At 52.4% G+C, this 66,778-nt stretch overlaps 7 protein-coding genes across 14 annotated transcripts in view; 3 read left to right on the top strand and 4 right to left on the bottom strand.

Annotated features, from left to right (window-relative positions):
- B9D2 (B9 domain containing 2) overlaps window positions 1–2,025 on the bottom strand; it is a 7,582-nt gene extending 5,557 nt beyond the window's left edge. The window contains exons 1-2 of one of the 3 annotated variants that reach the window (XM_027515734.1): window positions 1,797–2,025; window positions 1,271–1,362 (exon numbers count right to left, since the gene is read on the bottom strand). In XM_027515734.1, the coding sequence (XP_027371535.1) occupies window positions 1,271–1,358 (88 nt within the window). In that variant the 5' untranslated portion in view covers window positions 1,359–1,362; window positions 1,797–2,025. The remainder of the gene's footprint in view (window positions 1–1,270; window positions 1,363–1,796) is intronic. The other 2 variants (XM_027515736.1, XM_027515735.1) reach the window with 2 other exon arrangements.
- An 8,288-nt stretch (window positions 2,026–10,313) lies between these two features.
- On the top strand, window positions 10,314–15,235 carry TMEM91 (transmembrane protein 91). Of its 3 annotated transcripts, none has more exons than XM_027515732.1 (4): window positions 10,314–10,665; window positions 11,899–12,080; window positions 14,205–14,354; window positions 14,886–15,235. In XM_027515732.1, the coding sequence occupies exons 1-4, from the start codon at window positions 10,653–10,655 to the stop codon at window positions 15,042–15,044; spliced, it is 504 nt and encodes a 167-aa protein (XP_027371533.1). In that variant the 5' UTR covers window positions 10,314–10,652; the 3' UTR covers window positions 15,045–15,235. The 3 variants fall into 3 exon arrangements, with proteins under 3 accessions (XP_027371533.1, XP_027371532.1, XP_027371534.1); XM_027515731.1 differs by having other exon boundaries at window positions 10,329–10,665; window positions 11,899–12,122; XM_027515733.1 differs by having other exon boundaries at window positions 10,335–10,665; window positions 11,899–12,122; window positions 15,045–15,235.
- Window positions 15,236–17,212: 1,977 nt separating this feature from the next.
- Window positions 17,213–26,336, bottom strand: EXOSC5 (exosome component 5). The gene is made up of 6 exons (XM_027515730.1): window positions 26,072–26,336; window positions 21,554–21,667; window positions 20,905–21,026; window positions 19,453–19,593; window positions 18,384–18,473; window positions 17,213–17,667 (listed from the first exon to the last, which is right to left on the bottom strand). Exons 1-6 carry the CDS (start codon window positions 26,217–26,219, stop codon window positions 17,575–17,577), a joined length of 708 nt encoding a protein of 235 aa, XP_027371531.1. The 5' UTR covers window positions 26,220–26,336; the 3' UTR covers window positions 17,213–17,574.
- Window positions 26,337–26,685: 349 nt separating this feature from the next.
- BCKDHA (branched chain keto acid dehydrogenase E1, alpha polypeptide) lies at window positions 26,686–45,861 on the top strand. Its single transcript, XM_027515725.1, has 9 exons — window positions 26,686–26,829; window positions 36,178–36,363; window positions 36,470–36,556; window positions 39,985–40,093; window positions 42,044–42,205; window positions 43,605–43,811; window positions 43,909–44,050; window positions 44,263–44,434; window positions 45,341–45,861. Exons 1-9 carry the CDS (start codon window positions 26,716–26,718, stop codon window positions 45,509–45,511), a joined length of 1,350 nt encoding a protein of 449 aa, XP_027371526.1. The 5' UTR covers window positions 26,686–26,715; the 3' UTR covers window positions 45,512–45,861.
- A 360-nt stretch (window positions 45,862–46,221) lies between these two features.
- Window positions 46,222–48,537, bottom strand: B3GNT8 (UDP-GlcNAc:betaGal beta-1,3-N-acetylglucosaminyltransferase 8). Of its 3 annotated transcripts, none has more exons than XM_027515728.1 (2): window positions 47,938–48,537; window positions 46,222–47,592 (listed from the first exon to the last, which is right to left on the bottom strand). In XM_027515728.1, the coding sequence occupies exon 2, from the start codon at window positions 47,558–47,560 to the stop codon at window positions 46,319–46,321; it is 1,242 nt and encodes a 413-aa protein (XP_027371529.1). In that variant the 5' UTR covers window positions 47,561–47,592; window positions 47,938–48,537; the 3' UTR covers window positions 46,222–46,318. The 3 variants fall into 3 exon arrangements, with proteins under 3 accessions (XP_027371529.1, XP_027371530.1, XP_027371527.1); XM_027515729.1 differs by having other exon boundaries at window positions 46,222–47,563; window positions 47,938–48,050; XM_027515726.1 differs by having other exon boundaries at window positions 46,222–47,595; window positions 47,938–48,049.
- A 3,614-nt stretch (window positions 48,538–52,151) lies between these two features.
- DMAC2 (distal membrane arm assembly complex 2) lies at window positions 52,152–58,001 on the bottom strand. 2 transcript variants are annotated; one of them, XM_027515723.1, is made up of 6 exons: window positions 57,928–58,001; window positions 56,139–56,335; window positions 54,876–54,956; window positions 53,962–54,098; window positions 53,695–53,857; window positions 52,152–53,318 (listed from the first exon to the last, which is right to left on the bottom strand). In XM_027515723.1, the coding sequence occupies exons 1-6, from the start codon at window positions 57,976–57,978 to the stop codon at window positions 53,009–53,011; spliced, it is 939 nt and encodes a 312-aa protein (XP_027371524.1). In that variant the 5' UTR covers window positions 57,979–58,001; the 3' UTR covers window positions 52,152–53,008. The 2 variants fall into 2 exon arrangements, with proteins under 2 accessions (XP_027371524.1, XP_027371525.1); XM_027515724.1 differs by lacking the exon at window positions 54,876–54,956.
- Window positions 58,002–63,969: 5,968 nt separating this feature from the next.
- ERICH4 (glutamate rich 4) lies at window positions 63,970–66,310 on the top strand. Its single transcript, XM_027514444.1, has 2 exons — window positions 63,970–64,158; window positions 65,630–66,310. Exons 1-2 carry the CDS (start codon window positions 63,985–63,987, stop codon window positions 65,849–65,851), a joined length of 396 nt encoding a protein of 131 aa, XP_027370245.1. The 5' UTR covers window positions 63,970–63,984; the 3' UTR covers window positions 65,852–66,310.
- The last annotated feature ends 468 nt before the right edge of the window (window positions 66,311–66,778 follow it).

Raw genomic sequence — 66,778 nt, 5'->3', positions numbered from 1 at the left:
GACCTAAAACGATGACAATGGCCACACTCATTTCATGGACATGTATCTCTGCTAGACAACATATCCCAGGCTTAGAAACAAGAGCCCATCCAGCTGTTACACAATCCAGGCAAGTACTTACAAGGACTTACAAATCCAGGTCCTCTTCTAAGGGCTGTTGATATTCATGTAGTCCTCATAACAACCCCATGAGGTAAATAGTGTTATTATTCCCATTGTACAGACAGGGAAATCGAGGCAAAGACAAGTGCCCAAGGTCACATAATTAATAAACAGGAGCTGGTTTTGAATCTAGGCAGTCTCTGCTCTTAACCTATCAGTACTCTGCTGCCTCTTAGATGCTATTAGCTTCATTTTCAGACAAGGGAACAGGCTCAAAAAGGTCAAGTCCGAAGACTCCCAATTAATAGGTAAGGGAGTTTGTATTTGAGCCCAGACTTGGTGACCCGTGGCTCTATCACACTAACCACCACCCTCTACCGCCTCTGATGGAAAGGCATGAAAACTGGGACCTCCAAGGTCCCTCTTGGGCTTATGTGGATGGACTTGGATGACGATCAGAACCAGGTTTCTACGTTTTCACAGAGAAATATGAATACAGGAGGGTGGTCTCTCCTCTTAATTCCAAGATGGAAACTTCCGTTCACCTTAAGAACTCAATAAACGGAGATGGTGAAGCAAAGAATTAAGATGGGGGAGTCACCCAAGGTACCTCTAAGACAGTGAATGAAAGCCAAATAGTGTTGTTAGGGCTGTTAAATGTTTTGAGGATTGGGAGTGTGTGTTGGGAGTAGGTGGGTGTGTCAAGCCTATATCCTTGCTGTGTGTGCTAAGTCACTTCAGTCGTGTCCGACTCTTTGTGACCCTATGGACTGTAGCCTACCAGGCTCCTCTGTCCATGGGATTCTCCAGGCAAGAATACTGGAGTGGGTTGCCATGCCCTCCTTAAGGGGATCTTCCAGACCCAGGGATCAAACCCATGTCTCTGATGTCTCTTGCATTGGCAGGCGGGTTCTTTACCACTAGCACCACCATGGGAAGCCCTCAGGGAACGTGTATTGAGAGACTAGAACTCAAGAGTTCCCAGAGGTGGGATGGGAAGGGATAAGAAGGGAGCCTGAGACTCGCATGAACAGAATGTGGTTGGGGTAGGAGTCCTGAGAACTGACAGAAGCTGAGGACCAGGGACTGAGCCAAGGGGTCAAGGAAAGAAGGTGGAGCAGCTAGACTGAGAGGTTTCGGTGGGGAAATGAACCATGTCGGGGAATACCTGTGTGGACGCCCCACTTGCAGAACAGGCTACTTTCCGAGAAACCGGTGGCCCCCATGATCTGTCCGATCACGTGCACCTCAGCCATTGCCCTGAAAGGGGAAAATATAATCACAGCCTTATGAGAAAAGTGTACAATTATCTCCACCTAATAGATAGGAAGACTGAGGCCCACCAAGTAAGGAGCAATACGTGGGATTCCAAGCTAGTTTCGTCAAACCACTGAGGTTGCGGTTTCAACCACGATACTAACTGCCTCTCCAGGAGAGTCTCAGAAAAATGAGGGGCGAGTAACGGACTCTCCAAGGAGCTGGCGCGTAACTCTGGCTGCCTCTAAAATAACTTCTTCCTAGGCTCAACGCCGCGGAAAGTCCCGCCCCAGGGGGCCCAATGGCTCCGCCCACAATACAAAACTCCGCCTCCCACGTCAGATTTCCGCCCCCCCCCCCCCCGCCAAGTCCATGAGGCGCATGCGTCGCTGGGCGCCTTAGCTCCGCCTGTGAGTTCGCGCATGCGTTATTCCTACCTCAAAGTACCTAACGGTTAGGAGAGGCGAGAACGCTGGCGGGGATTGGAGTTCATGGGCCTAACCTGTCCCTCTCTCCGCAGGTGCTGACTTCGCAGGTCTGGCTCACGCCTCTCCTAGGACCTTCCTGGCAGCGAGAGAGCTGAGGCGCAGATCTCTCCGAGACCGCGCCCGCCTCCTGCCTCCCAGGTTGTTGCTGGGGCAACGGCAGCCTCCTCCCCTGGCCTTGCACCCGCCCTCCGGGTTGCTAATTGGCCCTAGCGGCATTTTGGGGGCGGGACTATGCTGTGATTGACATTTTCTTCCCCCCACCCGTCTCCATTTTTGGGTAAGAAGTCTCTCCAGCCACGACCCACGGTTCAGCCATTTGCCGCGTCGCCCGGTTGTGGCCATGTTGAGCGCGGCGAAGAAGTTTGAACACTGTCTCAGATATTCTCATAACAGAATAAGCAAATCCATCCATGCCCCATTACCCCTCAAACTGTCTCTCAACAGGGACCACAAGACAGACTTGAGCCAGAGCTAAGGGGGAATCTCACGAGTTTGGATGCATCCCTTTGCCTCCTAACTGGAAATAAACTTCATCTGGTTGGCGGGGTTCCTTTTTAGAGTTCCCCCAAGCTCCTCAAAGACTGATAAATCCAACTTCCTTCTCAGAAATACCGCCCATTTCTTCATTGTTAGTGCTGATTCTGAGCAATGAGTGGGTGGGGTGGGGGAAGGGGTAAGAAATGAGGAACTGAGGCCCACTTTATCTGCAGAAAATCTTGTTTTTGAAGGCTGGACTCTGTCAGTAACTTAGGACCTTGCACAGCTCTAGGTCTCAGTTATCTCATCCATGTCATGACCCCAAGTGGAGTGACTGAGGCACTCACATGTTCTGATTTCTTGAGCAGTACCTTCTCCACCCTCCAACTCCAGTTGAACCTTAGTTTCTGCCTTATTCCTCCAGCCCAGACCAGGAGTCCAAAGGGAACTTATTCCCCTACTTATTGTAAAACGGGGACAGCAAAAGTTAGAGTCACCAGCTCAAAGTTATAGGGAGGGGGGCAACATTTCAATGGGATAGTGTCGTGGATTGTGTGCAGGTTAGAAAGGATTTTCCAGACATGAGGCAGAATGAGAGGAGGATAGAGTTTATTCGAGAGGGAGATGCCCTTAGAACAGCAGGCCTACCTCCTGACAGAGCAGGGAGAGCTGACTGTTAGAACAGCAGGCCGGCTCAAGAGAGCCAACGCCTTTCATCGGCTAGTAGCCAATTTTTATAGCCTGAAGACAAAACTCCTGCTGGAAGGGTGGCATTAGGCGATTGGTTAGGATGCTATAGGGTGAATAATGGAGTGGGTGTTTTTACCTAATATGGGATCAAGGAATTGAGTGGCTTAGATCTGGGGGGCGCTCATGGCAATGGTTGCTATGGGGGCTCTGGTCAGTTCCTGAGATGACCTTAGTACAGGCCTTCACATTTGTGGACTTGGTACAAGGCTTTACACCTGTGACCTTGGTGTAGGGCTCCACAGATAGTATTTATATAGAAAAAAAATAATTCAATATGTATATAATTCGATAATATTTCACTAATAGGTATATTTGAAAGCTACCATTTATCAAGTGATTTCTCTGTGCCAGCCACTGTAAACTGATTGTTTTGCAAGCATGATCTTTAATCCTTAGATATCCCATGTGTGTGCTCAGTCGTGTCCGACTGTTTGCAACCCTTTGGACTGTAGCCCTCCAGGCTCCTCTGTCCATAGGGATTTTCCAGGCAAGAACACTGGAGTGGGTTGCCATTTCCTTCTCCAGGGGATCTTCCTGACCCAGAGTTCGAATCCATGTCTCTTACATTGGCAGGTGGATTCTTTACCACTGCACCATCAGGGAAGCCCACAGATATCCCACAGGGTGGGTAATTATCAGTTTTATTTAAGAAGAAGAAATTAGGGCAAAATGATTTATCCTTAAACCAAATCGACCATAGTTCTGTCTTGAGCTACGTGCTCAGTTGCGTCCGACTCTTGTGACCGCATGGACTGTAGACTGCCAGGCTCCTCTGTCCATGGAATTTTCCAGGCAAGAATACTGGAGTGGGTTGCCAGTTCCTACTCCAAGGGATCTTCTTGACCCAGGGATCAAACCCACATCTCCTGCATTGGTTGGTAGATTCTTTACCACTGTGCCACCTGGGAAGCCCATAGTTCTCTCTTACTCTGTCCCAAAACTTTATGTTCTTCACCTCCTGCTGTCTCACTTCTCTTGGATACACATCTCATCTCCTAGTATCAAAGGAATATGGAGGTCATGGGTGTCATCCTCAACTCCAACACGTCCCATGTCCAGCCAGTCATCAAAGTCCTATACATGGGACTCACCTGGTGGTCCAGTGGTTAAGACTCTCTGATTCCATTTCACTGGGCACAGGGTTCGTTCTCTGGTCTCAGAACTAAGATCCCACATGCCACACAGCATGGCCCCAAAACAAACAAACAGAAGTCTCATAAAAAGCTCCTTCTTAAATATTTTTTCTTCAGTTGGTTTCTTTCCCACTGGTAATGTTAGTGATTAAGAAAATGCTTCCCAGTTCACCTACCTGGATTTAAGTCTTAGTTCTGGCCCTTCCGTTTGACCTTTAGCCTCTCAGTTCCCTCGTCTGTAACAGGAGAATGAGTAATGGTACCCACTGTGTTAGATTATGGTCAGAATTTAATGAATGTATGAAGCTGGACATTTAAAACATGTCCATAGATTCTTGACACTCCTTTCACTAGGTGGTGGAGCCTGCCCCTCTTGAGTATAGGCTGTACTTTGTAACTTGCTCCAGTAGCTCCTGGTACAGTTGTTACTGTGTGACTTCTGAGACTAAGCCATAAAAGGCATTGAGGATTCCGCCTCCATTTCTCTCTTGCATGGCTCACCTTGAGAGAGCCCAGCCACCACAATGCGACAGCAGGGAAGCAGCCAGCAGAGAGACCCAAATGGGGAAGAACCAAAGCCAAACAAACCAGCACCATGTGAGAGACCCATCTTGGAAGGAGATGGTTCAGCTGCAGCAACGCTTCAGGTGACTATTGCAGCTGGCCACCATGCCAGCTGTAACTTCATGACACCCTGACCCAGAGTCAGCCCACAAACCGATCAACAGATTCCTGACCAACAGAAACTGTGTCTGATGGTAGTATTTGTTGTTTTAACCCACTAAAGTTTTGGAGGATTTTGTTATGCAGCAATAATAACAATGTAAATGACTAATAATAATAATACAACTGCCCAATGAATTTAGGGTAGTGCCTGGCACATAAGAAGCACTATAAATGTTTATTATTATTGATGGTTTTTACTGTTCATGTTGTTGTTACTGAGACAGCACATTTTACATATTTTTTACAAGAAGCACACTGAGTATCTCTTTATGTAGTTTTTATTCTTAAAGTCTTTTAAATTGTGAGAACATACTCATAAAATTTACCATTTTATCCATCTTTAAGTGAACAGTTCAGTGGCCTTAAGCACATTCACATAATTGTGCAATGTCTCTAGAACTCTTTTCATTTTGCAAAACTGAAACTGTACCGATTAAACAAAAACTCCCACTCCTCCCTCCCTTCCTCTAGCCCCTGGAAACCCCCTATTTACTTTCTACTTCTATGAATTTGACTACTGTAGGTACCCCATATGAGTGGAATCAATATTTGTCCTTTTATGACTGGGTTTTTTCATTTAGCATAATTTAGCATAATGTCCTCAAGGATCAGCCATACTGTAGTGCATGTCAGAACTTCCTTGTGTTTCAAAATTATATGGCAATTATTTATTTATTTTGAAGCATCGTTGACCTCCAACACCATGTTAGTTCCAGGTGCACAACATAATGGTTTGGTATTTCTATACATTACAAAGTGGACATCACAGAATTTCCTTCCTTTCTAAAGTTGAATAATATTCCATTTTAGAAATAACTCTGTTTTCTTTATTCATTCATCTAGTTGAGTTGCTTCCACCTTTGGGCTATTGTGAATACAGCTACTATGAACATGGGTGTATACACACATCTCTTTAATACCTTGCTTTCAGTTCTTTTGGGTATGCACCCAAAGAAGTGGAATTGCTGGATCATGTAGTAATTCTATTTTTAATTTTTGGAGGAAATGCTGTACTCATTATTAGAGTGACTGTTCATCCTCTTTTATATCTTGGCTTTTTTTTTTTTTTTTTTTGGCCAAGCAGAGTGGCTTGTGGGATCTTAGTTCCCTGACCAGGGATTGAACCCAAGTCCTCGGCAGTGAAAGAGCCTAGTCCTAACCACTGAAACACAGGGAATTTCCACATCTTGCATTTTTCACTCAGTGATACGTCTTGGAACGTTATCCATATCTTTAGATAGAACTCACATTTTCAAAAATAAATGTTTGGCAGTATATGTACAGAAAAGTGCACAAATCATAAGTGAACAGCTGAATTAAATTTCATTAACTGAACATACTTGGTAACCAGAAATCAACTCATGAAAAGAACATGACTAACTTCCAAGGATGCCCTTCATGCCTCATCCAGGATGTCCCCAAGGGAAACCACTAACTGGACTCCTAACAATATGCATTAATTTTGACTGGTTTTGTACTTTATATAAATGAAATCTCGCAGTATGTATTACTTTGTGTCTGCTGTTCCTTGCTCAGTGCTTTGTGAAATTTATCCCATGCCATTGCACGTGGCTGTAGTTCTTTCATTCTCATTGCTATATAGTTTCCTTTGTGTGAAGATGCTATACTTTATCCATCTATTGATGGGAACCTGTTTTCCGGTGGACATATGTTCATATCTTATTGGACTGGAATTGCTGGGTCATTAGGTGGCTCACTAGTAAAGAATCCACCTGCCAGTTCAGAAGACCCAAGAGACATGAGTTTGATCCCTGGGTTGGGAAGATCCCCTGGAGAAGGAAATGGCAACCCACTCCAGTATTCCTGCCTGGAAAATACCATGGACAGGGGAGCTGGGCAGGCTACGGTCCATGGGTCACAAAGAGTCAGACATGACTAAGTACACACACGCACACACAAGATATGTTCAGCTATAGAAGAAACTGCCCAGTTTTCCTAGTGGTTGAACCAATTTGAATGCTCATTCAGCCTAGTGGTTGAACCAATTTTAGATGTATGAGAGTTCCCCTGCTCCACATCCTTACCAGTACTTCCTGGTGGCTTCTTCTATCATTTAGCCATTCTGATGAGGGTGTATTGGTATCACATTGTGATTTTAATTTGCATTTGCCTGATGATTAGTTGGGTAATTTTTAAATGTTCATTGCTACCTTGGATTTCCTCTTTTTGTGAAGTTTTGTTCAACTTTTCACTTGATTTTCTTTTCATATATATATGAACACATATGTGTTACATATATGTATACACATATACAGATATTATATTCATAATATTATTTTAACAGTAAAATTCTCCAAGAACTAGAGGATTTTCCTATATAACCATAATACCAGTTTAATATTTCCCCAAGTATCGATTTAATATTGATAGAAAACTATCATCTAATTCATAGTTTGTATTCAAATTTCTCCCTTTGTCCCAATAACACACCTTGTCACCATCTGCTCTCCATCTGGGGTCACACTTTGTGTTTATTTGTCATGTTGCTCTAAGTAAGTAAGTGTTAGTTGTTCAGTTGTGTCTGACTCTGCAACCGCATGGACTGCAGCCCACCAGGCTCCTCTGTCATGAGATTTTCCAGGCAAGGATACTGGAGTAGGTTGCCATTTCCTTCTCCAGGGGATCTTCCCAACCCAGAGATCGAACCCAGGCCTCCTACATTGCAGGCAGATTCATGTTTCTTTGTGTGCGGGCTAAGTCACTTCAGTCATGTCCGACTCTTCGCAACCCCACAGACTGTAGCCCGTCAGGCTCCTCTGTCTATGGAATTTTCCAGGCAAGAATACCAGAATGGGTTGCCATGCCTTCCTCCAAGGGATGTTCCCGACTCAGGGACTGAACCGGAGCCTCTTATGTCTCCTGCATTGGTAAGTGGGTTCTTTACCACTAGTGCCACCTAGGAAGCCCGTCATGTTTCTTTGGTCACATTTAACCTAGAACAGGCTGCCGACTTTTAGATTTTTATGTTTTTGTTTTCATGACACTGACATTTTAAAAATATATATTTAATTTGGCTGCATTAGGTCTTAGCTGTGGCACGTAGGCTCTCTAGTTGTGGCACATGGGCTCCAGAGCGTGCAGGCTTCATAGTTGCAACTCACGAACTTAGTTAATCCTTGGCATCGTCCCCTGCATTGCAAGGTGGATTCTTAACCACTGGACCACCAAGGAAGCCCCAATACTGACATTTTTGAAGAGTTCAGATCAGCTACTTTATAAAGTGTCCCTCGATTTGGCTCTGCCCCATGTGTTCTCATGATTAGATTCAGATGATGCATTTTTGGCAGAAGCATCATAGAAATGATGTCATGTCCTTCCTTTTCAAGTACACATCAGTAGGCACACGAGGTTGATCAGCTCCAATACTGATGATGTTCACTTCCACCACCTGATTTAAGTGGTGTCTGCTGACGTTGTCCGTTAATACTGTTTTTCCCCTTTGTAATAAGTTATCTGTGGGGGGATCCTTTGAGACTAAATATATGTCCTGTTCCTTATCAAACTTTCACTCAGTGGCTTAGGCTTCTGTTAATAATCCTGGCTGGGATTTCATGTTCAGTATTTCAGGACCATCACAAAGCCCAAGAACCCTGGAAGGGGCAGGGAGACTGTACAAGGCTGATGGTGGCCAGAGAATGTAGTGAAGTGACTAAATCTCTAGGGTGCGGGACTTCCCTGGTGGTTCAGTGGTCAGGACTTTGCACTTCCACTGCAAGGGGTGCAGATTCTATCCACGGAATAAAATCCTGCATGCAGATGACCAAAAAAAAAAATCTCTAGGGTGGCCTAGGGGGTCAGGGGGCCCCATGTTGCTCAGGGATTCAGTAAAAATCAGTAAATTCAGCCTCAGTAAAATGTATTGATTCATCCTCAGTAAAAAAGGGAAGCTGGTAAGAATTCATGTGCCCATGCCACAAATAGGTATTGAAGGCCTGCTTTGCACCCAGGCACTGTTCTAGGCCCCGAGGCACAGCAGTGAACAAAAGAGAGCAAATCCCAGCTCAGCTGCAGCTGGCACTGAAGTGGGGGAATTCAAACTACAAACAGCCAAAGTATGTAGTATGTTTCACAGTGATAAGAGCAAGGTTAAGGAGACAATAAAGAATAACAGGTTATCTCTCCTGATAGAACAGTTCTGCTCCCTCTCCTCCTCTATCCTCCCGTGGGTCTCCCCGCCTGTTGTCAGCCAGAATATCTGACTGAGCCAAGTGCACTTCCAGACACCATCTGCTCTCCCTGGGAGTGGGGCCCGTGCCAACTCCAGCGTCTGGACTCTTGGCACAGAGCCCCAGAGCCCTGGAGCGAGAGAACTCTGGTCGGCCCCACATTAGGAAGGGAATCCTCCAGTTTGGCTGTCTGGGACTGGTGAGACGGAAGGCTTCCGAGAGACAGGGAAGCCAGTGCAAACTGGGTGGCCTCCTTGAAGGAGGTCAAGGCCTGTAGGGTGAGAAGAGTTCCTTCATCAAACTGAAGATGATGGCTACATTAATAAATAATTCTATTCCTAAGCAGTATTAAACACGTTCAGAGTGCCTAGTTTGGGGCAAATGCTGGACATGTGTTAATTTCACCTAATTGAAGTGCTTTATATATGTGATCACAATCTAAGAGACAGGGAGTACTTAATCCATTTTACACATGGAGAAATTGCAGTTCAAAAAGGTGATGCTATTATCCAGAGGTCACATAGCGAGTGCTTTGAAGAGCCTGGAAAGGAACTCAGGTCTGTGTGGGTCCAAACTGTAACTCATAACTACCGCCTGTACCACCTGATAACCAGCACACCATCCCTGGCCCACTCCCACCGCCGGCCCTTTCCCTGGAAGCCCCCACCTCACCTTCTGCCTCTGTTTTCACCCCTCTACGTGGGCCAGCAAGAAATACAGCCTTGGGTTAGAATCTGCCTGTGGGTCCTGTTACTAGTTGCTTACCTCGGACCAGTGAACTCACACACATCTCTCAGCCTCAGTTGCTTGATGTGCAGAATAGTGAGAGAGATCGAGAGGAATCCGTGAGATGATGAATGCAGGGCATCTAACGCAGGGGCAGGGCGTGGGTCACTACACCCACTGACCCTGCCGCACGCTCTTAGGCAAGCTCTAACTCTCGGCGCCTATTTCCTCCTGGGCACGACATGACCACCAGTGACAGTGCTTCTCAGGTCGTTCTCAGGAATAAACTGTCCGTGTATATACATAACGTGTGTATGTAAAGCACTAAGAACCGTGCCAACAGTTAGCTGGGGTTGCTGCTTTGACTGTTGGGCAGCGGGGAGGGCGGTGGGCAGGAGGCGGGGCCAAGCCAAGAAGGCCCTGGAGAATCGGGGTGCTCCCTCCTCCGTCCTGCAGATTTAGGGTCTGGGTTCAGGGAATCAGGGCCCGCTGTTCTTAGAGACTCCCGCCCACTCCTCCACACCCGGGGTGGTAGGGGTCCGCGCCCGGCGCTGACGTCGGCCTTCAAGGCCCCATCCTCCGGCCTCCGCGGAGGGCGGAGCCCCGGAGCCCGTAGCCCCGCCCCCATCCCCGCCCCCGCGCGCTGCGGGCCCGGGGCGCTGAGAGGGGCACTGGGCTGAGCGCGGAAACCTTGAGCCAGCAGCCAGGCCTGGACCCTGGGGAGGGCGGGGCTCACTGAGTGCCCCCACCCTGGGCGGCAGGGTCGGGTCGGGTGTCTGTGCAGGGAACCCAGGAGGTCCTGGCCTATGGCTGTGGGCGGTGAGTGAGGGGCGCAGCTGCGGGCCGGGAGCACCGCTTTTACCCCAGGTCTTGGATTTAGGGACAGGGAGGCAAAACCTTGGCGAGGAAATCGGCTCAAGCCAGGTTTGGGCTGAGGGCGGGAGACTTGGGGACCCTCCCTCTCCCCCCGGGCGATCGTGAGGGCCAGGAGAATATTCTCTATGGTTGAGTGGAGTGTGTGGTGGGTTGGTGGTGTTCTGGGGGAGGGGTGCAACGGTGGATTCTGGTCAAACAGGAGGTGTCTGGGGAGCAGGTGGGTGTGGGTCATGAATGTGGGTGGAGTAAGAGGGGTGTGTGGACCCTGGTGTTTGGGGCAGGTGTGCAGGGGAAGTGATGGAAACAGGAGAGTGTTCCATCTGCATGTGTGGGAAGCCTGTGCATATACCTACATCAGGGGAAATTCTGATGTTGAGGGGATTAGGATGAATGTACAAGGAGTTGTTTGGGGTGAGTGTGTAAGAAGGTTGCAGGCCTCAGAGGGGTGTTTTCTGGGAGCTCATGTTGTTTGGGGCAAACTGTCCCTTGGGACATGAGTGTGCACAGGTCGGGGTTGGGCTTGCCTGGTCGGGTATGTGTGGCAGGGGACTTGGGTATTGAGTATGCAGGCTTGTGGGGCACAGGGGGTGTGTGGACTAAGCGTCACTGGGGATGGCTGTGTGGGAGAGGGATGGGAGTATGAACTCAGGATAGGTGTGTAGTTCATGGGCCAAGTAAGTGTGTAAAGCATGGTTTGGAATAACTGTGGAACAGGTGTGTGGTTTTGCCCTGAGGAGAGAGAAGCCCAGAACTGAATGTTCAGATTCCTGAGTTTTTTTTTTTTTTCTCCCCCACAACTTGGACCATCCTCTTTAACTCTTTTTTAAATTATTTATTTATTTGGCCATGCTGGGTCTTAGTTGCAGCACACGAGATCTTCAGTCTTCATTGAGGCATGTGGGACCTAGTTCCCTGATCAGGGACTGGACCTGGGCCCCCTGCATTGGGAGTGCAGAGTCTTAGCCACTGGACCACCAGAGAAGTCCCTTTTTAACTCTTTAGACCTCAGTTTTGCTTAAATGGGTCTTAGGATGGTTCAGTTACCTAGTCTCTGCCTGGAGTCTCTCCAAAGCCAGGAGTCAGGGGAGAGATGTAGGTGAGACTATTAACAGCCTGTCTTAAAAAAAAAAAAAACAAAAAAAAAACAGCCTGTCTTGTTCTTTCCCCTTCCCCTAGGAAAGAGCCTCTCCCCAGCCATGGACAGCCCCAGTCTTCGAGAGCTCCAACAGCCCCTACTGGTGGGTGGAGAGCTTCCCATCCAGAAGTCCGGTGAGCCTGAGCTGGGGCCTCCCTTTCGAGAGACAGCCTTTGCGGAATCGCTGAAGGGTTGGCAGTTCCTGCCACCATCTCTTCCTTCTGTGAGTGCAGGACTAGGGGAGCCAGGGACCCCCGACTTTGAGGTAGGAGCAGCACCACTAAGGAAGGCACCCTAGTGGGAACTGGGGGAGGGGGCTGGCGGGAAGCCCAGCTGTGGCCAACATCCAGCAGGCTGGCAGAGGGAGTGCCCATCTTTGGCCTGGAGTCTCACTTCCCAACTGCATGCATGTTCCTGGGTTTCCAGTTGTGGTTTTTCCTGTTCTTCCTCTCCCCTGGTTTCTTTACCTTTTTCTCTCCAGATTCGTCTCTCATCTTTGTTCCTTTTGGCTCTTTCTTCCCAATCATTTCTGACCCCCTTGTTTTCTCTCTGTCTCTCTAAAGCTGATACATCTCTGCACCTCTCTCTTTTTTTCTCCCCTCCAGTTAATGTCATTTTTTATCATTTCTTATTCCGTGTCCATATTCTCAAGCTTGTCTTTTATTTGCAAAGCATGGTTTTCCTGTTGCTACTGCTGTTTAAGAAATCACCCAGAACTTGGTAGCTTAAAACAACAATCACTATCATGGCTCATGGTTTCCATGGGTTGGGAATTTGGGAAGGACTTGGGTGGTTCTGCCTCAGGGTCTTTCATGAGGTCAAGGCCAGCCAGTGGCCAGAACTGGAACAGTCAGGGTCTGAATCAGCAGGGGGGTCTGGTTGGGTATCTCTCTCTTAATGTGGTCTCAGGGCTTCTGCAGGAGTCACCCCATGTGGGCTGGTTTGGGCTCATAGCACGTAAGCTTCAGGGCAGCACTCCGAATGTGCCTCCAGCCCTCCGGCAGGAGTGTTTCAACAAAGCTGAACCTGCCTCACCTTTTCTGACTTAGGCTTGTGAGTCGTGTGGTATTATTTCCACCACATTCTATCAATTACAGATGAATCATAGCCTGCCCAGACTCAAGGAAAGTGGACACAGACCTCACCCCTTGATGGGAAGATTATCAGTCACACTGTAAGAAGAGCCTGTGGGAGGGGAGAGGTGGTTATGGCCATTTTTAGAAACAGTCCGCCACACCGTGGCAGTAAGCTTCACTTCGACATGGTTATGTGTCTGGTAATTCCAGTATTTGAAGACTTTCAGGGCCTTATTATTTTGCTAGTTCTCCTCCATGGTTCCTGTGTACCTGGTTATCTTTGATGGCTTGTTGGTTATTGTATTTGAAAAATGGTTTTGAGGGTTAGAATCAAAGTACCTTGTCCAGAAAGGATTTGGGTCTGCTTCTGTCAACTGCCTAGGGGCACTGCCATTCAGAGATCATTTTTAATCTAGTTCAGGGTGTGAATGAAAGATTAATTTTTCCAGGATCGGGAAATGCCTGCTGGGCAGAAGGGACCTTCTCTGTTAAATTAATTTTGATTTTCACTTCAGTTTTGGCCTTACAGTAACTCCTTAAAGTCTTGTGAGCTATTTGATGCAAGATTAAATATATATATATATATATACATATATACATTTCAACTGACTCATTGGAAAAGACCCAGATGCTGAGAAAGATTGAAGGCAGGAGGAGAAGGGGACGACAGAGGATGAGATGGTTGGAGGGCATCACTGACTTGACGGACATGAGTTTGAGCAAGCTCCAGGAGTTGGTGATGGACAGGGAAGCCTGGTGTGCTGCAGTCCATGGGGTCACAAAGAGTCACACACAACTGAGCGACTGAACTGAACTGATATATATATATATATATATATATATATATATATATATATATATATATGTAAACCTAGAACCTGTGGTTTCAGCAGGCAGGTTTGTCCTAGTAATTCAGGCCACCAGAGCTCTCTCCTCTGATCTCCATCTTTTTTGCAGGTTCTGGTCCCCACTGGTTTCTGTGTCTACTTCAGGGGTTTATAACTCAGGGCTTATGAGCAGCTGTAATACCCACCCATGACTGGACCTGTGAACTTCTTGAAATTGAACTCATAGCTTTTGAGCGTGGGTGAGGTTTTTCTCAGGAGGCAGGGTCCAAAGCTTCCCCTCGGAGGCATCCAGGATATAGAGGGGTCAAGAGTCTATCTCTGGGAACATTTTTCTCTCTTGGTGTCTTTGGGGGCATGGGGAGCAGAGCAGTGGGGCAGGGACGGGGGATGGAGATGCCCACTCAGGCCGTCTCCTGCCCACAGGATGTCTCATCCAGTGACAGTGACTCGGACTGGGGCGGGGGCGGCCCCCTTCCCCCGCTGCTGCCCCACGACCACCTCGGCTTGGCTGTCTTTTCCATGCTGTGCTGCTTCTGGCCCTTGGGCATCGCCGCCTTCTGCCTGGCCCAGAAGGTCAGTCTCTGGGTGGGGTTGAGAGGGGACTGGATATAAGAGAGAAAATGGCATTTGAAAGAAAACAAATGAGAGGAGCCCTGCTTGGGTGGGTTGGGGTGGTGGGTGGGAAGTGATGAAGAGGACTCACGTAGAAATATTCAGGAGTGAAGTGAGGCGTGTTTGTCACAGAGGGGAGTGCAGAGTGAGCTCCACTCCTAGGCCTGCCCCCCAGCCTCTGGTAAGGTGGTGGTCAAGCCACTTAACTTCCCTGTGCCTCATTTTCCTTATCTGTAAAATGGGGATGACTAATTCTTACCTCAGGGTCATTGTGAAGCTCAATGAGTTAGAACTGTGGCATATAGTAATATATGTCTATTTTTATTAGTCACCTAGTAAACCCAGTGCCCAGCTGTGCCTGACCCACAGTAGCTGCTCGCTGTTTTTGGAACATATGAATACAAGGGTGTGGGGGTGGGGGAGGGGTCGGGCTGCGGGAAGCAGGGTGGGATGAGGGGACGTCTGAGTCACCGCTGCCCAACGCCTCTACAGACTAACAAGGCTTGGGCCCAGGGGGACGTCCAGGGGGCAGGGGCCGCCTCCCGCCGAGCCTTCCTGCTGGGGGTCCTGGCCGTCGGGCTGGGCGTGTGCACATACGCGGCCGCCCTGGTGACCCTGGCCGCCTACCTCGCCTCCCGGGACCCGCCCTAGCTGCCCCTGCGGCCCCCGCTGTGAACCCAGAGGCCGGCCGCCCAGCGCGTCTGCGGTCGAGTGGAGAGTCCCGGCGGACGGGGCGGCAGCGGCAGCATCCAGAAACGGGAGTGGGCTGGGCCGCCCCCTCCCTCCCCGCCTTCCTGGAGGCCGCAGAGAGCGATTAAACACCAGACACTCTTGCCGCCAAACCTGTGTCTGTCTGAGTGTGTGGGCAGGTGGACAGGCGGGGCCAGAGTGACAGGCTGTCCCCCGGGGTGTTCCTGGACACCTCAGAGCCAGAGAAGGGAGAATCCATGGAGGCTCAGAGGGCTCCCAGATGGCAGAACATTCTCTCCAGAACATGGGTGGTCCGCAGGGAATTAGGGAAAGCGAGGTTCCAAGTCCTTCCTCCTCCGAGTTCACCGTGTAACCCTATGGTCTGAGCCTCACTTTGCCTCATCTGCAAAATGGGACTGATTTCCCCACAGCTGGAGCAGTTGTAGAGACCAAATGAATCATACAGTCTACACAGCAGTCCCCTCCTGAGTTCCTTTAAAGCAGTGGCAGAAATCTAACTCTTTTACACAACAAAGGGGAGGAAAACTGAGAGAACTGGATTCAGGGTGTCAAGTGAAATGGTCTGGTCTCCCATCTCTTGGCTTCCACTGTGCAGGCTCCCCCTCCTGGGGGAGGAAAATGGGAGTGGGCAGCTCTGGTGCCACCAAGGTCTTTGCCAGGCACCCTATCACTGGCCCACCTGGGGTCCAAGGCAGCTGCATCCCACAGCCTGAGATTGGGACAGCTGGAGCCTCAAAGCATCAAAGTGCTAGCAGGCAAAATAGCCCTGTGCCTAATGTGCTTGTCAGATACATTAAATGGGGCCTGAGGGACTTCTCTGGTGGTCCAGTGGTTAAGACTCCACATGTCCAATGCAGGGAAGGACAGTGCCATCCCTGGTCGGGGAACTAAGATCCCACATGCCATGGCCAACCCCCCCAGGTTGGATATTATCAAGTAACAAAGTGAGAGCTGTTTAGTTTTCTTCACTCCACTTAATACCATCTTGGGGCTTCCCAGGTGGCGCTAGTGGTAAAGAACCTGCCTGCCAGTGCAGGAGATGGAAAAGATGTGTGTTTGATCCCTGGGTCAGGAAGATCCCCTGGAGGAGGGCATGGCAACCCACTCCAGTATTCTTGCCTGGAGAACCCCATGGACAGAGGAGCCTGGTGGTCTACAGTCCATAGTTGCAGAGTGGCACACTACTGAAGCGACTTAGCGTGCACAGGCACACTGCCATTTAATCCTGCAAGAAAACATTATTCACTGTCTATGCTCTCCTGACCATTTTCACGGAGCATCATTTCAAGCTATTTATGCATTTCCTTGGTTACCGGGGATAAAAATGACACCTGCCCAAAGGGGCAATTGTGTGAGTCAGTGCACCCATGTGAAGCTGCAGCAAAGGACCCCCTTCCCCAACATGTCATTTTTACCATAACCCCCCAAATGTCAGTGGCAGACAGGATCCGGCAGGCATGTGGCCCATCTGTGGGAATCAGTCAAATCACAACCGAAAATATACCTGTTTCCAGAAGCCCCTTATGGGGTGCCACCACCCGACTTGAGAATCAACAGGCCTCGGCCACTTCCGTTCACTGTCAGGGACCTGAGGTCCAGAGTGTGCTGACTCTCTTGGGGTCTGAATAGTGGGGGCTCTGGGTCTGGATTCTGAAGAGGGACCCGTGTTCCACCATGGACTCTGAAGACGGACCCGTGTTCCACCACTAACTAGCTAGTGACCTCTGGCAGTTAACTGGCTCCTAAGTTTGTTTCCTGACCTTAAAATAGGGACCATAACAGCCCCACCTCAGGGGGTTGCTGGATAAAGGCAGTGCTCAGAGGCAGATTGCCCTCCAAGGCACACGAAGCCCGTTGTCTCCCTGACCATCTCCTCCCTCCCTCCTGCCCTCCCTTCCTCTGCTCCAGGTGCACCAGCCATCTTGCTGGTTCTTGAACCTCTGCCTATCTCTGCCAAGGGGTCCTCCCCCACCACGTGTCCATGATTCCCTAAGCTCATCCCTGGCCTTCTCCTGGACTTCCCTTGGATGCCCCCTCCGCACGAAGGTATCCTCAACTGATGTACTGAATCTGTCCCCTTTCCCCGCCATGAACTCACCTAAACCCCCTTTAAAAAAGTTTTTTGTATTGTTTTATTTTTTAAATAGCATCCACCATCCAACACACACTACTGTTACTTGTCTATCACATCAACGTTCCTCGAACCTGAGCCTCATTCACTGCTGAGGCCTTGGCACCCAGCAGGGCTTGCACACTCTAACTGCAGTCCCGGCTTCATGGGGCTGTTAGAATGAGTAGCTTCATTCAGTGAATGCACTACCCTACCAGTGTCTTCCTGGAGTGGGGCGGGGTCTGTGCCCGTCCCCCATGTCCAGGGGGCCGGCTATAGCCACTCTTTTCTCGGCAGGGCCGGCCTGCTGGCTTCTTTGACGCTGGAGGTGGCGGGAGGGGCGGCCTGCCCTGGCTTGCCTCAGCTCTTGGAGTAACGCCTCTGTAGCGATTCCCGGTAGAAGCGGAAGACGTGTGTGGAGGCAGTCTGGGCTGCAGCCAGGCACTGCTGGAGCTGGGAGGGGAGGGGGGCCGGTTAGTGCCGGGGGCCCCACCTGACTCCCAGAACCCCCCAAACCTAACACCTCCCCTTTCACCGGGAGCCCCGCTCCCCAGGGGAGGGTGGTGGTGAGGGGGTTACTCCACATGCATTATCATCTTCCTCACTTCATGGTCTCCTTAGAGAAGGCTTCAGGGCTGATTAAACAGCTCCAGGCCCTCAGACCAACAGTGTCAGGCTTCCTGCCCCCAGAAGCATTCCCAGGCTCACCGAGCTCCAGACCCAGAGATTGGAATTTCAGACCCAGAGGCCCTGTGACTCCGAATACTCTTAATAGCCATGGAACTTGAGACCCCAAATCTTTACTGCCGTGTATACCTGGATTCACAGGAGGACCAGGTGGTAAATGTTCTTGGTGACCATTTGGCCCAGCAGGTGCCAAACTCTGTTCAGACACCCCAAACTCCAGGGTGCACAGCTCTGAGCTGGAAGCTGGGAGGCTTCAAGTGCCCCATGTTCTGATTTCCACCTGAGCCCCTCTTCTCAGGTGGAAATCTGGGTTTCCCTTTAAAATTCCCACAAAGGCTTCTATGGCCACAAACTTTAAAACCTCCTATTTACAGAAGGGGTGCAAGGAAGGGGTTCCCCTTAAGCCTCTTAGAATAGTGACCGGACCTCATGTCAGGGGGGTGGAAAAGGCCTGGTGTTCACCCCCAGTTATGCAGTGGTACCTCGGTGTCGGAGTAGAGCCCCTTGGTGGTGGACATCAGCAGCTTCCTTTCCACGCTGTCAAGGGCAAAGGTCAGGACTGCCCGGGCCTCCTAGGAACGAGAGGTACAAGGTGGAAGACCTGGAACCCTCCCCTCAGATACAATCTCAGCTGGCCCCAAAGCGGGTGTGTGTGTGTGTGGGGGGGGGGTGGTGGGTGGGAGGGGGGTTGCTTTTCCCGCAGCCAGGCCCTCACGTAGCAAGTGTATTTTTTGAGGGGAGTCTACACATCACCCCCTCCCTAGGAAATCGCTCCCCACGTGATCCCACCACGTGGCTCTGACAGGGCTTCCAAAGCACAGTGTTCTGCCCCAGAGGGGCAGCCACGGTGATGGTCATCCCTCAGTGCCTCCCAGAGTGCTCTGCTCTCTGGGGCTGGAAGCCAGCAAGCTCTATTTCCCAGGTTCCCCTGCCAGTTTGGGTGTAGCGGGAATCTGGTGGGAGACAAGAGAGGAAGGAGAAAGCAGCATCTGGGTCCTCACAGGAGTTTGAGGCGTATCACCCACCACAGTCGTCATGGAGAAAGGGTGGCTGTGGACCTCAGCAGCCAGGCCAGAGCCAGACTGTCTGTTTTCATCTAGATCTGACTGCTCCCATGTCCCCAAGAGCACCCAGCAGGAGCTGGCTTCAGGCTTCTCATCTCAGGGGGGGCCTCCCTTCTTCCCTTTTGCTTCTTCAGCTCTTCCATCACGGCTGTTGTGACCAGTTCCCTGCATTCAGTTCCACTTGCCCACCCCCCGTCTGAAGCTCTCAAGGGGTTTCTTTCTGCTTTCTTGACTGGATGTGACTGTCACAGTCCTGAGCAGATAACTGGGAATAACTGGAGCCTCAGCACACTGTGAACTTGAGCCACTGAAGAAGAAACTCTTAAGTTTTTGCTTTTCTTTTTGAACCTCTTAAAATCAACTCCCTTGTCACTTTAGCGGGTTAGAGCTGGTACCAGCCAACTGTTTTGGAGAAGCGAGGCCCAGAGGAGGAGGAGAGGGAGGGTGCCTGTCCAGGGCCTTTCACCACCCCGCCCTTCATACTTACCTTTTCCTGTTTAGCAGTAGGGTCTAGCATGAGGGTCCCATCAGAGTCCAGAGCACAAGTGACCCCACAGAAGAGGGCCCGCATGGGCACACCAGCGTCCACCAGGGCCATGCAGGCGGCATTCAGGCAACAGGCCAGGAGCCACAGGCAGTGGTTAAGTTTCTTTTTTCATCTTTTGTTTTTCTTTGACCACACTATGTGGCTTGTGGCATCTTAGTTCCCCCACCAGCGACTGAACCCAGGCCCTCAGCAGTTACAGCGCAGAGTCCCAACCACTGGATCGCCAGTGGATGTTAAGAGTTTCTACTGAAAGTTGGTCAGCAGAACACATCCATGCCTCCGGTTCACCAGGCCAGTGCCATGAACACCAGACATCTAATTGATCACAGAAAGGCAGAGTAATCCTGGGATCTAGTATCCTTGGGTTCCAAACCTGAACTGCCACCCTAAGCTGTGTGACCTTGAACAAGCTACTTACTCTCTCTGAGTCTCAGTCAGGGATCACAAGGATACTTAGCAGGTATGCACCTTCAGGGAAACAAAGGTGAGAAGCCTTTCAAGATAAAACAAGGAGGCAGTGGCAGAACCAGGCCCGGGGCTGGGGAATTGAGCAAGCAGTGCTAGCTGGCGACAGGCTAGCGGGATGACAGAGGGAGGAGTCAGTGTCCTCAGGGAGCCGGCAGTCCCAGGGAGAGGTGTGGCCCTGGCCCTGTGCAAGGTGAGCACAGGCCTGAGTCAGACAGCCAGCCCCAGCTCAGTTTCCTCAAGTCTCTCCTCCCCAGGGCCCAGCTTTACAGTCAGCCAGCCCCACCTCTGCCACTGACCCTCCATTATCTCCCATCTGTGAAGTGGGTTCACAGTGCTCCTCTTCCCCCATCTGTGAAGTTATCTGCCCAACGCAGGGCCACACACATCCACAAAGCTGTCTAGAAATGCCCATTTCTGGGCCTCTGCCTCTTGCACCCAAACCGCAGCCACATTCCAAGGCTGAGCTGCCGAACCAAAGGCTCTGCCTGCTCGGGGCTCCTGCACTTGTTGAGCCTCAAATCCAAGCTCAGGGTCAGAAATGAGGTCAAAGCCATAGGCTCTGGAGTCAGATGGGCCTATGTGTGAATTCAGCCTCTGCTGCCTTCCAGCTGTGTGACCTTGGGTAAGCGACCTCCCCTCTCTTGGCCTTGGTTTCCTCACCTGAAACATGAGACCAGGACCCAGCTGCTAGGGGCCTTGAGCTCTAGAACCACATGGCTTGGGCTTATGTCCTGGCACTGCCAGTTACTGGAAGTGTGAGTTGTCCGTGCTGTATAAATTGCCTGACACAGTAAACGCTCAAGCCGTGTTTGCTGTTCCTACAAGTTGACATCTGTCAAGCAGACTAGGAGAGGGTGTGTACATGGCCATCGGCAAGGAGGGCAATCAGTGAGATTCTGGAGGACTTCCTGGAGGAAAGGATACAGAGCCAGCATCGCTGACGACCTGCAGTACCACAGTTATGGAGGTGCGGGGGTGCAGCGCTCCCAGCACCACCGCTTCGCATGTGTTTCTGATCAGCCGCTCCCGGCTCTTCTCCGCTACGCCTGCGGAAATCAGGGGTGGGTTTGGGCTGTCAGGCTCTTCCTGTCCAGCTGGCTCACCTGTCTCCATATGCCCCACCCAAGCCTCCAGAAAAGGGCCTGCAGTCTTGGCCCGGGAAGAATTTGCGGGAATGAGAGAGGAGTCCCAGTGGGAGGGAGGCAGGGCCTAACTGCCACCCACTTAATGCCTGCCACCTCCAGCGCCCACCAAGGGAGCCTCCCAGGGGAGGAGAACCTCAGAGCTCTCCCATGTCCAGTGCTGCTGTCCATTCCCATCCCAGTGCACCCAGCCCTGGGGAGTGAGGGGGGCAGAGAGTAAAAGGGTGGAAAAACAGATTAATGGAAAGGAGGAGAGATGGAGCCAGGAAAGAAGGGGGTGGGGGGAGAGAAGATGGAGAGAGAGAGGGAGAAAAGTGATAGAGACGTACAGGCAGAGAGCTGGAGAAGAAGAAACAGCTGAGGGGAGCTGAGAGGAGGAGTGGAGACCAGAAAGGGCAGTGACGGGGACACCGGGCGCAAGGAACAGTTACCAGGCAGTCCGGTCTTCGGCCTCAGGATCACTTCCAGCGTGGCCTTGTTGAAGATCTCTTTGCTGATCTTCACCTCGGCTGGCCCATACACGCCGGCCAGGACAGAGGTATCCCCTGGGGAGAAAGCATGGGCGAGCTCACCTGCATGTTCCCTGCCTCTGGGGTCTGACATGAGGCACTTAACATTGTGGGCCCTGAGCTGGGTGGCCAGGGGTCCCCACGTCACCCTCACTCTGGCCCACCCCTTGTTAGCAGTGATTCCTTAAGCATTTGCTTCATGTCTCTGCCTCTACTTCCTCATCTGTAAAATGAGGATGACTATAGTACGTTCCTGGGACTTCCCTGGTGGTCCACTGGCTAAGACTGAGCTCCCAACACAGAGGGCCTGGGTGCAACCCCTGGTCAGGGAACTAGATCCCACACGCTACAGCTAAGAGTTTGCATGCTGGGACTAAGACCCGGTGCAGCCAAAAAAAAAAACCAAAAACCAACGCAAACACCTACAGGACATCTTTCACAGCTATGAGGATTAAATGAGATAAAAAGAGAAATACTTAGGATGCTGCCTGCTAAGTTGCTGAGTGCCCAAAGAACTTTAGCTACTATTAATAACTTTAACAGGAAGTTCTTCCTGAGTGCTAACCTTCCTCCTTCTTACTGCTGCTGGTCCCAACTTCTCCTTCCAAAGCTTCCCCCAGGCCAAGTTCTCTTCCCTCTGGCTCACATCCCCAGATTCTGCAGCACTCAGGACACCTGAGAAAGGGATGAATATGTAGGGCTGGGTCCTGGCACCTGCTTATTTCCTCCTGGCTCTGTAATCTCAGCTGATTTTGCTTACGTCTCTGGGCCTCAGTCTTCCCATCAGCAAAATGGGTAGACTGGACTACAAGAGCAGCTTCCAAACATTCCTGATCATAACTCCCTGGAAGAAATACATTTTAGACTCAAATACAGTTCAGGACCCAAAACTCACACAAATCTGTGTGGATGTAAATGGAACGAACGCCTCCCAAAACAACTCTTACTGTTGCTGCTTTGACGTACTCAGATATTTTCTACTATATTTCAGTTACAAAGAACCACTGAAGGGGACTTGCCTGGTGGTCCAGTGGTTAAGAATCCACCTTCCAATGCAGGGGATGCCGGTTCGATCCCTGATCAGGGAACTAAGATCGCACATGCTATGGAGCAACTAAGCCCACGCACCACAACTAAAACCTGACCTGACCAAAGAACAGAAATAAAACGGAAACAAAAACAAAACCCACTAGTGAACACAGTAGTTCTCAACCCTGTATGCACACTGGGCTCACTGCAGAACTTTAAAAAGATCTAGATGCCCAGGCCCCTCCCCTAGAGAGCCTTAATCCCATTGCTGGGGGCTGGGGCTCAGGCACTGGGAGCCTCAGAGCTCCAACAGGCCATTCTAACGTGCAGCTGGACCTGCAACCTGCAGTGGGAAGACATGGAGCTCCAGCACGGTTTCAAAACACAGGCCTGCAACCAGAATCGCTACAGCAGATCATTTAAAAATACAGAGGGCTGGCATCCCTGGGTTGGGAAGATCCCCTGGAGGAGGAAATGGCAACCTGTTCTAGTATTCTTGCTGGGATAATCCCATGGGCAGAGAAGCCTGGCTGACACAACTGAGCGACTAAACAATCAGCACAAAGAGGGCTGGCCTTAGTTGGCATAGGTGGGTTCTGGGGCTTGGCATTTTTAACCTCACTGGAGAGTCTAGTGAGGGTTTGCAGAGGACCCTGCTCCAGGGTCCTGGGTTTTGGGGTTTTAGAACATACAAGGGGCTCAGTATTTCTTTCTTTTTTAGAACACACAAGGGGCTCAGTATTTCTTAAATTCTAAGAACCTCCAGGCACCTGCACTGAGCAAGAGAGCTAAGCCTGGGGAGGTCCCAGGTAGAGGCTTTTTTGTTCTGGGGAAGGGGAGGAAGAGCTGCCATACAACTGAGGGACTCTCTTGGCTCCAGGAGAATGGACCCTGGAGGAGGAAATTATCCAAGCAGAACTAGATCCACAGTGGGGTCTTCCTTCCTGTTACTCCAAAGGCGCTGTCTGTGCTTCACCTGGGCACAAGACTGCCTCCCTTCTCATCTTGCTGAGGCCATGGCTCTAGCAATTCCCTCCCCTCTGGACCCCACATCCATCTAACTCCTGGCCCATCTAGCTTATCCTCTTACAGCAAAGTTTCTGAAGAGCTGTCTCTGCTCACTGACTCTTTTCCTCCTTGACTTCACCCCTCCACCAGAACAGCTTTTTCTTTTTTAAATTTTACTTATTATTTTTGGCTGTGCGTTGGGTCTTCGTTGTGATGCGTAGGTTTCTTATTGCGCTGGCTTCTCTTGTTGGGGAGCACAGGCTCTAGGGTGTGTAGGCTCAAGTAGTTGTGATGCAAGGCATGTGGAAGCTTGCTGGACCAGGGATGGAACCCGTGTCCCCTGCACTGGGAGCTCAGAATCTTAACCAGGGAAGTCCCAGAGTGACTCTTGGCTGCACCACCTACAATAGACAACCAAGTTGTCAACCCACAGGTCTAGTCCATCCTCACATGATTCAGTCTCTCAGCCGGACCAAAACAGTTGGTTGGTCCTTACATTTCAAACACATTCTCTGGGCTCCAGGTCACTACCCTCTCTTGATTTTTCTCCTACCTTACTAGTTGCTCCTTCTCAATGTCTTTTCCTAGCTCCACCCAGGCTAGAAGGCACAGGGTAAGTTCTAAGTTCTTCTCTTCTCCATCTATATTAATTTTCTTGGTGATTCCATCCAATCAGTAGCTTGAACTGCCATCTAGAGCCAAAGGACCCCCAAATTCCAGTCTTGTATGTCCGACTGCCGAATCCACACTGCCATGGGAAAGTCTATTAGGCACTGCAAATGTAATGTTTCCAACTGAACTCATTTTCTTCCAGCATGGCTGGTCTGGGTAAAAAACTTTAGTGTTATCCTTGACTCTGTCATACCCCCAAACCAAACTACCCGCGATTTGTCGGTTTTACCTTCCAACTCTCACCACCAGTCCTGCTCCCACTCTGGTCTGCGCCACCCTCCTCTCCTCCTTTCCCCCATGCCCTTTACCATCAACACTGCAGCCAGAAAGTCTAAAATCTATAAAGATATATTCCGAGCATGTCACATGGCTCCATTCTCAGTCACTAGACTTTATATGAGGGGCAGGCCTCCTTACCTCCACCCCATCTCCTGTCACCGATGCAGGCACCCCTGTCCCCCTGACTGTTCTTCAAACACACCAGGCAAGTTTTGGCCTCAGGACCCTGTGGTTCCTAATGCTTTAAAAGCTTTCCTCTTAATCTCTTTAGGGTTTGCTCCCCCTGCAAAAAGCCAATTTTAGGGGAAAAAAAAACTGCCTTAAAAATTTTTTATTTGGCTGCACTGGGTCTTCACTGCAACACTCGGGATCTTTAGTTGGGGCATGCGAACTCTTAGCTGCACCATGTGGGATCTAGTTCCCTGACCAAGGACTGAACCCAGGCCCCCTGCATTGGGAGCTCAGAGTCTTAGCCACTGGATCATCAGTAAAGTCCCATCTTTAAGTGTTTATTCAAAAGGTACCATCTCAGTTGATGCCTTTCCTGACCATCCTAATTAAGACTGCAACCCTCTCTGGCACACCCCATTCTACATCTTTACTGTATTTTTCTCCAGTTTTTTACTACATATTTTACTTATCTTTTGCCTGTCTCTCCGACTAGAATGTAAGAATGTCAAATCCGTTACAGCAGGGATTTTTAAAAAATTTATTTACTTATTGCCCAGAACAATACTAAGCAAAGGTACATGTTCAATGAAAGAATGAATGAAAGCAGGTTTTGTATTTGGGTTTCAGGTAATGCCCTAGAGCAGGGTCTGAAGCATTTATGGGGGTGACCCTTAGGCCTATCCCCAGAGGAATATTTCCCTCAGAGGAGTAAGGGAACTGAGTCTAGTTTCAGAGTTGTTTAGCTAGGAAAAGGGGATATTTCCCTAATAGGTAAGAACTACCCCAATCTTAGGGATATAGGGAGAGTTGTGTATCCCAGTCAAAGGGACATTTACCCAAGAGGTGGGGCTGGGGACATCACCATCAATCTGAGAAGTAACTATTTGTTTAAAAGATCTGCCACCGGGCTAGGGAGTAAACCGGAAGTGGTGACAGTCCACTGGGCATTTATGCAAACAAACAGGTTTGCCTCAGCCTGGGATGTATGGACCAAGGGTGCGTGTGTGGGAAACCGGAGAGGAACCTAGTCAAGGGAGACCCCCGGGTAAGAAGATTTCCCCTATTCTGGAGTATTCATTCTTTAGAGGTGGTCTGCCGTCTCCCATTCTACGTACTTAACAATCTTCTCCTTGCTAGTCTGGAGGGAGAGATATATGTCTACCTGCGTATGCAGTAGTGTCCACCCCGGCAAGAACTGCACCAGTTCAAGAGAGATTTTTACCAGCTAGAGCAGTACACTGTAACCGCCCCCCCAAAATAATACAACCTAGTAGTTCCTACCTTGCAGGAAAGAGGCAGAGCCATCAGGCCGGGAAAGCAAGTTCTGTTCGCAGGCAAAGTGCCGGAGGCTACAGCCGGGGACCCTAGGGCCGGGCTCTGTCCCAGAATCAGCCCGGATCTTCGATTCAGTCTGCATTTCCCCCTCCATAGCCCCGGAGCCCACGTGCAGCCGGGGCTTGTTGCTTCCGCCCAGAAGCGCGCGCTTGCGTAGGAGGTGCGTACAGAGTACGCACGCGCCGACCCGGGGGCTCCAAGAGGGGCGCCCGCACGTGGCTCGGCGTTTACTAACAATCTGGGCCCTCCCACTCCCGCTCGGAAGTCCAGGAAAGCCATTGGACAGAAGAGAAAGTGGGCGGGCCTTGGCATGAGCTCGTCCTACCCAAGGCCCCCGGCCTTGAAACCCTGAGGCGCTGGACGGGTTGTCCTCTTCTTTGCCGGTTACAGGAATAACTAACGTGAGGCGGTCAGAGTACTTTTGGGAAGTTAGGTGGCTTTATGCACCTACATATGTGTCCCAGAGGCTGCAGAACTAGTAGCGTATGGTTTCTTGGCAGGGTGTGGCTGGCATTTGAGTCAGGCTTATGAAGGGGCAGCCCCTGTCTCGCCGAGGAGAGGGGCGGATCTCCGAGGGATGGTCAGCCAAGATGGCGATGGCGGTGGCGGTTGCGGTGGCCAGGGTTTGGAGACCAAGTCGAGGCTTGGGACGGACGGGCCTCCCGCTCCTGCGGCTGCTTGGGGCTCGTGGGCTGGCTAGATTTGTGAGTACCTGGGGCACCTGAGAGTTTTCTCGAAAGAGGTATAGGAATGTTTATGCGGTCTTCAGAGTGAGGGGATTCCCTTAGGTCCCTGTAGGAAGTGAAGGAAGGGCTGTTAAGAGAAAGGACGAGGGCTGGGAGAACCACTTGGACAGGACATGCAAGGGAATAACTTCCACTTCCTTAGGAGAAGAAAAGCCAGACAGCTCTTTTCTGACCCTAAGGGAGGGAGAAAACTTGGAGAGAGCGAGGTAGTTTCTTAATTGCCGCCCATCCCCAGGAGAGGCCGCTTGGAGAATACGGGAGAAGGGTGTGCCCTCTCCCCTCAGGAGCTGGAGAAAATTGTGTTTGTAAGGGAAAGACTTTCTTCTGAATACAGAGTCTACTTTCAAGGAGGAGGAGAGAGACATCAGTTGCCCTTTCAGGAACTTTTATGGTGCCCCATGTTTCTTTGCTCCAATTCTGATTTTTAAATAAACTGCGTAAAAAAAAAAAAAAAATCGTTGTGGGACACCCTTGGTGGTCCAATGACTGAGACTCCGCGCTTCCAATGCAGGGGGCCTGGGTTTCATCCCTGATCAGGGAACTAGGTCCCACATGCCGGCAGTTAAAGAGTTCGTGAACTGTGGTGTTGGAGAAGACTCTTGAGAGTCCCTTGGACTTGCAAGGAGGTCCAACCAGTCCATTCTGAAGGAGATCAGCCCTGGGATTTCTTTGAAAGGAATGATGCTAAAGCTGAAACTCCAGTACTTTGGCCACCTCATGCGAGGAGTTGACTCATTGGAAAAGACTCTGATGCTGGGAGGGATTGGGGGCAGGAGGAGAAGGGGAGGACAGAGGATGAGATGGCTGGATGGCATCACTGACTCGATGGACGTGAGTCTGAGTGAACTCCGGGAGTTGGTGATGAACAGGGAGGCCTGGTGTGCTGCGATTCATGGGGTTGCAAAGAGTCGGACACGACTGAGTGATCTGATCTGATCTGATCCCGCAGCTAAAAATCCTGCATGCTACAACTAAGACCCGGTGCAGCCAAATAAATAAAGATAAAATACTTATAAAAATTGGTGGATCCTGTGCCTCCGATATAGAACAGTAGTCAAGGACCTTGTCGGTTTTGGTCACTCTAAGGAGGAGGTGATCAGTAAATATTTGTTGAACTAATGAGGGGAGAGGTCCTGGCAGAGCACTTAGTCCGTATTTCTTAGAAACAGTGGAGAAATGCCTTGTTTCTTGTCAAAAGGAGCAGACTCCCTTTAGATTGATGCTGCTAATGGCAGGCTCTCACAGCAGAAATGTAGATGGGAACCACTGTTTAGAGGGAGAGAGGCAGGGGGCTGAGAAAAGCTGTGAACTGAGATTTTGCATATAAGAGTAGTGATTAAGAAGATTGGCTCATGCTAAATCATGTGAGGCCTTGTTGTGTAATCTGCCTTTTTCTAGCTCTGTAGCTTTGGGCAAGGGACTGCTCTTCTCTGGACCTGATTTTCCTGTCTGTAAAATGCTGACAATCGTCACCTCGTAGAGTTGTGAAAATTAAATATGTAAAGTACTAAGACCTGGATCTGGCATATGATGAGGGCAATTGGAGTGTTAGCCACTGTTGAAAGTGAGGTTGGAGGGAAGGGACAAAAACTCACCTTGGAAATGGGGGAAGAAGAAGGGAGGTGACTTGGGAAAGGCCTGGATTGGTGAAGGCCTTGGTGGGAATTCTATCCAGACCTTATGGGGTTGGGTCTCACCATCTGATCCCAAACCATTAGGAAGGGAAGATGGAATCTGGGAAGAAGCTCTTGCTAGAGGGAGAAATGGGAGGAGGATGGGCTGTGAATAATGTGTGGGAAGACCTAAGAAGGGAGTCACTTGAAGCAGGTAATTTCAAAAAGGTTACTGGAGCAAGAGGGAGGTGGGAGAGTCCCTGCCTTTGGGCTGGTCTCTCTTGGGGCTTGGTTTTGATTTGAGCAGTCAGATCCTCCATAGCTTCATCCCTAGAGCCCATTGGTTGAGCCTGTGGAGTGAGGGTGAGCTTGACTGAATGGGAGGAGGGAAAGGTCACTCATGGCTGATTAAATCTGCTTCCTTTCTGGCTCAGTCTCCTTGCTACTCTTCCCTCTGGCCTTCCCTCCTTTTATTTTTTTGAGTGAGGTCTGTTGGTGGGGAGGGAAGCAGGGGGCGGTGGTCTTTAATTATTTATTTGGCTGTACTGGGTCTTTCTAGCAGCATGAGGGAGGTAGTTCCCTGACTAGGGCTCGAACCTGGGCCCCTTGCATTGGGAACGTGGAGTCTTAGCCACTGGACCACCAGGGAATTCTCTGTGTATTTTGAGAGTCCCTGTTTCTTCTCCACTTTAAATTATCTCACTTGTTTTTAAGTGTAAAAAACGTTTGTTTTTTTGTTTGTTTGTTTTTTGGAGGGAAGAGGAAGGAGTAATAGCATTTATTCAAAGATCTGGGGCCTGGTGTGTCCAGTAGCAGCTTCCCTCATGACTCAGATGGTAAAGAACCCGCCTGCCAATGCAGAAGACACAGGTTCGATCCCTGGTTCAGGCAGATCCCCTGGAGAAGGGAATGGCAATCCACTCCAGTATTCTTGTCTGGAGAATCCCATGGACAGAGGAGCCTGGCGGGCTGACTTTTCGTGATGATGTCCACGTTGTTCAGTACAGTAGCCACTAACCACCCATGGCTGCTGGGCCCTTGAAATGTGGCCAGTATGACAGAGCCCTTGAAGTTCTCATTTAACTTTAGTGACTTTAAATAGCTAGAAGAGGTTGGTGGCTGCCATGTTGGATGATGCAGTTTTAGGCAGTCAAGGTGGAGTCAGGAGATGGTATCTTGGAGGCAGGTTGGGAGGTTGTGCTTGTAGTGGACTGACTGGGTTGTTGGCGCAGGCTGCGTTGGGAGGAGGGCTCCTCATTCTCCACTTACCCCCAGCCCCCACCTGCTTGCCCCTCCTTTCACTGCCCTTACTCAGGCTATGCCCTGTTGCCTTGGAGGCATTTGGCTGGTTCTGCCCTCAGTCTTGTTTCTAGCAGACGTTTTATTGTTCAGGGAGAAGAGGAGGAAGGGAACTTGATTGTCCTGGAGTCCTGAGTTGTTTTCTCAGCCACCACCCCAAGAAGCAAGTGTGATTTCAATGAAGTCATTTCACCTCTCTGAGCTGTAGCAGGTGGGGTGACTGGAGTGCCTCCTGCCCAGTTGGGAGTCAGGGAGCACCTCAAAGCTGGGTCTGTGTGAATGATCAGTAATAGTATTTCTCGGACCCTGCTGTTCAGGCAGTGTGTCTGGGGGCTCTAGAACTCCAGGGCCCTGTGCAGCATCTCCACACGGTTGGTGCCCAGAGTATATTGCAGCATGAAACAGTAGTTCATCATCTCCCTCTTGGCTGGTGTCTTAATGAAGCACTTTCTCATCGACAGGGCCAGCTCACACCATTGTTATATTTAACACTGCAAGGCATGGTACTGGTAGTTTTCTTCTGTTACAGGGGAGGAAACTGAGGCTCAGAGAGGTGAGGTCTGAACTTGGAGCTCTGGACTCCAGAACTGCCGGGAGGAGCAGGGGCAGGACTTCGGTTCAGGTCTTACTGCATCCTGCTTAGTCCAGACTGGGTGTGCATCGTCAGCCTCTGCCTGGGGCTGGTGGCAGGGTGGGGTGCCCTCCCCTCCCTGCACTTCAGCTCCACTGGCATTTTCCCTTCCCTTGGGTGAGCTCCCACCGCCTTGGCAGGGATATGGTCTTTCCAGTGTGGGCAGACAGGTCACTTCTTCAGAGAAGCTTTCCCGCCCCCACCACCAGTCTCAATCTGTAGAACAGGGACAGCAGCAGTGCCTCCCTCAGAGAGAGATCTGAGGGTTAAAGGAAACGGTTCTTAGGAAGTACTTATGACACATACCTAGGGCTTTCCTGGTGGCTCAGCGCAAAAGAATCTTCCTGCCAAGCAGGAGACTCGGGTTTGGTCCTGGGTTGGAGAAGATCCCCTGGAGAAGAAAATGGCAATATCTTGCCTGGAAAATCCTATGGACAGAGGAGCCTGGTGGGCTACCATCCATGGGGCCGCAAAGAGTCAAACCCAACTTAGCGACTAAACCACTACTGCCACCCACACTATGCGCTCCATGAAGGCTCAGGAAATGGGAGCTGCTGTTTTTCTCCAGGGACAGTGACACTGCTGTGGCTCTGACTGATGCAAAGCAAGGATGCTTTACCCCTCAGTGCCTTGGGGAGCTTAGTGCTTCTAAACCCCCCGGGTCCTTGAGGCCAGAAAAAGCCTGACCTGTCTCCAGCCTTCCCTGGCCTCCCCAGCCAGGCCCCCGCCCCACTCTGGCCCCAGGAAAGGGAGGCCGCTAATGAGGGCACTGACATTCCTCAGCTGGAAGTAGAGCCAGGGTTTAGCTCTCTTTGAGGGCAATGAGAGCGCTGGCTGAGGTGACTTTAGCCATCCTAGCTTGAGAGGACCCGGTTCCCTGGCCCCATCCACAGAGCCATCCCAGGCTGGACCCCACCATCCTCTCCAGCTTCCCTGTAGTGGTCAGGCTGCCTGGCTTCATGTGCTGGCATCTCTGCTCTCGATCTTGGATCGCTGACAGGTTGCCTAACCCCTCTGAGCCTCGGGACCACCTCTCTTACGGCGGTGTGGTCGTGGTGCCCTCCTCGGGTCCAGTGGGACATGGACATCATACAGCACGGGCCTGGTGTGGCCTGGACGCACGTCCTTAACGTGCCGCAGCCAGATTGTCTCCACGGTGCCAGGGTCTCTCCTCTGGCCTCAGCCTTTGTCCTTCCGGAAAACTGACATGTTCTCCCCTCCCAGTTTTGCCTGGCTCGCCCCTGCTCGTTGTGCAGGCCTCAGCTTCCCTATTCCTTTTCCCTGAGGCTTTTCCTCTTGCACGTGATACAGATAGTGAGGTGGTGAAAGGCTTATACGCTATACAGATGGTGAGCAGGTATAGCAGGTGCTTTCTACCCGCCCACCACCAACTGTTGAAGTAGAAATTCTTTATGGGTTCAGGGAGGCGGTCTCCTGCCTAATGTGACGTGACTGGAGAGCCAGGATTCAAGCACAGGCCACTCAGCCCTCCAGCCCTCACCCTAACTGACGTATGTGGACCCTTCCCGATCCTGCCTCCTCTGAGATCGCCCCTCCTGATTGTAACTCCTGTGTTCAGTGTCCATCATCCATCTCTCCCCATTGTCTCCAGCCCTCAGTTCAGGGCTTGACTTAGAGCAAATATTCACTGATGCATTGCTTGACCACAATAGCCATCAGGCACACTTGTTAGCTACTCATATTTGTCCAGCATTAGTTATATGTCAGGCATGAGGTCCTCTACACACAGGAGTTCTTAATCGGCACACCAACTTTCTTTACACATGAGGAAACTGAGGGAGCTGTAGTTCCACATCCCGGAAGCAGTGATGGACTCGGAGTCCTTGTCCTTAACTATGGCGCTATGGCTCCCACAAGTACTGCCCTCAGTACTTGTGGGGCAGACCTGGCCTTCCAGAGCATCTCTTGGTCCTGTGCTGGGAGAGGGCATGGCTTCAAGGCTTTGTGTAAATCTGTGCAGTTTCTGCAGGATTCCACCAGGACAAACCCACCCACACCAAAAAGAAAGGAAAATGGGTGGAGAGGCATATATCCTCTGCATGTGATTCACTGCGTGCCCTCCACCCCTGCCCCCTCCCCCTGCCCCATGATGGAGCCATTCCTGAGAGCCAGCACTGTGCGGAGCCCTCTGAAAGCTCTTGGAATCAGCACAGTACCCTTGGCATGGGTACCACCTTCATCTCTACAGGCCCCGGATACGGGGCTCCGCCGAGGCCCGGCTCCAGGGACAGCACCCTGCTGGTAGCCCTCCAGCCTCTGGAGGCAGATAGCCGTGCCCTGACACTGGGGTTTGTGCTGAGCCTTGCGACTCTGTCCTCCTGGGCCCTGCTGGCCCCTGGCCTCCTGTCCCAGAGCCCCTCAGATGGAGTCTCCCTGCACCTCAGTCTCAAGTGTCCACTGGGGCCCGGTCTGGAGTTACCATCTGGTCTGAGATGCAGGCAGTCCTCCCCAACTCCCCTTTTCCCCATCTTCCCGAGGTGCCAGTCAATTTTTCTCATTTCTCTTCCTAGATTTTGGTTTTTTCCCCTCCTTCTACCAGTTTTTGAGCATATAATAGGTCCCACACCTGTGGTGAACCTTCTGCATGCCTTATGTGAAGTACTACTTGTAACCCTGTGCAGCCTTTTCACAGATGAAGAAATTCAGAGACACTGTTTTGCAGAGGGCTGTGCAGTGAGCTAAGAAATTGGAATCCAGGTTGGTCAGACTCCAAGCCAGTGAACTTACTTGCTCATTCATGCGTTGGGTCAGTAATTCCCTGTTGAAGAGTGTGCCCTGTAAACCCATGTGGACATGCTCCTTGCCTCCGGAGCTCATAGTGTGTGTGGGGGAGATAAGACACCTCCAGGTAGTTGGGAGGGCCCAGCCTGCATGAGCACCCTGAAAGCAGGGGGTGGTCTGCAAGAGCTGAGCAGCTGCCCTGCCTTGGCAGGCCTGGGCCTGCCCTGCCGTCAGAGCATAATTTCCTTTACTTCCTCACCACCACAAATGCAGAGAAACGCACACTCGTTCACATTCCCCCACTGGCCTCTTTACCTCAGTTAAAGGAGGGAAGGTGGGGAACCCATTTGCGCACCCTCGTGTGAGACCCAGCTCAGGACGAGCCCAGGTGGCGTGCTTCACTTCCTCTGGGAAGTGAAGCCACAGTTAGCCAGCCGAGAGAGGACCCCGGGGACCTGTGGGAAGTGGGCAGCTGGGGTGGGGAGCCTGAGCTTGGGGGTCTGGCTGTCAGCCCTGCCCAGGTTTGAAGCCCAGTTCCGACTTACCCGCCTGGTTTAGCTCTGGGGCCTGGTACAGGAGGTGATATGGCCGCCCTGAGCCTCAGCTTCCTTGTTTGAAGGGCAATAGTAAGTGCGCCCTGTCTCCCGGACGTGCTCTGAGCACTCGGTGAGGGCTGTGTCTGGGGACATCAGCCTGGCACCCCTGTATTAAAAGGGGCTCTGTTGTGACACAGGTGGTTCAAGGCTGTCTAATTGGAGAGCTGAGAAATGGGATCGATTCTCCTGGTGCGCCTGTGGCCTTCCAGGCTTTCCCTGCCAGGCCACCCCTGAGCCAGGGGCTGCGATGTTTCCCACAGGACTCCTCCCCAGTTCCACAGATACATGCCACTCTTCACGTTTTGCCTTTTGCCTATTCTGCCATGCATGCGTGCTAAGTCACTTCAGTCATGTCCGACTCTTTGGGAACCCATGGACTGTGTGTAACCAGCTAGGCTCCTCTGTCCATGGGATTCTCCAGGCAAGAATCAGTTCAGTTCAGTTCAGTTCAGTTGCTCAGTCGTGTCTAACTCTGCGACCCCATGAACTGCAGCACACCAGGCTTCCCTGTCCATCACCAACTCCATCACAAACTCATGTCCATTGAATCAGTGATGCCATCCAACTATCTTATTCTCTGTCGTCCCCTTCTGCCTTCAGTCTTTGCCAACATCAGGGTCGCATCAGGTGGCCAAAGTATTGGAGCTTAAGCCTCAATGTCAGTCCCTCCAATGAATATTCAGGACTGATTTCTTTTAGGATGGACTGGTTGGATCTCCTTGCAGTCCAGGGGACTCTCAAGAGTCTTCTCCAACACTACAATTCAAAAGCATCAATTCTTTGGTGCTCAGCTTTATAGTCCAACTTGCACATCCATACATGACTACCGGAAAAACCATAGTTTTGACTAGACAGACCTTTGTTGGCAAAGTAATGTCTCTGCTTTTTCATATGCTGTCCAGTTTGGTTATAGTTTTTCTTCCAAGGAGCAAGTGTCTTTTAATTTCATGGCTGCAGTCACCATCTGCAGTGATTTTGGAGCCCAAGAAAATAAAGTCTCTGTTTCCATTGTTTCCCCATGTATTTGCCATGAAGTGATGGGACCGGATGTCATGATCTTCGTTTTTTGAACGTTGAGTTTTAAACCAGCTTTTTCAGTCTCCTCTTTCATCAAGAGGCTGCTCAGTTCTTCTGGTTTCTGCCGTAAGGGTGGTGTCGTCTGCATATCTGAGGCAGAATACAGGCAAGAATACTGGAGTGGATTGCCATGCCCTTCTCCAGGGGATCTTCCCAACCCAGGGATCGAACCCACGTCTCTTACACCTCCCATATCGTCAGGCAGGTTCTTTACCACTAGAGCCACCTGGGAAGCCCATGTGTTCTGTTACCCAGCCTCGAATGCTCCTTCCCTGACTCCTAGATATCCTTCAGGTCCCAGCTCTCACTTCACTTCCTCAGGGGAACTGTCCCCTCTTTCCACTCTGCTCTCACCCCACAGCCTCTCCTGGAAGAACATACATCACCCGTGGCCCCCACGGTGTTACTTTTTGAGGATCTGTCTTCCCTGCTGCGCGGCAGGGGCAGGTGTCTTGCCTCTCTTAGGTCCCCACAGACTAGTACAGGCTGTGAAATGAAGCAGGTGCTCAAATATTTATTGAATGAGTCAGTCTGGGCTCCTGGAGGGGGTTAGGACTGGAGAGGGCAGCGAAGCGTGTGGAGCTCTGTGCCAGGAGATGGGGGAGGAGGCCTTCTAGTGTAGATGAGAGCAGAGATGTGGTGGTAGAAACGAGGATCAGCATTACTTTGCACCTTCACGATAGGTACAAATACTCTGCTCACCGTTTTATACGCGTGCTTTTGTCTAAGCCTCCCTGCGTTTCCATGAGGTGTTCTCCATGTTACAGGTGAGAAAGGGAGACTTGAGGAGGGAGACGCTCATTCCCATGGTCCCAGCAAGGGATTTGAGCCTAGGCAGGCTGACTTTTAAGGGCTCCCAGACTTAAACTCTAAGCTGAGAGACTGGCTTAGAGTGGTCTCCTTGTGGGTAGAGGGGTCGGTGAAGAGCACACCTGGGGGGGTGTGTGTGTGTGTGCACCATGGGAGATGAGAGGAGGGGCTAGTTGTGGTCAGCCTTGAGAGTCCTTGAATGCCAGGAGAGGAATTTGGGCCTCTGATAATTATAGCTACCGGTTCCTGAGCCACCTGCCACTTTATTAGATCATTTAAGCTTCACAACAACGTTGTGTGATAAATACTATGATTTTCACCCCAGTTTTACAGCCTAGGAGCCAAGACACAGGGCAGTTATAGGAACCTCCCCGAGGCCACACACTGGGAAAGTGATGGAGCGGGAAATCAGACCTTGTGTGTCTGGCTCCAGAGTCCACCGTGGCCTGGCGGCTGCATCACCAGCAATGCTGCCTGTCAGCACAGGGAACCTCTGCTGCTCCTGACCTGGGTGTTCCCCTCCACCCTCCCTCCCCAGCACCCCCACAGGTGGCAGCAACAGCAGCACTTCTCGTCCCTGGATGACAAGCCGCAGTTCCCAGGGGCCTCAGCGGAGTTCATAGACAAGCTTGAATTCATCCAGCCCAATGTCATCTCTGGGATCCCCATCTACCGGGTCATGGACCGGCAGGGCCAGATCATCAACCCCAGCGAGGATCCCCACGTAAGAGGCCACCTCCCCCCGACCCTGTGCCTCCCATGCCCAAGCCCCTTGCCCATCTCCTCTCTGGCCCCAGCTGGCCCACGTCTGTCTGTGCCTCTGTCTGCAGCTGCCCCAGGAGAAGGTGCTCAAATTCTACAAGAGCATGACCCTGCTCAACACCATGGACCGCATCCTCTATGAATCCCAGAGGCAGGTGCGTGGGGACAGGCTAGGGAGGGGGCCTGGGATTACCTGAGGTCCTGCCCACCCTACCTGTGTCTGGGCCAAAAGACAGCGCCCAAAGAAGAGGGAGTGGAATGGAGATCCCTGTCTTGTGGTCCTTAGACCTCCTGGGGCTCTGGAGGAAGAGGATGAGGGGTGGTCCTGCCCCAGAGCAGAAGGTTGAACCGGATCACAGGAAGCCTGTTGTCTGCTGGGCTGGGGCTTAGCTGTGCTGGGAGCGGGAAGACCGGAGGAGACTGGATGGCCCTTTGTCTCAGACACTCACAGTCCTGAGAACGGGGTGACCCTCGGCGCTTCCTGGAGCGCCTGTGTCCAGTGCGCTGTGGAGGGACACCCAGCAGTGTTAGCTTCAGCAGACAGAGCCCGAGGCTCAGCAGTGTCAGCAGAGAGGGAGCCTGTTGACTCCAATACCTGCAAGTCTACAAGGCTGTTTCAGGCACGGCTGTACCCGGGGACTCAAAAAGTGTTATCAAACCTGTTTCTCTCTCAGAGTGTCTTTTCCACTCTCCTTTGCCTTGGCTTCCCTCATGCTCAAGCCGCAGTGGTCTCTGGAAGCTCCAGGCTCACAGAGACGGGGCAGTGAAAGAGTTCAGGGTGCGGGCTCTGGAGCAGGACTGCAACTGGAGTCCTTATTCTGTCACCTTCTAGCTTTGTGATCCTGAGAAAGTTGCTCAGCCTCCCAGTGCTTCAGTTTGCTGGTTTCTAGCTACTTTATCAGGTTGCTGCGAGGGTTGATGGTGGCGTACATAATAGCCTGAGAAACAGTGAAACTGGCATTTGTCATGGATACCAGCCTTGCAGTTGTTATCTTCTCTGCTTAGCAGTGGAAAGAGAATGTCTGGTCCCTAACATTCCAGCTTTGGTCACAGACAGATTCATCTTTGAACCAACCTGTGAGATTGACCGGCCAGGCTGGGGCTGTGTGCTCATGCCTGGGAACCATGGGAGCAGAGGCCTGGAGTCTGTCCTTCCTGGGCTGCAGAGACTTAAGAGCAGGGGCACGGGGTTCCTGTTAGAAAAGTGGGAGGATGCCGGCTGTCCCTCAGCTTCCACCACCGCTGCTGGGCCAGAAGTGGGGATGGGCTTGGGAATCTGCACTTGTATCAAGCCCCCAGGTGACCCCACTGTGGACTGAAGCCCGAGGCCCACCGAGGACAGTTCCAAGCAGATCATGCGGGCAACCAGCTCACAGCAGTGCTGTGTGTGGGTTCTCCACCCTGCCCAGAAACTTCCCTTGGCTCCTGTTGTCCACAAGATCAAGACCGGCCCTTCCTGTCTGCCCTATCTCCCGTTGTGGCGCTCAGCCATCTGCTCCCCTCTGCACAGCCTCAGGGCCAGGCCCCGCCTCCCATCCACTCATGTTCATGGGCTCCTTCCTGCCCCTGGATTGACTGTGCACACGGGACCTTTGGAACCTGATGACATGGGCCCAAGTCACCACTGGGACTTTAGGCAGATGGTTTTTCTTGTCTTTGCCTCAGTTTCTTTAGTGTATTAAATAAAAAAGTAGAAATAACAAGAGAACACATCCCAGAAGGTGGGAGTGGGAGTTCCCTGAGACCCACACATCAGGTCACTTGGCCATTGGCCAACACTGGGAACCCTCAGTAAGATCAGCTTGGCCATCAGGTTCCAGCCTTTATTAGCTAGGATGACTCTCAGCTATAAGTAGCAGACAGCCCTCCCTCAACACCTCCCAAATCCTGACAAAAATAAAAGCAATAGTTTAAACAGATTAGTAGTTTCCTTCTCTTACATAAAAGAAATGTGGAAACAGGTGGTCGGGACTGATGCACCACAGTGTCACTGGACACCCAGTACTGGCTTCTGGCTTCTAGGGCCCCTCAGGAACACAGTGGCTGCTGGAGCCCTCCATCACGTCTTACCCCAGGCAGGAAGTAGAAGGAAGGTGGAAGGCTGGACATGGCACTGCCCAGCTATCTTCCCATACCCACGTTTATAGAACTTCCTAGGTAGTCCCACCAAATAACACCACACGTGTCACTGGTCACTCCCAGCTGCCACGGACACTGAGAATGCAGTCTGTTAGTCTGGGCGGTGGCTGCTGGTGGTGCAGTGAGACCTGTTAGTAAAGAGAAGAGGGATCAGGTGCTGGATAGGCAGCCAGTGATCTCTGCCACTAGCCCAGGTCCCGTTTCCTGGGATTCCCCCCTCTCAGGCTCCCCCCACGCCAACCTTGACAGCCCAGCCAAGCACTCAGCATCCACCCACTCGCTTGGCACTGGGCGGTCAATTAACTTTTAATTGGCTCCCCACTTGGAAGCAAGTATTATTCATCGGTTCCCGGCTTGTGATGGGAGGCTAGGCCTGTGGGACACGAGGCCTGGGCACAGGGCACCCTGCAGAGCCCGGCATGACTGTGATTTACCTTCCATGCAGTCCTGCTCACCACCCATCTCTGTGCCAGGGCTCCCGGGTCTCCAGCCAGCCTTCACCTCTTAGCCCCAGATCTACTTGGCTTCTCACCCTGGGTGTCCCTCACAGATTTCAGCCTGTCCAGACTTGACCTCAGCACCTTCCTCCCAGACTCGCTTCTCTTTCTCCCTCAGGCCGTTTCTCAGGGATGGGTGCCACCATCCACCCATTTACCCAAACAAGACCCGCAGTATTCCCTGTCCCCTTGCTATCACTGCCCCTCATTCTCTCTGTCCTTAGGTCTTTAATTAGAAATCCATTCTGCTCAGTACCACAGTCAGGAACCCAGACTTCCTACCTTTGTGTTACATCATCTTGGGCAGCTTGACTTTCTTCCTGTAACTGTTGCCTCATGTTCACAAGATGGCTGCCAGAGGTCCAGGCTTCATGGCTCTGCAAAGTGGGGGAAACGGATGGCAGCGCTGCAGTGATCTCTTTTATCAAGAAAGCAAAAGCAGACTTCGACTTGTCTGGCCAGAACTGTGTCCGGGGGCCACTTCTGACTATAAGGGAGGCTGGGGACCTGCTTTTCCAGGCCCTGGGATTGAGGCATTCAGGAAGAGGGGTCACCTTGGGCACTGGCGCATCCAGCTAGCAGGTGCCTCTCTCTTTCCAACCTTGCCGCCCCCCGCCACACTTTACACCCCAGCCCTTCTGGCCTCCCGGCCTTTGTTGCCGGCTCTCTGGAAACTTCCACCATCCCCACGTTTGCTCACCTGAGGCCTTGCTCCATGATGCCTCTCCATGGTGGAGTGGGTACACCTTCAGCTTCCATCACCCTGGCTCTGACCAACCTGGCACTTCTTCCATGGAGGCAGGCATGCCAGCGTGGCCTGGCCCAGAGCCGGCCTTCAGGAAGCATCTGCGGAATCACAGAGTCAGCAGACAGTCAGCATTTGGATACTTGTATGTCGTGTCCCAGCCTCAGTGAACCCGGGCCCCCGGGCCCCCCTCTACCCCCAGGGCCGCATATCCTTCTACATGACCAACTATGGCGAAGAGGGGACACACGTGGGGAGCGCAGCAGCCCTGGACGACACAGACCTGGTGTTTGGCCAGTACCGGGAGGCAGGTACGTCGGAGCTCAGCCAGGCCCTATGAAGTGGGGCCCTGGATTTGTGGTCTCCGTGGAGACAGGTCAGGCTCAGTCCCGCCTGCTCAGAAGGCGAGGTCTACATTAGTTACCAGTGTGCCCTTGTGTGAGCTGCATGATGCCAGGGAGCCTCGGGGTGCTTCACCTCCGAGAGGCCTGGCAATACTGTACTTAAGCGCCTGTGCCCCTAACCTGTCCATGCCCTGCTGGTGACCGGTGGTTAGATTTGGGGCAAGTCACTTCCATTCTCTGAGCCTCATTTTTCTCATCTAGAAATTGAGATTACGATGGGGTGGCGACTCCTGCGTGGTGGGGCTGCCGGGAGCCTGTAGTGAGGGCAGGCGGGGCTGCGGGACCCCCGTCCACACGTGCAGGGCTCTGCCAGCCTCTATCCAGGTGCCAGGTCACTCACTCAGCAGAAGCAGATGAACGGTGTGTTCTAACCATTTCTAAGTGAACGGGGGAGAGGATGGAAGGATCACAGACTAGGAATGAAGAAGACGGACAAGCATTTAGAGACTGTGGGGAGAATGGAGCTGAAGTTGGGGGTTCCAGAGCAGTTGTTGGCATGGGGACCCAGCAGGGAACCCCATCTGCCCCTTCCTCTTAGGTGCTGCACGATCCTGGGCAGGTTCCTTGCCTCAGCTTCCTCATCTCACGTCCTCACCGTGTGGGATGGGTACCCCTCCCAAGACAGTTTCACTGGGCAGATGACACAAAGCCCTCAGCACAGGGCATACAGTGCAGAATAAGCCCTCAAAGTTGGAGGCGATGCTGTTTCCAGGGCCTCGCACCCTGAACAGCTCTTCAGGGAGGTGTGGCCTGGCCAGGGTGGCTGTCCAGAGCCTGGACCAGCTGGCGTGGCTGTCTCCTCTCAGACTGTCTCCTCTCTCATCTGCACCAGACTCCCCACCCCCACACACTCCGGGAGGACAGACGCCCCATGGTAATGACTCTGGTTCAGCATCATTAGATTTCCCCAGGCAGTGGGCCACAAGCCAGGCCCTGGCAGGTTTGCCGAGTGCTTCCCGCTGTTTTTGCCGAGGGGTTCTCTCTGGGGAGGGCTCCAGGCAGGGCCTGGCATTGCGGGCGCCAGCTGGGCCTGCACACGGGGGCCGTTAGGGCCCTTACCACCTCTGCAGGAGTGAGCCGTCCTGCCTGGGTCCTGGAATGCCCTGCGTCCTGGCAGCTGCGGGGGGCACCTGCGTGGGGCGGGAGGAAAGGCCGACCCCGTTTGCCCATCCTGACTGGGCAGCTGCTCGCCTGGCTAAGTCGGTGTCTCCCGTTTCTGGAGTGGGGAGAACGAGGGCACTGAGGATGGTGGTGCTCCCGGGGCCTGTCTCCGTTCTCCTCACAGTGGAGTGGAGGCCCCTGCCAGCCTCACGCTGGAGGGGCTGCATGGGGCCCCTGCCAGCCCTGCCAGCCGAATGGTAAGAAGCCCGGGTCAGAGAGGTGTGTGCTTGTGGATTTTGATGATGAGTGGGTGTCTACCAGGGGTTTTACTGCTGAGAACTGGTTTGAATATTTCCTCCCTTAGTCCAGGAGTCATGAACATGGCCCATACATTTATTTGGTTCGTATGATTTTTTTAAGTAAATGAATTAGAGGAACACTTAAAAATCGATAATTTCTCAAAATGAAAAAACAGGCAAGCTGAATTTCTCCTTCTTTTGAAAAACGAAACCATGTGGCCTTCCTGAGCAGAGGCCAGTTGGTCCGAACAGCAGCCTCCCTACTGAGCCAGGCCTTTCTGCTCTGTGCACCGTCCCTGTGAGCATCCAAACGCGCCTTCCCTGCCCTACTCCGGCTCCCTCGCTGTACCGGCAGCGGGGCAGGGCCTGACGGTGGGCGGCTGCGGGCAAAGAGGTAGCCTTCAGGGGTTGGCCTCCCCCCATACCCACCAGGTAACCCTGCCTCCTCCCGCTGCAGGTGTGCTCATGTACCGGGACTACCCGTTGGAGCTGTTCATGGCCCAGTGCTACGGCAACGTGAGCGACCTGGGCAAGGGGCGCCAGATGCCCGTCCACTACGGCTGCAGGGAGCGCCACTTCGTCACCATCTCCTCTCCACTGGCCACGCAGATCCCCCAGGGTGAGAATGCGCACCCAGGCCCGGCACACGCAGACTGACGATGTTTCCTCCTCGGGCCCTCACCTCTCCACTGGGGCCTCCTGTTGGGCGCAAGGACTGAGCGCTGGTCTGGGCTCTAGACTTACAAGATCTCTCTTTCTGAGACCCTCGTGGGAGGGCTCTAGTGGCGCTCGGCAGGCACAGTCACTCTGTGTTTCCCGTGCTTATGCTCACCTCATGTCTGTTCAGTGGCACAGCCAGCCATGTAGAACTGAGTGTATGCCAGGTTCCTCGCGAAAGGTCACTGGCAGGTCGCAACAAGAGTTGGCTCTCATGTTGTGGACCAGGTGGCTCCAGAGCCCAGGTTCTCTACCCCAACCCTGGTCTTCCTCTGTCCTCGGAGTCTGACTCCCCCGAAGGTGACTCTGGAAGCTCACGATGCTTAGCGCAGCTGGTGTGACTCCTGTTAAAGATGACCACTTGTGAAGCAGACTCGCTTGGGGCCAGGCCTGCGGCCACAGAGTGCAAAGACAAGGTCAGTCTGCTCCAGGGCAGACGCTTGAGCTGATGTGTGCAGGGTTTAGCAGAGTCCCAGGCACGTTCACCCCTAGTGAGTTTTAGATATCTGAGAACAAGAGCAGTTTATGTGTGAGGTGGGAGGTGGACAGGGCAGCCTTCTGGGTGGAGGTAGCATTTTCATTGATCTCCATCCTGTAGAACTTCCATAAGGTAGGATCAGGCCCTCACCTTCTGTTTGGGTGAGCGGTTTAGTTAGTCACTTGGATATGTCCGGAGTCCATGCGCTGTGCTGGGCACCTTCTAGGTGCAATGAGCAGAGGCAGTGAGCTGAGGCCTCTGGGTGCTGACCCTGGTCGGGGAGATGGACGGCATCCGGTGCAGATAACACGTGGAGTATGTCAGGGGTCATAAGGCCTACAGGGAAAACGGCCCGGGTGTGATACCGGCTCTTGACTTTTGAGCACACTTGGACCCACAGAGGACCCCCGCTGGGGGAGGAAGAGGAGAGAGTCTCCTGTCGGTCTGGCTCAGGGTTTAACCGGAGGGTAACAGGGTGGGTGGGAGGAGCAGGGGTGGGGGAGGCTGCTCAGGCACGCAGGGGAGAGGTGGGGCTGGGACCACCAGGGCGAGCTGAAGAAGAGGTCAAATATTAACTCCCATTTTGGAAGTGGAGCGGGTGTGGGAATGACCGGACTCAAAGATGCTGAAGGTTTTGGCCTGAGTGGTTGGAAGGATGGAGCTGCCGTCAGCTGAGGGGAGAGGACCAGGTGGGGAGCTTCTCGAGGGCTCAGGTGTTTTCTTCCCCTCAGAGCCTGGCGACCGCCAGCCTGAGCCCCAGAGGCCTGGGTTGGGGAACAGGGGTATGAGCGCAGGTGAGACGTGCATGTGTCTGCTTCTACAGCGGTCGGGGCGGCCTACGCGGCCAAGAGGGCCAACGCTAACAGGGTGGTCATCTGTTACTTTGGAGAGGGGGCGGCCAGTGAGGGGGACGCCCACGCCGGCTTCAACTTCGCCGCCACCCTCGAGTGCCCCATCATCTTCTTCTGTCGGAACAACGGCTACGCCATCTCCACGCCCACCTCGGAGCAGTACCGCGGGGACGGCATAGGTGAGGGCCCTCCGCTCCCCTCCCCTCCCCTCCCCTCCCCTCCCGGCTCAGGTCTCGACTGAGCCCTGGGGCCTGGCCGGCCTCTCTGTCCCCACAGCGGCTCGAGGCCCCGGGTACGGCATCCTGTCCATCCGCGTGGACGGCAATGATGTGTTTGCCGTGTACAACGCCACCAAGGAGGCCCGGCGGCGGGCCGTGGCGGAGAACCAGCCCTTCCTCATTGAGGCCATGACCTACAGGTACCTGCTGGCTGCCCCCCATCATCCCCCAACCGTGACAGCCTGTCCCCAGCTTCTCCCCCACGTTGGTCACTGTCTCCACAGCACAACCCCATTGGCCCCGTACCCTCTGGCCTCCGTTCCATTCCCATCCTCTGTTCCTGTCTAGCCTTGCCCTCCTGATCCTTGCCTGTAGGGCCGCGGCCTGACCCAGGCCTCCCCTCCCCCTGTAGGATCGGGCACCACAGCACCAGTGACGACAGCTCGGCGTACCGCTCAGTGGACGAGGTCAACTACTGGGACAAGCAGGACCACCCCATCTCCCGGCTGCGGCATCACCTGCAGAGCCGCGGCTGGTGGGACGACGAGCAGGAGAAGGCCTGGAGGAAGCAGTCCCGCAAGAAGGTGAGGCAGGGCTTCCCCGCCCCAGTGGGAACCCACCCCAGGGGCCATGATGCTTCATAAGGACGGCTGCAAGAAGGGAGAGGCCGGGGGGTTGTTCGTTGTCGTTTAGTCGCTCATCGCAACCGCCTCTCTTGTGACCCCATGGACTGTAGCCCACCAGGCTCCTCTGTCCATGGGATTTCTCTCACAGGAATACTGGCGTATTCCTTCTCCAGGGGATCTTCCCAATCCAGGGATTGAACCCACATGTCCTGTACTGGCAGGACGATTCTTTTCCATTGAGCCACCGGGGAAGCCCAGCTGTGGGGCGTAGTGGGGAGTGCCATTGAATGGAGTCTTGGGGATAGCCCTGATGTCACGATGCCCAGACACGTGCACCTTGGCCATGTCCCAGCAGATGTCTGGCCCCAGCTCTTTCATCTCTGAAGAGGGATACTGGGTACCTGCCTCAGAAGTTTGTCTGAGGCCTTGCACTTACTCCAAATGCAGTGTAAGTGCCCACCACAGTCGGTGCACTGCCCTCCTCAGCCCTGGTCGTCGAATGCCAGGGACATTGCAGCCCAGTGGGCAGGGTGGACTCTGGTGTTGGGCAGCACGCGCTTCCTGACTCTGACATCATGGACACGTCCTTCTCTTTGCCTCACTTTCCTCTCCCGAGTTGCCTGCTTCTTAAGGCTGCTAAGAGACCAAAATGATTCTGTACTCTTGGTACAGTGCCTGGTTCCACTAAGGATGGAGAAGCTGGGATTGGTGATGTTAGCTGTCACCACTGTTAGGATGATTATTTCCGTCACCTGCATGGGAACTTGAGGCTCAGGGGTCTTAACCCCTTGCCGAGGTCCCACAGGAGGAGGTAGGTTCCTGGGTAAGGGATGGGCTGCCTGCCCACCACCCCTTGTCTCCCAGGTAATGGAGGCCTTTGAGCAGGCTGAGCGGAAGCTGAAGCCCAACCCCAGCTTGATCTTCTCGGACGTGTATCAGGAGATGCCTGCCCAGCTCCGCAAGCAGCAGGAGTCTCTGGCACGTCACCTCCAGACCTATGGTGAACACTACCCGCTGGACCACTTCGAGAAGTGAGGCCCCATAGCCCTTGGGGTAGTGCCTCAACTACCCCAAGAGGCAGCCCCAGTGTGAGGGGCAGATGGGACTGGCAGGGTGCCAGCTTCCTCAGACAGCTGCCTCCAACACACTCAGGAGCCAGGCAGTACTTGAGGCGGCTCCTGTTCCGCTAGGCTGTTACACTGGTCAGCCCCTTCTCCACCCTGAGTTACACGGTCTTCTCCCAGGGGCTGGGCGAGGGCACCTCTGGGACTAGACACCCCTGAGGGCTGGGGCTAGACGTGGTGGGTCAGTCTGTGGAACTTGACTCAGAATTAGAGGTCAGCACGTAGTGAATAAACTATGTCTCTGTGTTTGGCTCCCTGCCACCTCTGGTTTCTGTTTCCTGAAGTGGGGACATGGGAAGCAAGGCCAGCATGGCTGGCTTGGGACTCCCCTAGCTCCTCCATTGAAGATGAGTAAAGCCAAGGCTGTTGAGCTGTCGTCTTCTTCCAGAGACTTTCACAAGCTGGAGGGTCAGTTTCAGCAAATAGCATGGGGGTGGGGCCCTCCAGAGATGACCTCTGGTCTCCTGAAGAATGGGTCAGAGCTGGTGTCCAGTATGACGGCTAGGCCATTGGAGCAGACCTCGCCCAGGGTGGGGGCAGCATCTGGTGTGAAGGTCAGGGGGCAGCTGAGCCTTGCTCTGAACACTACCCCAGGTTCCGGTAGACAACAGAGACTCCAGGTCTCAGAATGCGGAGTGTGTTTTTGTTTCAAAAACAAAAAGACAAGGCCCAGTAGGGGCTCAAGCAGCCTCCATTCCAGGACCTCCTTCCTCACCCCTCAGGGGCTGCCCTGCCCGCCCCTCCCCGCCTCTGCCTCTGGGGCTCTGCACTGGAGCCCAGGGTCCTGCAGCTGTTTCCAGAGCCGGATGCTGTCCTGAGGGCTGAGGGGCCGCACAAGCAGCAGGTCTCTGAAGGCACAGGGGTCAGCAGTGCGGTCTGCCGGCCAGGCAGTGAGGAAGCCTTTGTGGGTCCTGGGGGCCAGGCCCAGGGCTTGAAAGCACAGGCCAGTGTAGACGTCGCCAAAGGGGAAGGGGGCCACGCGGGCTGCCGCCTGCAGCAGCCAGGGTGCCAAGCGCCCCGCGATGACGTAGCCGCCCCCGCTGGCGTAGGCCGGGTAGCTGCCCTCGAAGAAGGACCCGGGTACGTAGAAGGGTCCTCCGGGCTTCCGGAGAGGCTTGGCCTGGATGAAAACCTCACCCAGGTAGAGGCCCCGGGCCCTGACAGGCGGTAGGCCCCGCAGGTGGTCCAGCAGAGCAGGGGTGCGCACGAAGGCATCATCCTGGGCCTGCAGGACAAAGCTCACGCCGGGGCAGTGGCGGCCAAGCCAGGCCAGCAGCATCAAGTCTTTGAGCGTCTGGTTGAAGGGGACGTCGAGGAAGTCCCAGAGCAGCAGGTCACCGTAGCGCCGGCTCTCCCAGGACACCAGGGTGCTGAGGTCTGGCCCCGCCTGGCCCACTGGGGACCCCAGGAGGAAGAGCAGCCGGACCCCGGGGGCTGGCCTGCCCCAGGTCTCCCTCACGGCCTGTCGTTCCGCAAAGCGCCCTGGTTCTGACTTGACAGCCAACAACAGGAAGGGGACATCACCGGGATCCTCGCACCCGGTCACCTGGCCTCCGCCGCCTGTGGGCAGCCACGGAGGGAAGCTCCGGCAGGCAGCCCACAGCAGGAAGCGGCGGAGGTCCTCGGGGTAGGAAGCGAAGTCGGGGATCTCAGCCGCGGCGGCGGCCCCCCAAGCACCACAGTCCCCCGCCTCCGTGCTGTTCACTCCGGGCAGGGTCCCCAGCCGCCACTGCTGCTGGTTCCAGTAAGCCAAGGGCAGGGGGCCAGTCTGGCCCAGACGGGCCGAGAGGTTGGCCGGCAGGGTGGGCTCAGTGCTGGCTGGCGTGGGGCCTAGCAGGGTGCTGCGGGGCCCTGGGTAGGCCTTGCCCAGCCGGGGCTCGGACGTCCACTCGATGTACACTTTGAGGCCCAGGAGCGTGAGCAGCGCTGACAGGCAGAGAAGGCACTTGGGGCAGCGCATGACCTGGCCCAGGGAAGGGGCGGCTGTGGGAGCTGCTGAAGAGACACAGAGGCCTTTGGGGCGGGGGTTTGGGCGGGGCCCTGGCAACTCCTGTGAGGCTTCTGCGGTCCAGACCCTAACCCAGCCCTCCACTGACCACCCGACGCCGGGACGCCGGGTCTTCCTGGACCGGCGAATCCCCGCTCCACTGCCATTCTGGCACCTGGCTCTTTCCACCCAGCCCAGAGCCTTCTATCTTCCCCATTCCCCATCCCCACCCTAGAGACCAGTGACTCCGCCATTCCTGCCCCCAACCCCGCCCCACCAGGAGTCAGGATCACAAGGGTCACGTCCTCGCCTGACAGTCCCCACCCCAGGCACTGCTCCCTCCTTTTTACCTCTGGGGCCAGCTCCGGCCAACTCCAGCACCCTGGGCCTCGGTCCGGCGCTCTCTGCGGTCCGGAGGTGCGGGTGTTGTTCTCCAGCCCAGCCCAGCCGGTCCACTGGCGGGGAGGGGAGCTACTGCGGGCTGGGAGGGCCCCAGGGGCCGGGAGGGGCTAGGGCGGGGCTGCGGGAGAAGGGGAGCGGGGGAGGGCAAGAGGCAGGCCTGAGGGATGGGGCTGGGGCGTGTCGGGGCTGGTTTTCTGGTGAGACCGCGGGAAAGGTGCACGGGAGCTGGCAGACCCGGAAGGGGAGAACCGAGAGTCCCAGGGAGGGTGAGGCTGAGGGCCACCTAGCCGGGGCTGGGAAGTGTCAGAGTGACCCAGGGAGAGGCAGAGCCCCAAAGTGGCCAAGCCTGAGGCCAGGGGTTGGGCCTGGCCAGGGGAGGAGGCGGGCAGTGAATGTGCTGAGAGGGCAGGGGGCCTTGCCAGAGGCAGGGGAGTGGTGGTGTTGCCAGGAGTCAAGGGCGGGGGAAGGGGACTAGTGAGGAGGAGAAGACACTGGCCGAGGAAGCAGAGAACCAGGGAGACCACAGGGGCTGGGAGGGAGGAGAGGGAGGCTCAGGGAGGCCCAGAGGAGAGGCTAGAGGTGGAGCCGCAGGAGATAAGGAGAGCCCCGGGGGGAAGGGGTGGGGAGAGAATGTGGAGGGGCAGGTGGAGGGACTAGGGGTGGAAGCAGAGAGCCGGAGTGGGCGAACAGCCAGAGCCAGGGAGAGGCTGAGAGGAAGCTGGGGAGGAGGGGGAGCCAAGCCAGGGGCAGTGAAGGGTGACGGGTGGGGGCACCAGGAGCCCTGGAGCTGGGCTGACCCCCCGCACCGCCACCCCCACCCCCATTCCCTTGGGTGCCTGGCAGGGCCGCAGTCCGTCCCTGCTGGTCCCTCTCTCCAGCCCTGGGCCGGCCCCTCCTACAGCTGCACGGTGACTCCGGGAACACTCACATCCGGCCCCCTTGGGACCAGAGGGTGTCTGCCTATGTTTACGGCCCTGCCCTACAGGGGCCTCTGCTGTTGGGGCTGCTACAGCTGTCTGGGGAGGCAGGCTGGTGGGGCTGGCTCATCCTAGACCTCCTAGAGCCTGGGGTGAGAGTGAGGGAACTGCACCCCCCTCCTCCCCACCTGCAGGTGAGCTTGGCCTGACCCCCAGCTTGGGTTGGGAACTGTCCAAATCACTGCAGGAACCCTGTCAGCAACGGCAGTTTGAGTAATGGAGCCCATGGGACCAGATGGAGGAAGAGTGTGTGGAGAAGGTGAGGACTATTGATGGAATAAAAGCCAGAGTGGGCTGGGGCAGGGCTCTGAGAGCTCCTGGAAGGGGTCTGTAAGCCTTTTTACCCCCAGGCAGGGCAGGGGGCTGTTTAGCCCCCCGACTCTTGGCTCATCTAGCTACTCCCAGAGCACAAACCAGGGGCAGGGTAGACAGTTCGGGTTGCTGTGTGCCTTGTCTGCAGACATTCCAGTGAGGAGAGAAACCATCCAGCGACTGGAACAGGAGGTCTGATGTCGAGTGACTAGAGGTGGGTGCCTTCTGGTGGAATGTGGACCCCAGCCTGCATTTCTGCCTCCCCAGGTCTTTGGATCTCCCTCTCCAGTTTATGCCTGGGCAGTTCCGGTTTCTCACCTTAGTAACCATAGGTCACTGTTGAGTCCCAAGTTCCAGTCAGCCAACCAAGAAAACTGTCGGGACACCACCAGCTGCACTAGCTAACTCATTATATCCAGAGTCTCCAGTAAGCGCCCTTGTATCAGTGAGCTTTGCTCCGTGCAGTGAGGTCCGCTCTCACTGGCCTAACACCCTGAGAATCCACTCCCATGCGGCTTCTTGAGTGTTGACTGTACATCTGTCTGCAGGTCTTGCCCTTCTGTGTAAGAGCTGTTCCCTTCTGGGTCGCCTGAGCACCCGCTCCCCGGAGCGTGCTGAGGCTTGACCTGTGGCACTTGTGGGTCTAGTGACAGCAGGGGGCGCTTGTGGTAAGTCTCAAGAAAAGCAGGTCTCCCTTTCAAGGCATTTGCCCCAGGGGAGGTCATGGCCGGGCTTTCAAGAGCAGGATCGCAGGTGGTCTCCCCACATTGTTAGGGAAGGCTTCCAGGAGCTTGGGGGTTCGAGGTCATCTCTTTCCTCTGGGTCCAACCAGATGATCTGACTCCAGGTTTCTGGATCCCACCATGTACCAGTCAGCACCCTCACTACCACCAGACAAGAAACTTGTCCAGACTGGGGAATTCAAGTGTCATAACTCAGCAACCCACAAACCTAAACACTGGGTTGTATTTTCAGCAGTATCTGTGAGCAATAACTTTGGTCGGGGGGAAATGCTGTCATGGGAGCTTGCCAATTCCGAGGCGGGTGACTGAGCTGGGCACTTGAGGGAATCTGCCCAACCCTATCTTTAGAGCTGTCATTACTGCCAGTGTCAACGCCCAGCAGCCACAGGGCCCCCCAGGGCACGTGGCACCTCACTGGCACCTCATCACAACCCCAGGCGGTAACATTTTTGTGATGCTGCTGCATGCCTTGGATTGTTATTTTTTTAATTTTTATTTTATACTGGAGTATTCCCAGGTAGCTCAGTGGTTTAAAAAAAAACAAAAAAAACCTGCCTGCCAATGCAGGAGACCTACGTTTGATCCCTGGGTTGGGAAGATTCCCTGGAGGAGGAAATGGCAACCCACTCGTCTTCTTGCCTGGAGAATCCCATGGACAGAGGAGCCTGGTGAGCTACAGTCCTTGGGTACACAAAGAGTTGGATACGACTGAGTGTCTAAACAACAATAGTTGATTAACAGTGTGTTAGTTTCAGGTGTACAGTAAAGTGATTCATGTATATGTTCGCTATTTCTCAAATTCGTTTCCCATTACAGAACGTGAAGCAGAGTTCGCTGTGTTATACATAAGGTCTTTGTTGGTTATTTAGCCTACTTTTTGTTTGGCCCCTCTTAGTTCCCCAGCCAGGGGTTGAACGTGTGCCTGAGAGGGAACAGGCAGGAAGGCCAGAGGTTCCCAAGCAGCAGGAGGAAATAAACTGCAAGTGGCAGACGTCCTGCCTTGAGCCAACCAGTGTTTTTCTTGTGGAAATGTTTTTTAAACTATGTATTTGCTTTAGAATTTGCCTTTCTTCAAAATGGTTCCACCCAAGACTAACTTTTTTTCTTTTCTCAAACCTTGGGCTGATAATGGCTCAACAAACCAGTATTCCTATCAATTGTTTTATGGCTGGGGGATGCCATCCTATCTATTGTGGGAGAGGTCTAGTGAAACTCCCTCAGCCTTGAGGTGTCTCTCTTATCTGATTAGTAGCTTTCTAACAGATATAAAACACCTTGCTAAAAACTAGCAAGGGGGCACTCTTTCTGTCCTCTTCTGATGTCAGTGTCAGAAGCTTTCCCTATCTCTATACTTGAATAAAACTTTGTTACACAAAAAGTTCCCCAAGCAGTCAAGCCTCATCTCTGACCCCAGATTGAAATCCTCTCCTCCGGAGGTCACGGATCCCGGTGAAACACACAGCTCACAGCAGCCACCTTTCATGCCATTAGTAGAGGAAGCACAGTCCTAACCACTGGACCACCAAGGAACTCCGTCTGTTTTAAATATAGCAGCATGTGCATGTCAATCCCAAACTCCCAGGCTATCTCCTCTCCTTCCCCCAGTAGCCATAGGTTTTTCTCTAAGTCTATGAGTTTTTGAAGTTCATTTGTATCATTAAAAAAAAATTCTACATATAAGTGATATATTTTTCTCTGTCAGACTTACTTCACTTAATATGATAATCTCCCGGTCAATCCATGCTGTTGCAAATGGCATTACTTCATTCTTTTTCACGGCTGAGTAGTATTCACTATGTATCACATATACCCCCTACATCTTTGTTACCCATTCATCTTGTTAATGGCATTTAGGCCATGGATTTCTAATATTTCATTTCCTACTGTCAAGGAGCTCAGCAGTGGACTCAAGCCAAAGGCACCATTATCCATTCATCCTGTTGATGACATTAAGGCCATGGATTTCTCATGTCTCATTTCCCACTGCCAAGGAGCTCAGTAGTGCAATCAAGCCAAAGGCAGGAACAAACCAACCCCCAAATCCTGTCTTTGTGAATTTATCTCTGGGAACACTCCAGATGCCAAGGCTCTTATCAGTCTGGATCCAGTCTAGAGAGAGAAGCCACACAGTAATTTGAACAGGGAAAGTTTAATATAGAGAATCAATGACTTTAACAGCAAAGTGAAGTAAGGAGGGGATTCATTGGTAAGGGGCCCTGGGAGTTACTGGAAATCCACCTTCAGGGGTATGGTGGAGAGGCATTCAGAGAGACACCTCAGTGGAGGCTGTCCTGTGCAGGGTTGGGGGTGGAGGGCGCCAGGGGAAGCTGCTGACCACCTGATTCACCTCAGCAGATGCGGGGAGCCCTGCACCACCATGCGCTGCAGGGCAGCTGAGCAAGCACCCCTGAGCAGAGCCACAAAGCAAAAGCCTTTCCTCCCTTGAGGAACATCTCTCGGGCGCCCTCTACTGGCAACCCTTATCAGGCCAGTTAGCAAAGAATACTTCAAAGGCCCAGATCAATTTACACAGAGCAAACCACGTTGAATTTGGAGCTGAGCGTCACTAAGGAGAACGCTATGGGACGCCCCACATGTAGTGGATATGGACCAGGGATACTGCAGCCCGCAGTGAGCCGAGTCGTCCCACACAGGGAAGAACCAGCCCTGTAGAATGCCAGTAGTGCCCCCTGGCAGGAAACAGGAGCACATGCAAGTGGGATAATCCGACTTCTGACAGAAGTCAAGAGAAGTTTCTTGCCAGAGAAGTGGGCACGGTACGGGGCAACCACAGGGGAGAGTGCAGCTCCCCGGGGCTACTTCCAGCCAGGGGCCCTTACCTCCCCTAGGATAGAGAAGGGGGCTCCTGAAACTGGGAAGGAGAAGCATGTGGAGAGGGCTACCTGACAAGCTGAGAGGAGCTGTGAGCTTCAGGCTGGGTGCAGCCAGCCAGAGCACCCCGGTGGTGGAGAACCAATGTCCCAACCTCAGGCTCTCCTCCCCTCACCCCAGCCCGACCCCCCAAGTTGAGTGAGCCCAACAGAACCAGAAGGATGAGCTGTTGGGCGCTCAGCACAGCCTGGCAGAGACCTTGCTTGATGGGGAGGGGCCGAAGGCCAGGCGGGGATGGGGCTGCTGGCCGCGTCCCGGGACTGCTCCTCTGGCCCCACCTTGAGGCCCTGTGCCCAGTCAGCCCCCAGAACCTCACAGTGGGGCAGCATCTCCTCCACCAAGATCTGAGTGAGGCCCGGGTTGGACACAGCAGGAAGGTCGGAGATATCCAGCCTGCGGAGGTTCCTGAGAGGAGGCAAGATGGGGGGGTGGGGGTGGGGTCACATGTAAGGATGGCATCTGTGTGTGTGAGTGTGGGGGGTGTACCTGCCCCCATGCTGACCCCCAGCTTTCAAATAAAATCTTTGCTCAAGTACATGAGACCCACTGTGTTCATTACAAACTGCACACCTCTGGCTCCTGCTGTCCCACAACAGTGTAAATATCTTGTAATTTCATTCATACAAAAAGGCAGGAAGACTAAGAGTCTTCCCACCCTCCCAGAGGTTCACTGCGCAGCTCATCTATGCTGACCCACCACCAGCTCTAGGTCTGTCCAGGAGGCAGGGATGGGGGTACTGCCCTCCCCTGGTCTGGGGCCCAGCCTGAGTTGAGGTCTCACTGGAGGTGGTGGAGGCAGGCGAGGCCCCGTTCAGAGATGCGGGGGCAGCCGGCTAGGGAGAGCTCCTGCAGTGAGTCGGCCAGCTGGTAGAGGCGGCCGAGACACCAGTCATCCACGTGGGGACAGCGCCGCAGCGACAGGGACTGGAGCTCCTTCAGGGCCACTGCAGGGGGCAGAGGGAGGATGGCACTGACGGCCCTTCTGGAGCCCACCACGAAAGGGCAGAGCCTGGTCCGTCTCCACCTCATCCCGCCCCACCCCACTCACAGAGGTTGTCCAGGCCTTGGTAGTTGATGGCACAACCACTGGCATCCACAGCCTCCACGGGCACCTCCTGGAGCTTCCGGAACTCGAGAGAGGAAAGGCCTTGCTCATTCGCCCGCATCCACTCCCTGTCCCGAAACCTGGGAGAGAGCGAGTGTCAGCAGGGTCCCGCAACCTTCCAACCTCTTAATAACACTCCTAGCACCATATCAGAGAACCTGCTGCACTCACTATACACCAGGCCCTGCGCTAAGGGCTTTACATGCCTGGTCTTATTGGGTCCCCTGACAACCCCATCAAAGATGGAGAGTTTGGCCAATTTTACATACCTGGAAGCTGAGGGTGTAAGAAATTATGGATATTAACATGAGAAAAAAGAGCTATGAGACAAGAATCCTTGGAGATGGGTGAATGTTGAGATATTTACAGACAGGTATACCATTTCTAAGGAAGGTGCTGGAGAAAGTGCTCAAAACAAGTGAAAATCTTAATCGGAACCAAGAGGAAGGCTAGATGAAGCCTATGTGAATTGTGTTTTCAAAAAAGAAGGAAAATAAAGGGGGAAAACGAGGAGGAGGAGGGGGAAGGAAGAAAGAAAATATGCACCAGTGCTGACTGAGCACATGTGCTACGTTGGCCTGTGACCCATGACAAGTGTCCAGACTGCAAAGTGTCTCTGAATCTTTACAGCACACCTTGTAGGTTAGACATGACCACCATCCCATTTTACAGATGACAAAACTGAAGCTCAGGAACAAGTCCCCAGCTACATGGCCAGGAACGGGCAGAGACCAGAGTGTGCAGAGAAGCCAGTCGGACTGACATGAGCCCATCCGACGGATGAGCCCCAGGCTTAGAAAGTGGCTCTCCTGCCTCCCCCACCCCCACCCCCCATTCTGACACCTTTGCCGTCATACTTGACTGCGCCTCCCTGCTTCAAGACGAAATAGGCCCCTGCGACGTAGGGGCCGTATCGCTCCTTGATGTAGGTGAAGGACCTGCCGGGAGAAGAGTAGCCGAGGGTGAGCCTTAAAGCACCACACCCCTTGCCAGGCCCCGGTGCTGCTGAGAGGGTCACAGTCCACAGCACGGGACTGAGATATGCAGGCAGACTGAGTCAGATGGCAAATATTTACTGGGCGCCTCTGAAGTGCTGGGCACTAGGGGACAGTGTGACCAAGGCGGATCACTGTCCCTGCCCCTGCAGAGTTATTTCACAGGGGAAACAGATAACCGCCAAGTTAAGAACAAATCGCAGAGTAGCAATTCCGTGATGAAGTTAATACCGAGGGAACAGACTAGGAGTGGCTCGGGTAGGGATGGCGGATGGAGGTGAGTGATTTGGTTTGCGTGTTGGAGGAGGCAAAACTTGAGAGATCTGAATGAGAGAGGGATTGCAGAGGTCAGGGTCAGAGTCTGCCAGGCCAAGGGAAAAGCCAGTTGCAAAGACTCAGAGGCTCAAATTAAGATGAACAAATGGCAATAAGGATGCCAGGCTGGGAGAGGTGAGTGGGTGTCCCTGGTAGAGGTCTCAAAGCTCAGTAAGGGGCCAGATTTTCGGCCTTGGAGTTTGGCTTTTATTCTAGTTGCAGTCGGAAACCATAAGAGGGTTTTAAGCAAAGTGGTAATGTTATCCATCTTCCTTTCGTAAGAGTCCTCTGGCTGCTGTGTAGACTGTAACAGGGGCCAAAAGGTGACTGACAGGAGACAACTGCAGTCATCCAACCATAAAATAAAAGGGTTCCCAGCAGGCTACAGACAGGTGACAATTGGTCAAATTTAGGATATTCTGGTATTTTATTGATGGACTGGATGTGGAGGAAAGGGAAGCAGACAGGAATGAGGGATAACTCCTTGGAATGTGGTCTGAACAACGGATGGGCAATAGTGCCACTGACTGGGATGGGGAAGGCTTGGGGGTGAGAGGCTGTTTTAGGGGAAACCAAGGTTTGCTGTTAGCCATGTGAGGTCTGAAGTGCCAGCTAGACCTCCAAGAGGAGAGAGTGGTCAATGGATTGCCTCTATGAGCTGGAGGGTTTGGGAAGCATGTGGGCTGGAGATGAAGAGACACGTGGGCACGGCTCCCACTGGAAGCCCTAGGGCTTCCTGGAGTGGCAAGGGCAGGGCAGGCAGACCTGGGAGGCCTGGACAGCAGGGCTGAGCAGGCCATGGGTTCTCACCGATTTTTCTTTTGCACCTTCAACACCTGCTTCCGGAGAAGGTACTCCCTCACAGCCTCCACGTCATAGAAGTGGTCAGTCAGGAACTGGAGCAGCGTCCTCCCTTTCTTCTGACTGCCCTCCGGGTCCACTGCCTTGCTCAGGCCACGGATGCCGCTGGTACCCCTGTTCCATACCGGGGCCACTAGCCGCAGGGACTGGGGAGGAGAGGGGAGGAGGAGCTGAACCCAGAGCCTCCTGCGAGACACACAGACAGATTCCCCGGTTTTTCCTCCCAAATTTTCCCTCCTCAGTGCTTCCCTGCTGATTTCTCTTCTAGGACCTTCCAGTTCTTTGGACTCTGCAAAATTTCCCCAGAATTTCCCCAAGTTCTTTCTTTTAATCCATCTTCAATTTTCTTTGGGACTTCCCTGGTGGTCCAGTGATTAAGAATCTGCCTGCCAATGCAGGGGACATGGGTTCGATCCCTGGTTTGGGAAGCTCCTACGTGCTGCGGAGCAACTAAGCCCGTGTGCCACAACTACTGAGCCCACTTGACCTAGAGCCTGTGTTCCGCAACAGGAGAAGCCACTGCAATGAGAAACCAGTGCACCACAGCTAAAGTAGCTCCTGCCTGTCACAACTGGAGAAAGCTTGCACACAGCAACCAAGACCTAGCGCTGCCAAAAAACTTTATCTTTGATTTGGCCAAAGGGTCTTCTGGTTTTCCTAAATTCTCCCCCTAACTTCCCCCAAGCCCTTAGTCTCTCACCAAACCTCTATTATCTGAACTCTTAATGTACTACAAATTCTCCCCTTTATTTTATCCACTTCCCACCAGAGTTTTCCTAAATAAGGCATTCCTTTCCCCAAAATATGACAATTTTTAAAAAAACTTTATTTTTGGCTATGCTGAGTCTTTGTTGCTGTGCAGGCTTTCTCTAGTTTCTGTGAGGGGCGGGGGGCTACTCTTCCATTCCCGTGTGCGGGCTTCTGATGGGCTGTGACTTCTGTTGCTGAGAAATGGGGTCTAGGGTGCTTTACCACTAAGCCACCAGGGAAGCTCCCAAATATAATCTTAATTTCTCTCCCAACCATCCTTAACTTACCTCTTGAAGCTCCCAAACTCTCTTCAAGTTCCCCTCCAAAGTTTTCTCTTAACCTGCTTCAGTTTCTCTTTTTCCTTTAACCAAATTCTCCCAATAGTTTTGCCCACATACTTATTTTCCTTAAAATTCCTTTTAAGCTCCCAACCTTACTCTAATTTTCCTAGGCCCATTCCTTGATTTTGCCGAATTCTTCCTAAATTCTTTCCACAATATTGCAAATTCTCCCCTTAATTTTCCCTAGATCTTTTCCCTTGGAATTCCCAAATTCAACTCTTGGGTTTTCCATCAAAATTTCTAACTATTCCATGAGTTTCCCTCACCTTTGGTCTCCTACTCTTGGACCTCAAACCTCAGTTTTTCTGCCAATTTCTTCCAAACCCTTATCCTTTGCAGGTCCCACTATAGCCCGCCCCTAGACTCCCAGTGCCCGTCGGATCCTTCCCTCTGATTGGTCTGGCGCACTTTCTCAGTCGGCACGCCCTGCTTCCCCATTGGTTTCTCTCCTTCGCTGCCTGTGACCCGCACCGATCCTTCCCGGCCCCCCGGACGACCACACGTCTCCGCGCCCAGAGCGAGGTTTAGCGGGAGAGAGCCCCTGCTCCTTCTCGCTCCTTGTCCGCTGGGCGCCGAGAGAGGTCCTGAAGGCAGAGACAGCAGAGCGCACACTAATTTGGGGTGCTCTACAAGCTTCGGTCACCTACCGCCCTGGGCGCCGCCATCTTGCTAGGATTGTGTAACCGGAAGGGGCTCATCTTATCCAACCCGCCGGCTCTCTTATGACCACGCCCCCTCCGTTTTCCTGCGCTCCTCTGAAAGGGCTTCCGTGGTGGCTCAGTCGATGAAGGATCCGCCTGCAATACGGGAAACTCGGGGTCGATCCCTGGGTCGGCGAGATCCCCTGGGGAAGGGAATGACAACCCACTCCAGTATTCTTGCCTGGGGAATTCCATAACAGAGAAGCCTGGAGGACTATTGTCTTTTACCGTCCACGGAGTCCCTAAGAGTTGGATATGACTGAGCAAATAACATTTAAAAAATTTTTTTTATCGAAGGTTAATTGCTTTCCAAAATTTTGTTGTTTTCTGTCAAACTTCAGCATGAATCAACCATAGGTATACATGTATCCCCTCCCTTATGAACCTCCGTCAAATCTCCCTCCCCATCCCACCCCTCCAGGTTGATGCAGAGCCCCTGTTTGAGTTTCCTGAGCCATACGGCAAATTCTCCGTTGGCTATCTATTTTACATATGGTAATATAAATTTACATATTACTCTTTCCATACATCTCACCCTCCTCCCCTCTCCCCATGTCCATATATCTATTCTCCATTTGTCTGTTTCTCCATTGCTGCCCTGTAAATAAATTCTTCAGAACCATTTTTCCATATGTGCCCTGGAATACAATATTTATCTTTCTCTTTCTGACTCACTTCACTCTGTATAATAATCCACCTCATCAGAACTGACTTAAATTTGTTCCTTTTTATGGCTGAGTAATATTCCATTGTGTGTATGTACCACAACTTTTTTATCCATTCATCTGTTGATGGGCATCTAGGTTGCTTCTATGTTCTAGCTATTGTAAATAGCACTGCAGTGAACAATGGGATACATGTGTCTTTTTCAATCCTGGTTTCCTCAAGGTGTATGCCTAGGAGTGGGATTTTACTGGGTCATATGGTGGTTTTATTCCTAGTTTTTAAAGGAATCTCCATACTGTCTTCCACAGTGGCTGTATCAATTCACATTCCCACAAACAGTGCAGCAGGGTTCCCTTTTCTCCACACCCTCTCCAGCATTTATTGTTTGTAGACTTTTTGATGATGACCATTCTGACCGGTGTGAGGTGATACCTCATTGTGGTTTTGATTGCATTTCTCTAATAATGAGCGATGTTGAGCATCTTTTCATGTGTTTGTTAGCCATCTGCATGTCTTCTTTGGAGATCTTAAGTCTTTTCCCCACTTTTTCAAATAACACTTCTTAAAGGAGCACACACTTATTACTCTTCTTGTGTTTAGCAGTCTGTTGGACCTCCCTTTCTAATGGGCATTAAAATGGGACCCAGCAGTCTTTCCCTTAGGAGAGGGCTGTTGGAGTACCTTCCTTCCCTCTGACTGCACTCACAGTCCCTGTGAGCTTTCCTGTTCCTCTAGGTCTAACTAGCTGTTAATGCTTCCTTAGAACAGAAAAAGATGCGCTGAGAAACTCCACATATTTATTTTTTAATCATTATTTTTAAAAATATTTATTTATTTTTGGCTGTACTGGGCCTTCGTTGCTGAGGGTAGGCTTTCTCTACTTGTAGAGAGAGTGGGCTGTTCTAGTTTCCATACTCGGGCTTCTCATTTCTCATTTCGGGTCCCATTTTGGCTTCTCTTGTTGTGGTCATGGGCTCTAGGGCAAGCAGGCTTCAGTAATTGCAGTGCATGGGCTTAGTTGCTCCTAGGCACGTGGGGTCCTCCTGGATCAGGGATTGAACCGGTGTGTCCTGCATTGCAAGATGGATTCTTGTCTACCTGACTACAAGGGAAGCCCTGCATCTTTCTTTAAAGCAGGGTCAGGGAAGGGAAAGATCGAATAGCTGGTGATCTGACATTGCAAGGTAAGGAACAGAGGCAGAATTTCAAGACTAGTATTGCGGTGGGTTGGCAATTTCAGTTTGGAGTTCAAGGCTACATCTCAAGGGAAAATTCATTATGAAGTCTTGTGGATAGAATTACTCATTCATTCATTCTACAAATATTTACTGAGTCCCTACCATGTGGCAGGCACTGTTCTGAGTTGTGAGATTACCATGGAACCACGGCTCTCCCTGGAATGGAGCCAACATTCCAGTCAGTGAGAGCATGGTTAAGAAACAAATGAATAAGCAAGATAATTGCAGACAGTGTTTGATAAGAGGCAAATAAAAACAAGCCATATAATAGGGAGTGACTGAGGCACAGGGCCATCAGTAAAGACCTCTGTGAAGTGTTGACTTTTAAGTGGAGGTGAGGAATGAGAAGGAAACAGCCATTCAAGGGCCTGGGGGGAAAGTGTTTTAGGCAGAGGTAATAGCCAGTGCAAAGACCCAGAGCTGGGACCAGCTTGCACAGAGGTGTGGGAGACTGGGTCAGAGAAGTGGGCGAGAAATTGACTGTGCTTTATTCCATTTGCACAGGCATGCCATAGTCTGATTTATATTTTCTTTTTTAAGATTATATTGATTTGTTCATTTATTTATGGCTGTGGGGGTCTTTGTTGCTGCACACAGGCTTTGCTTTCTCTAGTTGTGACAAGTGAGGAGCTACTCTGTCGTGGTGTGTGGGCTTGTTGCGGTGTCTTCTCTTGTTGTGGAGCTCAGGCACTAGATTGTGCACGCTCAGTACTTGTGACACAGGGACTTAATTGCTCTAAGGCATGTGGGATCATCCGAGACCAGGGATCAAACCTGTGTCCTCTGCATTGGCAGGCAGATTCTTAACCACTGGACTACCAGGGAAGTCCTAACAGATCTTAGATGCCAACTATGGACGATGATTGCAGCCATGAAATTAAAAGACACTAGCTCTTTGGTAGAAAAGCTATGACAAACCTAGATAGCATATTAAAGAGTAGAGACATCACTTTGCCGACAAAGGTCTGTCTAGTCAAAGCTATTGTTTTTCCAGTAGTCATGTACGAATGTGAGAGTTGGACCATAAAGAAAGCGGAGAGCCTAAGAATTGATGCTTTTGAATTGTGGTGCTGGAGAAGACTCTTGAGAGTCCCTTGGGCAGCAAGGAGATCAAACCAGTCAATCCTAAAGGAAATCAACCCTGAATATTCATTGAAAGGACTGATGCTGAAGTTCCAATACTTTGGCCACCTGATGTGAAGAGCCAACTTATTGGAAAAGACCCTGATGCTGGGAAAGATTGAAGGCAAAAGAATAAGGAGGTGGTAGAGCATGAGATCAGAGAAGGTGATGGCACCCCACTCCAGTACTCTTGCCTGGAAAATCCCATGGACAGAGGAGCCTGGAAGGCTGCAGTCCATGGGGTCACTAAGAGTCGGACACGACTGAGCGACTTCACTTTCACTTTTCACTTGCATGCATTGGAGAAGGAAATGGCAACCCACTCCAGTGTTCTTGCCTGGAGAATCCCAGGGATGGTGGAGCCTGGTGGGCTGCCGTCTATGGGGTGGCACAGAGTCAGACACGACTGAAGCGACTTAGCAGCTGCAGCAGCAGCAGCAGAGCATGAGATACAACCAATAAATTGTGGTGGTTGTTGTTTTGCTGTTTAGTCGATAAGTTGTGTCCAGCTCTTTTGCAACTCCACGGACTGTATGTAGCCCACCAGGCTCCTCTGTCCAAGGGATTTTCCAGGCAAGAATACCGGAGCCTGCTCCAGGGGATCTTCCCCACCCAGAAATTGAACCTACATCTCCTGCATTGCCAGGCGGATTCTTCACTGCTGAGCCATCAGGGAAGCCCCTCCAAAAAAAAACCAAACAAACTGTGGTAGATCTATCCAATAGAATTCTGTGTCAGTCAGGATCCCAGCAGATAAGTAAGTCACACACAAGTAAGATAATTGAGCATTTAATAATAGCACTATTTACAAAGTGAGGGGTATCCAATGAGGGATGGTGAAACACCTGTAAACTAGCCACAGAGAGGCTCCATTACACCGTTATCCTTGAATGGTCAAAGGGAGAGAGCAGTCCCCGGAACCCAGTGAAACCTATGGGTACAAAAGAAGGCCAACAGGAGTCACGGCCAAAACAAGTTGCACAACCAAACTCATCAGTGGGGAGGAGGGAAACAAAAGCCTTTCCTAAGGGAAGGACCAGTGGGAGGGAAGAAAATATTTTGAAAATAATACAATCTACCACAGACGAGACTTCCAGCAACTCTCCTACCACCATATGGATAATACCAGACAATAAAAGAGACAAAGAGAGCAGAGAGATTGAGGAAACCAGAGTCCCACTCCAGTGTTCTTGCCTGGAGAACCCCAAGGACAGAGGAACCTGGCAGGCTACTGTCCATGGGGTCGCAAGAGTCGGACACGACTTAGCGACTAAACTACTACTGCTGCTAAAGACATCATCACAATAAAAAAGGCTGAGAGCTGAAGAACTGAGACCTTCAAGCTGTGATGCTGGAGAAGACTTGAGAGTCCTTTGAACAGCAAGGAGATCAAACCAGTCAATCCTAAAGGAAATCAACCCTGAATATTCATTGGAAGGACTGATGCTGAAGCTGAAGCTCCAATACTTGGGCCACCTGATGCAAAGAGTTGACTCATTGGAAAAGACCCTGATGCTGGGAAAGATTGAAGGCAGGAGGAGAAGGGGATGACAGAGGATGAGATGATTGGATGGCATCACTGACTCAATGGACATGAGTTGAGCAAACTCTGGGAGATGGTCAAGGAGAGGGACGCCTCGTGTCCATGGGAGTCCATGCAGTCCATGGGATCACAAAGAGTTAGACATGACTGAGCTGCTGAACAACAACAAAGACATCATTTAAAGCCTGAGTCCAGCATGTCTGTCTGCTCTTGGCCTGCCCCAAAGCTCCTAAAATAGATTCCCATTTCTACCTAAATGAATTTGAATTAGATTTCCATTGCTTACAGCAGTAGAACTACATCTTTGGAAGGAAAGGCTTTGTCAAGCTCTGTTAACACTCTCCCATCAGTCATGAGCACTGACTCAACTCCCATCGGTTGAAAATCTCAACCAATGAACTCTCCCAAAGGAATCAACTGTCTCCACTAAGAGACAGAGACCAATAACATCACAGCTTCCTAACATTTTAATAGGACAATTTGAAAATATACAGAAAAGTTGAAGATTGGTACAGTAAGTCACTGCCTAGGTTCTGTAACTGGCATTAGTAAATGTTAGTTGCTCAGCCATGTCCGACTCTTTGTGACCCCCGTGGACTTTAGCCCACCAGGCTTCTCTGTCCATGGAATTATCCAGGCAAGAATAGTGGAGTGGGTTGCCATTCCCTTCTCCAGGGTATCTCCCCAACCCAGGGATCGATCACCAACTCGATGGACATGAATTTCAGCAAACTCCCGGAAGTAGTAGAGGACAGAAGAGCCTGGTGTGCTGCAGTTCATGGCGGGGCCTGAATTGCTAGTGATAATGTCTGTGGACAAGTCCGGGGTTGGCAGAACTGCTGCTCAGCCTGGACCAGCAGTCTGGACACCGAGGCACTCTGGCTGAGGGATCGTTCTCCTGGAAGCCACTCCTGGCTCCTCAGGCACAGGGCCTGGGAAGCCCTGCAAGGGCCAGAGTGGAGAAGACGGGCAAGGATCAAACCAGGGGAAGATAGAGGTATGTGGAGGAGAGGGCTGCAGGGGGCGTTGGGGAGGAGCAGTGGGCGGGACCCAGGAGGGGCGGGGCAAGAAGAGGCGGGGCAGCCGCTCACCCGTGAAGGGTCCATCTGAGACGAGGCAGGGAGGGGTGGAGTTTGACCTCCGGCCAGAGGGGCTGCGGCTGGATCCCCGTGAGCAGACCTGATGTTACACTTCAATTAAAACACACACATACACTTAAGCGCGCACACACACACACATACATCCTCCCCCCCTCCCCCAACACACACACACGAAGCTACTGATTCTCTGTGAAGAACGGACTTTGTGATGCCAGGGGGTGCTCCCCCACCCTCCACTGCCCTTTACTCCCCTCCCCCCACCCCCAACTCCCCAGGGGCTAGGTCACTCTGGACCTTGCTACTTCCTGTTACTGGCTGCCACAGTTCAGAGGCTATGGAGCTCTGGAAGCAGCTGAGGCAGGCTGGACTGGTGCCCCCGGGGCTGGGCCCACCCCCGCGGGCCCTGAGGGGAGTCCCCCCAGTGGAGAAGGTGGGTCAGACCCTCGCGTCCCCAGGGGCTGGCGCTGGAGGTGCCAGGGAGAGTCTGCTGTGGATCTGGGAGGAGCTGGTGAGTGAGGGGTTCAGAGGAATCAGAGATGGGGGAGTGGGGAGTGGATAAATGAATGGGGATGAATGAAAATAAAAGGTGCCAGAGACTGAAAGACAGAAAGTGAGAGACAGGAATAGAGAAACAGAGGCAGAGACAGATACACATAGGGTGAGATGGAGACAGAGACAGAATGACACCAAGAGTGAGAGACTGTAATAGAGACCGAGAGAGACAGAGAGAGAGAGAGACAAGAGATGGAAAGCAGAGAAGGAGAGCCAAAGACAGGCTTATATTAAATCTGAAAGACAGAGATGCAGAAAGTCAAAGGCAAGGGCAGAGAAATAGAGACAGACAGAAAGACGGGATCTAAAAAGACAGAGAGGGAGACAGCCAAGTAGAGACAGAGAGATGGAGACAGATAACAAGAGAGGGAGACCTAATAAGAGAGATGGAGACTAAGACTCAAGACACAGGGAGCAAACAAGAGAGGTGGAAAAAGCAGGGGACAATGACATGGAGAGACCAAGACAGTGGGAGACAGGACAGAAGCAGGCTGACAGAGTCCAGGGACACAGTGAGGGTTCCGCCCGCATGCTGTGGGCCAGGACTGTTAAAGAAAAAGTAATTGATGACACCTGTTAAAGATGGCAAGGCTGTAGGTATAAAGACCCGCTGTGATGGGATTTTGTAGTAGAGGGGAGATTGGGCTGAACCTTGCATATAGCACGGGCAATTGGGAATTGACAGCCAAGGAGCAGGGTCAGGGGATAGAACATTCCTAAGAGGCTGGGGTGTCCCTGGAGGTCTAGTAGTTAAGCCTCAGAGAGGTTCCAATGCAGGGGATTTGGGTTCTGTCCCTGGTGGGGTAACTAAGATCCCACATGCCAAGTGGCACAGCCAAAAGGGGGGAAAAAAAAGAAAAATTCCTAAGAGGCAACCTCAGGGGTAAGGGGGGAGTCTGGCTAAACTGATCTAGCAGGATTCTTGCTGAAGGCAGGCCAGGGTGATCAGCCATTACCTGGGGGATGGAGGAGGGGGGAGGACGAGGAATCTGATCAGATATGGAAGAGGGTGTTTTTAGTCTCTTAGTCGCGTCCAACTCTTTATGACCCCATGAACTGTAGCCCGCCAGGCTCCTCTGTCTATGGAATTCTCCAGGCAAGAATACTGGAGTGGGTTGCCTTTCCCTTCTCCAGGGAATCTTCCCGACCCAGAAATTGAACCGGGGTCTCCTGCATTGCAAGCAGATTCTTTACCGTCTGAGCCACCAGGAAAGCCCAAAATGTATACAAAGAGGGGGATTCTTGCCAAAACTGGATTTTACTGATACAAAGAAGTATTGATGGGCCCCGGAAAATGTTCAGGATCCTGACTAAAGTTTGGTTAGGCAAAGAATCTGTGTTGGGGCTTGAGCTGGTTTCTAGGCAGAGGCACACTAACCCTTTGCCGTCTGGAGTGGCACACCCATGACTGCCCCTTCCCACCCCAGGGGAACCTCCGCCGAGTGGATGTCCAGCTGCTGGGCCAGCTGTGCAGCCTGGGACTGGAGATGGGGGCACTGCGGGAGGAACTGGTGGCCTTCCTGGAAGAGGAGGCAGAGGAGAACACCGAGGAAGAGGAGGAGGACAGAGAGCTGAAAGGGAAACTGGAGGGGGCCTCCAGTCCAGTCCCTGGCCACCACCGCCCCCCTGACTTTGAGATGACTATCTGAGGCCCTGCCAGTGTGCTTCCAATGGACACGTGAATGATACGCAAACTTATGTAAGAAGCCAGGGGAAGGGAGGGATTTGCAGGTCAAACTGACCTGCACATGTCCAATTTGGTACGGTGATGTGCTCCTTGAGCAAGTGCTTTCTCTGAAAGTGTCTGAGATGAGATTGAGGGGTGGGTCCCTGAATCGTGGGTGTGTTTCTAGATGCTGTGGGAGGTTTGCAGAGAAACTCTTGGTGTCTTTGCAAATATGTGGAGATGTGTACAGGTGGCTATTAAGCACTTGGAGAGTGACTAGCTCTAACTGAGATCTGCTGTAAGTGTAACACACATGCTGAATTTCCAAGCTGGGTTTGATAAAAACAATATTCAGTATTTCAATAATTGTAAAAGTTAATTATATTTTGAAATGATAATATTTGGGGTATGTTGGGATAAATAAAAATATGACTAAAGCTAATTTCACCTGTTTATTTGTAAATTTATTTTACTGTGATAAGACACATAACATAAAAGTTACCCTTTTAACCATTTTTAAAGGGTCGGACACAACTTAGGGACTAAACCACCACCAAAGGGGAGGTCAGAGTGCCTTTCTCTTATCTGTTGTTTTTGTGTTTGTATTTTTTTAAAAATAATATTTATTTATTTATTTTTGGCTGTGCTGGGTCTTCCTTACTGCGTGGGCTTTTCTCTACTGCAGTGAGCAGGGGCTCCTCTCTAGTTGCGGTGTACGGGTTTCTCTTGTTTTGAAGCACGGACTCCCAAGCGTGTGCTTTGGTAGTTTCAGTGTGTGGGCTCAGTAGCTGGCAGTTCCCGGCCTCTGGAGCGCAGGCTGAATAGTTGTGGTGAACGGGCTGAGTGACTCTGCAGCAAGTGGGATCCTCCCAGATCAGGGATCGAACCCGTGTCTCCTGCCTTGGCAGGC

This window comes from Bos indicus x Bos taurus, chromosome 18, assembly GCF_003369695.1.
Source record: "Bos indicus x Bos taurus breed Angus x Brahman F1 hybrid chromosome 18, Bos_hybrid_MaternalHap_v2.0, whole genome shotgun sequence".
NCBI lineage: Eukaryota > Metazoa > Chordata > Mammalia > Artiodactyla > Bovidae > Bos > Bos indicus x Bos taurus.
The sequence above is the reverse complement of the archived record's forward strand: the minus strand, read 5'-3'. Positions and strand labels throughout refer to the sequence as shown.

Excerpts from the sequence above, each read along its gene's own strand:
- TMEM91 (XM_027515731.1), top strand. Across the intron at positions 12,123-14,204 it reads CAGGGACCCCCGACTTTGAG|GATGTCTCATCCAGTGACAG; the intron begins GTAGGAGCAGCA and ends TCCTGCCCACAG. Across the intron at positions 14,355-14,885 it reads CCTTCTGCCTGGCCCAGAAG|ACTAACAAGGCTTGGGCCCA; the intron begins GTCAGTCTCTGG and ends ACGCCTCTACAG.
- EXOSC5 (XM_027515730.1), bottom strand. The coding sequence starts at position 26,219 with ATGGAGGGGGAAATGCAGACTGAATCGAAGATCCGGGCTGATTCTGGG. Across the intron at positions 21,668-26,071 it reads CTCTGCCTCTTTCCTGCAAG|GGGATACCTCTGTCCTGGCC; the intron begins GTAGGAACTACT and ends CTTTCTCCCCAG. Across the intron at positions 18,474-19,452 it reads CTACTGCTAAACAGGAAAAG|GAGGCCCGGGCAGTCCTGAC; the intron begins GTAAGTATGAAG and ends TCTCGTTCCTAG.
- BCKDHA (XM_027515725.1), top strand. The coding sequence starts at position 26,716 with ATGGCGATGGCGGTGGCGGTTGCGGTGGCCAGGGTTTGGAGACCAAGT. Across the intron at positions 36,557-39,984 it reads TCTATGAATCCCAGAGGCAG|GGCCGCATATCCTTCTACAT; the intron begins GTGCGTGGGGAC and ends CTCTACCCCCAG. Across the intron at positions 44,051-44,262 it reads ATTGAGGCCATGACCTACAG|GATCGGGCACCACAGCACCA; the intron begins GTACCTGCTGGC and ends CTCCCCCTGTAG.
- B3GNT8 (XM_027515728.1), bottom strand. The coding sequence starts at position 47,560 with ATGCGCTGCCCCAAGTGCCTTCTCTGCCTGTCAGCGCTGCTCACGCTC.
- DMAC2 (XM_027515723.1), bottom strand. The coding sequence starts at position 57,978 with ATGAGCCCCTTCCGGTTACACAATCCTAGCAAGATGGCGGCGCCCAGG. Across the intron at positions 54,957-56,138 it reads AAGGTGCAAAAGAAAAATCG|GTCCTTCACCTACATCAAGG; the intron begins GTGAGAACCCAT and ends TTCTCCCGGCAG. Across the intron at positions 53,858-53,961 it reads CCAAGGCCTGGACAACCTCT|TGGCCCTGAAGGAGCTCCAG; the intron begins GTGAGTGGGGTG and ends TGCCCCCTGCAG.
- ERICH4 (XM_027514444.1), top strand. The coding sequence starts at position 63,985 with ATGGAGCTCTGGAAGCAGCTGAGGCAGGCTGGACTGGTGCCCCCGGGG. Across the intron at positions 64,159-65,629 it reads TGTGGATCTGGGAGGAGCTG|GGGAACCTCCGCCGAGTGGA; the intron begins GTGAGTGAGGGG and ends TTCCCACCCCAG.